The sequence below is a fragment of the Lactuca serriola genome, chromosome 3 (genome assembly GCF_051521515.1).
Source record: "Lactuca serriola cultivar US96UC23 chromosome 3, Lser_US96UC23_V15, whole genome shotgun sequence".
Classification (NCBI taxonomy): domain Eukaryota; kingdom Viridiplantae; phylum Streptophyta; class Magnoliopsida; order Asterales; family Asteraceae; genus Lactuca; species Lactuca serriola.
This window is the reverse complement of record NC_136410.1, coordinates 255,955,095-256,027,183: the sequence shown is the minus strand read 5'-3', so window position 1 is coordinate 256,027,183 and position 72,089 is coordinate 255,955,095. Positions and strand designations below refer to the sequence as shown.

Below are 72,089 nucleotides of genomic sequence, written 5' to 3'. Positions count from 1 at the left end.
ACTCTGATGGTATCTTTCCATCAGATCCTGGTGCATTTCAAAAGGATAAAAGTCCTCATAGGACTTTTGAAGCGCGGCTGTCATCATGGTCAGCATGATACATGCCACTTTAGTGGCATTTCTCTCATGAGTCCTGAAGTCAGCGATATCCTCGGGAGTAGCAGAAGAATCATCAAGTTCCTTTTGCTCCTTGTCAAGGATATATTCCTTGTCCTCATAGCGAGTGACCATCCTTATGTTCCTAATCCAATCATTGAAATTAGTCCCATCAAAGATGACTCTCCCACAAAGGTTCATGAGAGAGAAGGAGTCAGTAGGGTTTGAGCCAGAAGCAGCATTGTTAGAAGATATATGAAAAAGAAGAAAGAAAAGTTTAAATTAGATATAAAGATAGTCCTTAATAAGACACCCAAATGTAATATTAAGGGTATGACCCAACACAATATTTTATAACTTAGAAGAGGGACGCTATAATCCAAGCTATAAAATATTTGAAGGTATATGCATGACGATTCACCAATTTCCACCATGAAAACGAAATGTATTATTAGGTTTTTAATTGGATTTGAAACTCTTAGATTCTTTTGAGATTCAATGAACTTTTCAATGGCATGTTTCAATCTCGATTGTGCCCTTCAAGTTTTGTGACTAGGATGCCGAGGATCACAAAACAATGTGTGAATAACCATGCAAACTTACTTGATACTCTTAATGTTTATCACCTAATAGATGTGCCAGTTAACCACACGTGCTCCACCGATCTCTGATAAACCTCAAGCCACCCTTTTCCAACCTTGTTAAATCTAAGTTAGTGTGCCGGTTAACCACACACGCTCCACTAACGACTTAAGCAAGTTGCAAAGTGTAATTTCATGGGTTAGCACCAAATTCACATATTTCCTAAAGTAACTAAGATTGGGAATTTATGAAACATTTAGTTACTTTATAATCATTATACTTTTAATGAGAATTAAAGTCATTGTCCTACCCATTCGGCTAACGACCCTCCACCAGTCAAGAAAGCGGTGGGTGAGAGTAGACACCCATTATGCTGCCATTTTATAGGCAACAACCTTATACCCCCCCCCCCCTTATAGACCGACTTCATGAATGAGGCCTACTAACGGTAAAACAACTTGTTCTTATATATATATATATATATATATATATATATATATATATATATATATATATATATATAAACTTATAATATTATAAAGTATAAGGGTTGAATTTTAACTTTTAAAATTCTAGGGGTTGGAACTAAAGTTTTGTAAAGTAACTTTACATGTTCCAAAATTTGAGGGCAAGTTTTGTAACTATTCAAAACTTTTCAACTTCATAACTTATGAGTTAATGGTTTATTAAAATGAAGACTCTTCATTTTATGTAACCTATGTGTTCTTTAATGGAATTTAAAAGAAAGACTTTTGGTAATCCATAACTCGAGGACAAATTATGGACTCCATTAAAAACATTTAGATCAATAATTAAACTAATAAAAAATTTGCAAATAATTCCTATGATCTACCAAATTCATAAGTGTATGAACATTCATATCAACAATTTCAAGAATCATATAAACACATATAAATTAGCATAATCATTACCACATCAAAAAACAGGTTTTATAAGTCTAAAACAATTTAGGGTAGTGATTCTAGTCCATTTCAGCAACAAAACTTGAAAAACTGCACTCTGGGCCGCCTACTCATCGAGTGCATGAACCTACTCGACGAGTAGGATGAATGTATGCATGGACTCATCGAGTCCCCTCATGGACTCGGCAAGTTCACTCAGCAGAATGTAAATTTTTTTATTTTCTTTTACAATTTGCATCAAGTATCAAGAAAACAAGCCTAGACTCTGATACCACTGAAGGGTTTTGAGCATTCTAACACTCCTATGGTGTACATGCAACCCTACAAACCGTGGATCTATGTTTTACTAAGATACATGCAAATTTGATTTTTCCAAGGTTCTTACCCTAACTAGCATGGAATGGGGAACTTGAAACATAAAAGCTAGTAGAAGAACATACCTTTCTTGTTGCTTGGATTCCTTAATAACTTTGTGAGCCTAGCACCCCAAATGTGATGCCTTAAATGTTTCACGCAACACCACAACTCTTGGAATAACTTTGAGAGAAGTACACTATCACTCAAAATTAGCTTGCCCTCCTTGTTCTAGTCTTAGTGTCGATTTTGCTAGCCTATGAGATCTTTATATAGTGTGTTACAAGTAGGGTTACACCATGTAAACCCTAATTGACATGGCTTTTCATTTCCTCCATGATCCATGGGTTTTAACCTCCATGGAGCACCTTATGGGTTTTAGCCCAATCCAATAAACCAAGGATCATTAGCCCACTATATAAGAATGAATGATCTACACAATCAACCCCATATATTTAATTAGTCTCTTTTTTATCACAAAATTAATTCCCAATTAATTCTTGATCAATACTAATTAAATAATATGATTTCATATTAATATATTATAACTTATAATTGTTGGATTAGATGTCTAAGCCCACAATTATTATTGGTATTTACTTGACTCGAGAGTAGCATGGTCCATTTGGGTTGCATATCATATGATGATTTGTTAGAATGGACTTTTGAAAGAAGAGGTTATATCTGATTTATTAATATATTATAAGTTATAATATATTAATATGAAATCATATGAGTTGATTAGTATTCATCAAAAATTAATTTGGAATTAAATTAGTGATCAAAAGAGACTAATTAAATCTATGGGGAATAATTATGTTAATTAGTTACATTTATATGTATTGGGCTTATGATCCATGTTGGACCAAGTTTATGTATGGATACATAAAGAGTTGGGCCACATGAACCATGGATCATAAACCCATGGATATGGACTTGGGTTATACCCATGACCCTTGAAATCCAACATATAAATACATGCTCTTAACCTAAAAAATGACCACTTGTGTATTCTTGTAGTTGGTAGTGTTTTTGGGTGCATAGGAATTCTCTCTCAAGTTTCTCCTTTATCCATGATGTGTTGTGATTCTAGTTGAGGCTTCCACACTATTGGGGCTAAGCTCTTTAAGACCAAATACATCAAGACTTCAAGCTCCATCAAAAGGTATGTTATCCTAACTAGTATCTTATATAGTTTATGTCAATTGCATGCTAGTTATAGGTTTAATACCTTGGAAACCATTTGCATATATAATTAGTGAAAACATAGATCCAAGGTATTTAGGGTTATATGTGCATCATAGGAAGTTGTAGTATACTAAAACCCAACAGTGGTATCAGAGCCATGAGTTGTTTTCAATTATACTTGATGCAACTAGCTGAAAGAAAATGAATTTTTGCTGTCGTGACAGTAGACTCGACGTGTCCAATGTGTGACTTGATGATTCCATGAATAAATTCATCCAACTCATCGAGTTTGTTCATGCACTCGACGAGTTGGACCCCCTGACAGCATATATTCATGTTTTTTTCGGCCTGTTTTGGATTAACATCATTACCACAAAGTGTTTTTGTTCATAAAATTTGTTTTTGGTACTATGGTAATGTTTATTCTCATCCAAATAAAGGATAATTTTCAAAGTTTCAAGAGTTATGTTAATTTTTGTGATTAGCTAAGTTCTTAAAAACTGAGTTTGATCTTGTTCATAGAAAACTTACTTGATTAATGTGTTAATTGGTAATTTGATCTTAATGTTTTTTATGAACTCCATAACTTGTCCTCAAGTTATTGAAAATGAAGAGTTTTTCATTTAAAAGCACATTAAGTATCATAGGTTATGAAAATGGAAGAGTCTCTATTTTTAATGTCATCATAAAATGTTTTTATGTCTTCCATAACTTGTCATCAAGTTATGGAACTTGAAAAGTTTTTCATTAAACCATAATTAAACTTATAAGTTATGAAAAACCAAGAGTTTAAAAAAGTTTCAAAAAACTTGCCCTCAAGTTTTGGAATTTGTAAAGTCACCCCCCATGTTCACTTTAATTCCAAACCCTAGAATTTTAAAAGTTAAAATTCAAACATTATGGACTTCATTAAGTTAATTAAAGTGTATAATTAAAAGAGTTAATAATTCAATAAAGACATGGTTTAAGTTTAATTAAATTAAAAGTATAGTTTAATTAATAGATTAAACCACCAAGTATTTTAAATGTTTAAAATACACCCTTATTCTAATATAATATTAAAAGTTAATACTTATATATATGTATAAGAACAAAGGTAGTCTTAATGTTAGTAGGCCTCATTCATGAAGGCAGTCTATAAGGGGGTATAAGGTTACTGCCTATATAATGGCAGTTTAATGGATGTCCACTCTCACCCACCGCTTCCTTGACGTGTGGAGGGTCGTTAGCCAAACAGGTAGGATAGGACCTTAATCCTTAGTAAAAGTGTAATGAAATTTTAAAGTAACTAAACCTTTATAAATTCCCAATCTTAGTTACTTTAGGAAAATGTGAAATAGGTGATAACCCATGAAATTACACTTTGTACCTTACCAAGTCGTTAGTGGAGCATGTGTGGTTAGCCGACACACTAACTAGGACTAGTAAGAGTGGAAAAGGGTGATTTAATTTTTTATCATAGATCGGTGGAGCGGTGTGGTTAACCGGCACATCGATTGGATGATAAAAATTAAGGGTACCAAGTCAATTTTCATGGTTATTCACACCTTGTTTGTGATCCTCGGCATCCCAGTCATAAACTTGAGAGGGCACAATCGAGATTTAAACATGCCATTGAAAAGTTCAATGAATCTCAAAAGATCAAGGAGTTTCAATCCAATTAAAACCCTATACCCTATAAGGTTTTCATGGTGGAAACTGGTGAATCGTCATTTACCTACCTTCAAATATTTTACAGCTTGGATTACGACATCCCTCTTCCAAGTTATAAAATATTGTGTTGGGTCCTAGCCTTAATATTTCATATTGGGTGTTATATTAAGGACTTAAATCTATTAAACTTGAATTTCTCCCTCACAGATGTATTGTTAGGACAACTATGGTCTTCCTTATCGTTTTAGATAAAGCTTTCCTAATGAAGATGATATCCCACATGACAATCAAGGTGAAAAATCAATCCCTTTGTTGTGCATTAACGGGACAGGAAATCATACTTCACCTCCTCCACCTCCTCCAATAATTCTCCCCGACCCACAAGTTCAAGGTCACTCAATCCCTATTTGGAATGCAAAGTTTATATGTGCTTACATCTTGGAGATTAAGTAACATATTGGCAAGCTGGGAGAGTTGGGTGTCAAAGTCTTAAGGAAGTTGACTGTTGACTGGGTTCTTCAATCACTTCCCAAGTCATATAGTGAGTTCTTTAAGGATTACTATGTGACACACCATGACATGACCCTTAATGATCTTACATATTTGCTCAATGCTACTGAATCAACAATGATTTGGAACAATTGTAAAGCAAATTTGATTGGAAGATCTAATTCCCATGCTTCCATGGACATTCGTAATGGTAACATCGAAAGTCCAGAAAAGGTTTCTCTTCCTAATGAAAAGGGATTGGCCATGGTCAAGTCATTTGACCCAATGGTAAAGAGAAAGGATAAGTCTGAGATAGTCTCGTGTACCATTTCCAAAGAGTCCATATGTTTCTATTTCCAAGAGAAGGGACATTGGTTGCGAAGCTACCTAATTTACCTGAAAGATCATAAGGATGGTAATTCAAAAAGTTTGAGTCTACTTCAGGTAAAGTCCATTATCTAACTCTATAAAGTCTCTTTTGGAGATTATTAATACATGATGTAATGTAATTACATTTTGATGTTTTGGAAGAATCAAAGGAAATCTAAAAAAGGGTACGATGATTCTGATCGCGAAGATGGATTTCAATCGCATGGTTCGGTGATCAGAATTTTAAGTTGCTGCTTAAAGAGTTATGATAGCTTGCTTAGGAATAGATAACAACATGTTTTTCATATGTATTTTCATTGTAAGGATAAGTTTTTTTTTATGAAAGTTTTAAAATAAAATAAAATTTTGATTTTATTTATTTTAAGCATCCTTACAATGGCATTTGTGAAAAATTGTTGTTTATATGATTCCATTGATAGCAATATTGGAAAATGGATTTGATTCTTTCATTTGTGGTAGTGTCATAGTTTACCAAATAAGGAAAGATTCTCATCACCCAAGTTTTAGTTGGATAGAAACTTGGAATCGTGCAACTTGTATTGTATGATAAATGAGAATTTTCTTCTTTGGGAAATAAAAACTAAGTCCTTGTTCACATGTATGTGTGAGTTAAGTGAAGGACAAGGGGACCAGGTACACTTGGTTGTGCGCTGGTCAAGTCCACCACAAGGAATGATAAGATTATTCGTCATGATTTACTAAGGTTTATTAAATATGGTTATGCTTACAAGTTTAAGTGTAATTCTGAAACATTGGAAAGGTTTTAATGTATCATAAAACGGATGAGAAGAATCAAATTAGGCAGAAAGATAAAAGTTTATCCAATCTGAAAAGATGGGAGAGTGCTTGATTATCTTGTTTGATGATCATCTTAGTGATTATGAAACCATATCACAATTGATCCTCTAAGGACATCTTAGTGCATTTGTATGGCTAAGAAGAGGAATCATGAATTGCTGAAATGGTTAAATCAAGAAAATAAATCATACTTCGTCCCAAAGTCAAGTCTTAGAGTTAGACTCCAAGATTGTAACTTGAGTGACTTAATCTTAAGGAAGGTTTATAACACTTGTCAAATGTAGAGTAAAATGCTTTCTCACTCTTGTGCATTTGAAATTGGTAAGTTGTTATGTTTTGGATAAAACAAAGACCAACTAAGACCAATTGTGTGAAGTGTTTATCTTGATAAGAATCCGCATTAACTCTTGACTAATTGTTTTGTCAAGGAATGGTTATTGACAAAGAGTATCTTATATGTCACGAGGTTAGTGGGAGTCTAAAGAGATATTGAGATAGTTTCAACAACTAATCAAGAGTATTGTTAATCACTAGCCCACGAGTTTAGATTTGTCACTAACCTTGTCTTGTGATTAAGGTTATGAAAAATTACATGGATAGGAGCATATACACCATAAAAATCTAAGTGTCAAAAGGTTTCTCTCCGATTCATGAAAATGATGGTGAGGAAATGCTTTCACTAAGTAGGTTTTAAGTAGATAGCAATTATGACATTTTCATTCTCAAAGTCATTAGTGGAGCGCGTGTGGTTAACCGGCACACTAACATGGACTTGCGAGAATGGCAAAAGGTCTAAACATTATGATTACGACATCCCTCTTCATAATTTTTTAGACATACATGTGAGCTATCCAAGGAAAGGTGTATGATTTTGATAAAGTATTATCAAAGCATCTCGTATCAGAAATCTGAACTTTGGTAGGAAAGTCAATAAAGTCTGGATTTCAAGAAGTCCATCTGATTTCTGGATACACGCCAAAGCTAGTGGGAGCATAAGTGTTATGCTAATAATCATCATGTTAGTGGGAGCATGATTATTATGTTAAGTGTTGCAAGTTAGCAATGTTAATTATAGAAAACAAAAGTTTCAATTTGGGTTTGAAAAGTTGTTTTGCTATAAATAAGGGAGAGGAAATTATACTTCATTCCAATTCTAAAAGCTTAGATTGAGATTTGAATCAAATTTAGTCAAGGATATATATGAATGTTATGTTGGAATGGTTCAACATAAGGAAATTCTATATATGTTGCGTTCTCAAATCAATTATGATTACGACATCCCTCTTCATAGTTTGAATTATGAGTACATGGCAAATAAAATTTTTATAGCAAAAGACTGGTAAAGTATCATGTCTTTATGTAAGACATCATGAATTGTGTCCCATATGCTTCGGGTATAGGATCGATTACATGTGTTATACTATTCATCCATTCTAAACTTTCCAAATGCCTAGGGCATTAAGAGGGAAAAGGATTGGAACTGGATATGACTTAGAATGATTAAGCAATTGTCGAGGATAATACGAGGTTTACCAAAGATTGGTTGCTCATGGAAAATTGGAAGTATAGTGTAAACTTTGGAAAGGACCATATTGACATACTCTGAAAAGAGGAAAATCTTGTTCAGAAGTGATAGTCAAAATGGGAATATGGAAATGTTTCTATAAGTGGAAGTTGTTGTGACAACCTGAAAAATTTTTACGTTTAAAAGAGCAGTCAATCAACTCAACTGAGTGTCAAAATCATTAGTACAGAGTTCTAGCCTGGTTACAAGTCATTCTAAGGAGTTTTGAGCCTAATACACTTAAGGAATAAGTGTTAGAAAGTACCTGCTAGAACCACAGTGTAACAAAACGAACCCTAACCCCATCTAAATGAGTTCACGGCCACAAGACCATGAGTTTACAGCCGTAAACTCATGTGTCCGTAAACTCAAGAGTATATATAGGGCATTGGGTCATTTCTTCAGTTCTTGGCCGAATTTTCCTTCATTCTCTCTCAACTATCATAACAACAATCACCCTAGATCTTCAAAACTAGTAAGTATTCATCCTTTATTAGTTGATACACCGCTTAATCTAGCATTCTCTCATGATTTCATCCACAAAAATCATGTTTTCTTAGATCTTCAAAGAAACATCAAGAACACCAAGAACACACACTAGTGTTCTTGGCCAAAACCGACCCTTCAAGCTCCTAGATCGTAAGTACTCTTGTTCTAACTTGTTATGTACTAGATTTAACAAGTTTAGGTATCAAAAACATCAAAAAAAACAAGGATTGGATGAGAGTTTACGGCCAAGGATCACCCAAGGCCGTAAACTCCCTTTTATGGTGCAAAGTTGCCCTAAATTCCTTCCTTATGCTTGGAAACTAGCCTAGACCTTTACCTTGATGTGCTAAGTACTTGAAAACATCAAAAGACCATCATCCATATGGGTTTACGGCCGCAAACACATGGAGAAGTGGTCCATGGGCCGTAAACTACATTTAAGAGTGTATTGATGCCACAAACACTTCCTAAGGCTTAGACTTGAAGTTAGGATGCTTCATTATGACTTTTAGGACATCAAACCACAAAATGGTAGGAGTACCATGATTTTATGACCGTAAACTCATGGGTTTACGACCGTAAACTCTAATGGATTTGGTCTCATGACCATAAACACCTTTAGATGCCATTTCACTTCCCTTTGATGAATCACATGTGATTCCAACACTTGATCAAGGTGTTTCCTAGTCTTGAAAGGCGTTTCCTTTCATATAGTTGTTTATAAACACTATATTCATGTCAATATGTGTCCTTATATGTCATTTAGGATTACTGTGTCTCAGGACATCATTCGAGGAACTTCTCATCCTTACACGCATACCCGTTTGAATCACCCACATCAGGTGAGTTCATACCCCTTAATCAATGTTTTAAATGTTTTTAAATGCATTTATGGGAGGGAATACAAGTTGAATCATGCTAGTTATTATATCAGTCACATGTGATTAATAAGTAGCATACAAATGGACTTACTACACTTTTAGCTGTTTTACCAAGCAGATTACTTCAAATGGCTTTCCAAAACGTTTTTACTTGTTTAAAACTCTTTATCAAACTGTCTTACATACTGAATGTTTCTTTTCAAACTCTATTACAATTGTGTTTCAAAACAAAGGTTTCCTTATACTTTTAACTGTTCTTATCAAATGAACTGCTTTCAAACCGTTTTACAAACTAACATCAAGTCATCTTGTCTTAGTTATTAAACTTTTCAATGGTTTTACAAAACCTCTTTTATACTTTTATATTGTCAAATGCATGCCTGTATATGTATAGTTATATAAGTAATGTTTAAAGGACTTAGGAAGGCTAGCCTGCTTTATTTCCTTTTCCTCGTTGGGATGTGGCTTTAGGGTATTGGTTATCCATCTGAAGGTCGTCTAAATATTAGTTATATATCATGTATACATATATAGTCATAAAAGTTCCATCATCCAGTTCAGTACCTTTGGGTAGCAAAGGTATACTTCCGATTATACTTGTACATTACTAGTAACTATAATAGGTATAGTTAGGAGATACTACTTGCCATTCCTAGTACAAGGAATCACACAAGAGTCAGTTCATTCATGAGTCTATACTAGATGCTATATGAAGGGATACACTTACATGGATACACTTACATAGATACCTCGTTAAATGCATGCATGTATATGTATAGTTATATAAGTAATGTTTAAAGGACTTAGGAAGGCTAACCCACTGAAATTCCTTTTCCTCGTTGGGATGTGGTTTAAAGGTTTCGATTATCCGTCCGAAGGTCGTTTAACTATTAGTTATATATCATGTATACGTATATAGTCATAATAGTTCTAATTAGTCAGTTCAGTACCTTTGGGTAGGAAGGGTATACGTTCATATATTTCTAGTAAAATATTATAGGTATAGTTTTGGGCTTATATATGATTGGGACTATCAATCATACTATTACTTACTTACAGCGGATCTCGTGAGAAGACTACTTACTTACAGCAGGTCTCGTGAGAAGACTACTTACTTACAGCGGGTCTCGTGAAAAGACTACTTACTTGTTTACTTACTCTCATTTAGGTCTTGGTAGAAGACTACTTTCAAAACAGCCTAGTCTTGGTAGAAGACTACCTTTTTATACTAGTAGGAAATATGGGATTTTCTAGGAAGTTCAAACGTTTACGCTTTTACTTATAAGACTTTCATTTATACTTATATAGATAATGACATTAAATACTTATGAATTCACCAGCTTTAAAGCTGATACTCGCTTTCAAAATAACTTGTATTCTCAGGTCACAAATAGACAGGTACCGATGCAAGGTTTAGAGAAGACGGAGCAGTCAAGACTCGTCTTTTATTTTGAGTATTCATTATGTTGTTTATACTATGAAAGAACACATTTGTAAGTAAAATTATACTATTAATGCAATGTATGTTGTTGCTTGTTTACTACTTTGCATTGTTGTGATACTGTACATGACATCCTCCGCCCCCGAACGTTTCCGCCGTTCCGGTTTTGGGGTGTGACAGATTGGTATTAGAGCATTGTTTATAGTGAATTGAGTATATCAACCCATAAAAGATATACAGACTATAAATACAATGGGATTAAAATACTCTGACCAAGAGTTTATACTTTAAATATCGGCCTTAATTTGAAAGAAATGAGGAAAGGAGGGACTAATGTTGTTAATATGGATGGAAGTTTGTTAGGAGCGGGATATAAGAACCCACATCCCTGATTTCCCTAACCCTAGTGGACAATGCAGCCGTTATCCTCTCTGACCATAACCTCCAGCCGCCACTCAAGTTCATCAGCCACCACCACTGGTTCCTCCTTGTGTTCCGACTAGATAGAGCTCCGACTACCGCCGCCTGTTGCCTCGACATTAAGATGTCGTCACACCTTGCTGCTGGACGTCCTCCATTCTCCTCTTCTCCTTCTTCAGCCGCCATCGAAGGTGGAAGTCACCCAGTCGCCGCTGCGCTGCCGAGCCGTTGCTATAGTCGTTGCTGCTTGCGTAGTCGTCGATGAAGCCGGAGCCGACCACCATGGCCCTGTTGCCGGTGACACCGTGAACGGCCAAGAGGACTATCAAGATTGAAGTTGGAGTTGTGAACGACGATGAGAAGGTTGCGAGAAACCATAATCCCCTAGTGAGATCAACCTCATCTTGTATTTTCGTTTCCCTCGAGCTGTTTGACGTCTTATGCGCCTCCGTTGCCACCACCTCGCGCTGCCGCCACTGCCATGTTCGTGTTGCTCATGAGTTCCAGTGCGTTGCTGCTTCAAGTCTGAGTAGTGTGCGTTATTTCATGGGTATGTAGTCGAGTGTTCATGTAGTTGTTGTATTATGAGGATTATTGGAGCGATCATGGTCGGAAATGATGGGTTTTAGCCATATGAACATTCCTATGTGCACATGAAACCCTAATGCTTGGATCTAGGTTTCTCTAATTGAACATACATTGAATCCAAGACTTCTAATGACTAATAGACTATAATAACAATATGAAATCAGAGATTAAAGGTTTACCTTGAATCACTTGCTTAATCTTGTTGTCCTTGAGTCTTTAGAGTCACAATTGTCACTCCTCTAATGGCTTACAAACACCAACTAGCAAGAAGATGATTTAGAAGAGAGAGGAGAGAGGAAGAATTCGTCCAGGGTTTCTTTAGAGACCAGTGTGTCAAATTCCCTCAGCCCTAGGGGTCTATTTATACTTGTAAGGCTCCTAGGGTTTCACCCTTAAACCCTAATTGGATAACTTAAGCCCTAAGCAATCCAAATCCTTTCCATGATAAGCCTTGGATGATTTTATGGCTATCCTAAGCCCTAGAAATTGTCCACCCCTTATCCTTAAAGGATATATAGCCCAAAGTGCAACTATCAAACAATTGACAGTTTATACCCCTTTGTTTAATCAATCTCTTTAAGTCACCAAATTAATTCCCAATTAATTTATGACTTATATTAATCAAATAAAAATATTATTATTATTTATATTATACTTATAACATATTAATAATATTCCTTCTCTCATTATAAACCATCCTGTCAAGTTACTATGGTGAAGGCAACCTAAAAGGACCATGCACAACCGGGTCAAATACTTGCCTAATATAGTTGTAGTCTTAGACACTATTCCAACAGTCTCCCACTTGGATAAGTCTAGTAACTATATATACAAGTATATTCCGATTAGCAATCGTAGATCTCAAAGACGCTGTCAAACTCTGATCTAATCAATCTTATCCTTTAGATAAGGGATCGTACAGTCCTCTGTTTAGATATCATGCTGACAATTCTATGGAACCAATTTGTCTGGAATTTGGTTTCTCGATCTCCGATTTATTTGATATAGAACTTAATCGAACACATCAATTTAGTTCTGACCGGGCCCGACACATAAGTCAAATCAAATCATCGAGCGGCCGAGATATCGTTTTTACCCTCTTAGAATAAAAGTAACAGATAAACTTCGACTTATATGCATTTACTTATTCATTAATCAACTATACACAACAATGTGTTTTATAACATCAAGTTACTGATGTGGTTTCACATTATCAATGTACAATCAATTAACAAATAACATACCATATATCTAGGTTTTAAGACTATATGATATTATCGTCTTGCGATCACCTTTTTATCTTATTCCATAAGGTGATTCCAGCAAGCACGGGTTTGTTCCAATGCTCAAAACTAGTTCATAAGCACTCATGAACGTTGCAGCAAACTTTTGCTATGTCTAATACCATTTAGACAATCTACACACCAATTCATGACAATCTTCATTCATATCTACTTCCAACATATGAACGATTGTGGACAATTTGAACAATTCGATTATTCTTAATAAACTCAATTATTCTGGAAGTCGAAACATGCAAAATGAAACAATAGTTAAACAATTAACATAAGACAGTAACATTACTCATAAATAATACTCTTTTATTTAATCATCAAATGTTAATTACATTTATCTATTACACGTTTCTACTACTATCTAATCTATACTAATATCATCCTTCAACCCAATATTCCTAGCATGCTGCAAGTGCTTAAGCCTACTCAGTCCCTTCGTAAGCGAATCTGCTGGGTTATCTTCTGATGATATCCTCTTCACTATGAGTTGTCCTTCTTCTACATGATGTCTAATAAAGTGATATTTTCTGTCGATATGTCGAGATCTACCATGATCTCTCGGTTCCTTGGTCAAGGCAACCGCTCCTTCATTATCACAGAAAATATCCATGGGCTCCTTTATGGTAGGTACAACTCCAAGATCACCGATCAAGTTCTTTAACCATATCGCCTCCTTCGACGCTTTGCTCGCTGCAATGTACTCTGATTCGCACGTTGAATCAGCTACGGTTTCTTTCTTGGAACTTTTCCAAGTCACTGCTCCTCCATTCAAGGTAAAGACCCAGCCCGACTGCGAACGGTAGTTGTCTCGGTCGGTTTGAAAGCTGGCGTCACTATACCCTCGAACCTTTAAGTCATCACTCCCTCCGAGGACTAAGAACCATTCCTTCGTCCTCCGAAGGTACTTAAGGATATTCTTCACCACAATCTAATGGGCTTAGCCAGGATTCCCTTGATATCTGCTAACCATGCTCAAAGCAAAGGCTACATCAGGGCGAGTACAAGTCATAGCATACATGATTGAGACAACTGTGGAAGCGTATGGTACTCGGCTCATTTCTACTATTTCAGCTTCGGTACTCGGGCTTTGAGTCTTACTCAACTTGGCACTACTTTGTATCGGTAATTCTCCCTTCTTCGAGTTTTCCATACTAAAACGTTTTAGTACCTTATCTAAGTAAGTGTTATGATTAAGTACTATTAGTCTCTTACTTCTTTCTCTTACTATCCTTATTCCCAAAATATAGGAAGCCTCTCCGAGGTCCTTCATAGCAAAGCACTTCCCGAGCCAGGACTTAACTTCCTGCAGAGTCGGGACATCGTTTCCTATGAGTAGTATGTCATCGACATACAGAACGAGGAAGCTTACTATACTCCCACTGGCTTTGACATATACACACGATTCATCTTCGCATCGTACAAATCCAAACTCTTTGACTTTTTCATTGAAGCAAAGATTCCATCTGCGAGACGCTTGCTTAAGTCCATAAATGGACTTCTCAAGCTTACACACGCTATTTGGATGCTTCGGATCGACAAAACCTTCTGGCTGAGCCATGTAAACATCCTCGGCCAACTTCCCATTAAGGAAAGCGGTTTTGACATCCATTTGCCAAATCTCATAATCATGAAATGCGGCAATAGCTAGCATCACTCTAATAGATTTTATCTTCGCAACTGGTGAGAAGGTCTCATCATAGTCAACTCCGGGAGTTTAAGTAAAGCCCTTCACAACTAATCGCGCCTTATATGTGTGTACGTTTCCATCCACGTCGGTCTTCTTCTTGAAGATCCATTTGCACCCAACGGTCTTACGTCCGGGCACATTATCAACCAAATTCCAAACTTGGTTGTCATACATGGACTGGATCTCGCTGTCCATTGCCTCTTTCCATTTTGAGCCTGCCATGGCTTCCTTAAAGCTATTAGGTTCATCTAAATTTATTAGTGTACCATCACTAATATACGTGTCCCCTTCGGTAGTAATATGAAAACCATAAAAATGGGGTTGAACTCTAACTCTTTTGGAACGTCTAAGAGGTAAGGACTCGTCAATCGGATCAACTGGAGTTTCCTCCTCGGGTTGAGTGCCAGCGGTAGAGGTTCCTTCATCTATGGACTCTTGAATTTCTTCAAGCTCGATTTGCCTCCCGCTGTCTCTTTGGCTATGAGTTCTCGCTCTCAGAAAACTCCTCTCCTCGCAACGAAGACTACATTGTCCTTCGGTCTTTATAAGAGATATCCAAAGGATTTCTGCAGGTAGCCGATGAAAATACATCGCTCACTACGAGGTTCAAGCTTTTCGTGAGTATCTCGTCTAACGAAAACCTCACAACCCCAAACCTTGATATGTGCCAACGAGGGAGCTTTCCCTGTCCACATCTCGTGAGGTGTTTTGGCAACCTTCTTAGTAGGAACTCGGTTAAGGATATGGGTGGCAGTCTCTAAGGCATACCCCCAAAAAGAGATAGGTAGTGAAGCACGACTCATCATAGAGCGAACCATGTCTAACAAGGTTCGATTACGCCTTTCTGCCACACCATTCAACTGTGGTGTCCTAGGTGGCGTCAATTGTGAAACTATTCCACACTCCTTGAGATAATCGTGGAATTCAAGACTTAGGTACTCTCCTCCTCGATCGGATCGAAGTATCTTGATTTTCTTGCCCAATTGATTCTCCACTTCATTCTTGAACTCTTTGAACTTTTCAAAAGTTTCTGACTTTTGCTTGATTAAGTAGATATACCCATATCTACTATAGTTATCGGTAAAAGTCACATAGAAGCGGTTCCCATCCTTTGTGGTTGATCTAAACGGTCCACATACATCGGTATGTATTAGGTCCAATAGACCCTCACCCCTTTCACATGTACTTGTGAAGGGTGACTTAGTCATCTTTCCAAGTAAACAAGACTCGCATGTGTCATCTTCCCTAAGGTCGAATGACTCCAACACTCCATCCTTTTGGAGTTGGGCTATGCGCTTCTTGTTGACATGTCCAAGACGACAATGCCATAAGGATGCTTTATCCATACCATTGGAAGAATCCATGCATAAAACATCATTTCCTAAGTTATCTACAATCATAACGGTTTCATAAATTCCATTACATGGTATAGCTTCAAAATATAAGACACCATTTAGATAAGCAAGAATAGAACCATTCTCATTATTAAAAGAAAATCTAAAACCTTGTCTACACAAACCATGAAATGAAATGATGTTTCTTTCTATTTCTGGTGAATAGCAAAAATTGTTCAAATCTAAACATAAACCATTCCTAAGCACTAAAGAATACACTCCAATCTTGGTCTCAGGCGACGATTTCTGTTCCCCATGATTAGATTTATCCTTCCATGTTCCACATCCCTATTTCTTCTTAGTCCCTGCAATTCAGAACAAATATGGTAACCACAACCGATATCAAGGACCCAAGAAATAGCATGAGATGAATCGTTAGATTTAATTGTATAAATACCTGCGAAAGATGGCTTGATCTTTCCTTCCCTTATGGCTTGCAGGTAGTCTGGGCAGCTTCTCTTCCAATGCCCTATTTTATGGCAATGATGGCACTCTGCCTCCTTAGGGTTAGGATAGGGTTTAGCAGGATCAACTTTGGTCCCACTAGAAGAGGAACCATCTCGGGACTTTCCCTTGTGATGGCTCTTAGACGGAGCCTTCCTCTTCTTGCCTCTTCCTTGCCCAATGGCCAAAACAGGAGCAGCGGGTGGATTGGGAGTGGGTGCAACAGACTTGTCCTTTAGGTTGCTTTCAACAACCCTAAGGAGACCTTGGAGCTTGCTTAGGGTGACCTCTTCCTTGTTCATGTGGTAGGTCATCCTAAATTGATTGTAACACGGAGGAAAAGAGTGAAGCATCATGTCGATCGCCAAGTCTTACCCAAAGTCAACATTCAACTTGCGAAGACGATCGACATACCTTTGCATCTTTTGTAGGTGCACGGTAAGAGATTCTCCATGACCCATTTTGGCGGAAATCATGTTAGTGAAAATCTCGTAACGCTCTTGCCTCGCATTTTGGTGGTATCTCTCCAACAAGTCTTGGTGCATTTCGTACGGATACATGTCCTCATAGGACTTTTGGAATTTGACATTCATGGTGGCTATCATGATGCAATGTACCTTCGTTGCATCACACTTGTGAGTTTCAAAAGCGGTCATTTCAGCCGGAGTAGCGATTTCTGGTTTGATCTTCTCGAGCTTCTCATCGAGAACATACTCCTTATCCTCATAGAGAGCAATCGTGCGAATGTATCTTATCCATTCGCTAAAGTTCGTCCCATCAAAAGTGACCTTTTGACAAAGGCTCGTCAATGTGAATGAACAAGTAACAACGTTGTTTGCGTTCGACATCTACAAATAGAAAGGACAAAGATAGATTAGAATATGAATCCCTAATTATCACCCAATAAGAAAAATTAGGGCTAGGATCCAACAACAATATTTACATATTAGAAAAGGGATGCTGTAATCTAACATGCAAACAATTTGAAGGTAAGTGAATGACGATTCACTAATTCTCCACCATAAAACATAACTTTAAGTTCTAAATGTATTGAGAATTCCTAGGTTTGGATGAGATTCATTGAAACTTTTCAATGGCATGTTTAAATCTTGATAAGCCCCTCTCGTTTGTGACTGGGATACCGAGGATCACAAAGTGGGTGTGAATTACCATGCAAATTCACATGGTGCCTTCATTGTAACAATCACCTATTCGGTGTGCCGGTAAACCACACACGCTCCATCGAACTATGATAAACAATGAATCACCCTTTGCCACCTTTGCTTAGAACCAATTAGTGTGCCAGTAAACCACACGCGCTCCACTAACTTGTTAGCAAGGGTGCAAAGTGTAATTTCATGGGATTGCATCAATTCACTTTTCCTGAAGTAACTAAGATTGAGAAATTTTTGAAAAACATGTAGTTACTTTGTATTTCATATTATACTTTTAATGAAGAGATGAGGTTGCCCTATCCTACCCGTTCGGCTAACGACCCTCCACCAATCAATCAAAGCGGTGGGTGTGAGTGTACACCCATTAAGCGCCATTTTATAGGTTGCAACCTTATAGCCACCTTATAGACTAGCTTCGTGAGTGAGACCTACTAACGGTAAGACTAGCATTTTTAATTTTACATATATATATATATATATATATATATATATATATATATATATATATATATCTTGTAATATTATATTAGTATAGGACTTGTAAAATTCTAGGGTTTGAAATTTAAATTTTCCGAAATTAAACCTTTAATCACAAAACATAAATTTCAAAACTTGAGGGCAAGTTTTAAACTTTTAAAACATAGAAGATCAAATAAAAAATAATCTTAATTAACAATTAACTCCATAATTATGCATATTTGATTTATTTAATGATTTTTGCAAAACAATTTACCAATTAAAATAAAAAAATTAATCAATTATCACATAAGGAAACAAATATTTTATTAATTGATAAATATCTTCAATTAGGTCAAGAATATACTCATATATATATATATATATATATCATAAAATCAGATTTATATTGATCTAATATGATTAAGGCAAGTATCTCAAAGATAAACAGCAAGAAATCCCAAAGTTTCCTCTTTCTGACGCTCGAACTCGCCGAGTACCCAGATGGACTCGCCGAGTTGAGCCTACTTGCCGAGTACCACCATGGGACTCGCCGAGTTCATCAGCCAGAGGACAAAAAAATGAATTTTTCAGCAACAAACAAGCAATCAAAGTATCAATTCAATAGAAACCAATCTAGGCTCTGATACCACTGATGGGTTTTAGTCATATGAACATTCCTATGTGCACATGCAACCCTAATGCTTGGATCTAGGTTTCTCTAATTGAACATACATTGGATCCAAGACTTCTAATGACTAATAGACTATAATAACAATATGAAATCAGAGATTAGAAGTTTACCTTGAATCACTTGCTTGATCTTGTTGTCCTTGAGGCTTTAGAGTCACAATTGTCACTCCTCTAATGGCTTACAAACACTAACTAGCAAGAAGATGATTTAGAAGAGAGAGGAGAGAGGAAGAATTCGTCCAGGGTTTCTTTAGAGACCAGTGTGTCAAATTCCCTCAGCCCTAGGGGTCTATTTATACTTGTAAGGCTCCTAGGGTTTCACCCTTAAACCCTAATTGGATAACTTAAGCCCTAAGAAACCCAAATCCTTTCCATGATAAGCCTTGGACGATTTTATGGCTATCCTAAGCCCTAGAAATCGTCCACCCCTTATCCTTAAAGGATATATAGCCCAAAGTGCAACTATCAAACAATTGATAGTTTATACCCCTTTGTTTAATTAATCTCTTTAAGTCACCAAATTAATTCCCAATTAATTTATGACTTATATTAATCAAATAACAATATTATTATTCCTTATATTATACTTATAATATATTAATAATATTCCTTCTCTCATTATAAATCATCCTGTAAAGTTGTTATGGTGAAGGCAACCCAAAAGGATCATGCACAACTGGGTCAAATACTTGCCTAATATAGTTGTAGTCTTAGACACTATTCCAACAGGAAAACCCACCGCCACCACCTCAAGGTGGTGGCTGCCACCATAGGGTGGTTGTGTGTGTTTATTCCTTTTAGTGTGTTTATTTCTTCGGTTGTAATTGTAATTTGGAAATCAAATAATAAAATAAATTGGAAAACCACCACCTTAGGGTGGTGGCTGCCGCCACCGACCGCCGTGTCGTGTGGCGGTTTGCTTAGTTGTGTTAGGATTGCTAGTTTGGGGATGTTTGGTCAAGGGACTAAAACCTTAATGGTCCCAATGAGGCTTAATGTACATAAAAGCCCAAACATGTGTCTAATGGGCTTAATGGACCCTAATGGATCCAAGGACTTAGCTAATGGGCCTATTTGGCTAAGATGGGTTGGAAACCCTAATTAGGGTTTGGAAAACCCTAATGCCATGAAACCCTAATTTTGGGGAATTATTCGAGACATACGGGACTTATTAATAACTTGGAATATTAAATAATATTCATTGGCGGAAACTAATCTAAGCAATATTTGACTTAATGGATTAAGTCATTAATGGGTTAAGTAGGAAACTTAACCCTAATCATCATTTTATGTGAAACCCTAATTTCACTTGGGTTTATTGTTGGACCTTTCTATTGGGCCTTGATGATTGGGTTATTAAATATGCTATCCAAGATCAAGCAAATGGCCTAGAGTAATTTAATGTGCCTGGGTAAGGCCCATATAAGGGGCTTGGGCCCAATTTGGAAAATTAGGCCATAGACAGGCCATAGTTTGGGCCTTAATGATTATATGATGTTGGGCCTTAGAATGAGACCATGTATAGGCCTAGGCCTAATTTGGAAAATTGGGCCTGTGTTGGGCTTTGATTCCTAATTGACTTTAGGCCTATGGATTGGGCCTTAGGGTTGAATAAGCCAAGCTAGGGGTAATGTAGTAATTACCCAAATAATGTACTTATGGTTATGTATTGGGACCCAATTATTAATTGGGTGTTATTTTGGTGTTGACAGTTCGGGAATCTGTCAGCCAGCAGCTAGGGTTGAGTCTGCGAGACTTCAACAATGTGGGATTGTGTCTACGGGACTTCAGCAGTGTGATGTGAGTCTCCTTCCAGTAGGAACGGGTCTAAGGCACCAAGGCCGGCCCGTATAGATGATACGTTAGTATTGGAGTGTGGGCAGAGCCCGTATCTCATAGTTAAGTTTGATTATGATATATGATTGTATGATAGAATTGTTTATACTTGTTGTCTGTGTGATACTTGTATGTTATGGTTTAGTAGCTGAGTGTGGGCGAGGCCCGTATCTCCCAGCTAGCGGAGTGTGGGCGAGGTCCGTATCTCCATGAGTGTGGGCAAGGCCCATATCTCCTAGTTGTTCATTATATGATTGTATATACTTTTATGTTATGGTTTAGTAGCTAAGTGTGGGTGAGGCCCGTATCTCCATGAGTGTGGGTGAGGCCCGTATCTCGTAGATGTTCATTATATGATTGTACATACTTGTATGTTATGGTTTAGTAGCGGAATGTGGGCGAGGCCCGTATCTCAAAAATAGTGGAGTGTGGGCGAGGCCCGTATCTCCCAGCTAGTGGAGTGTGGGTGACGCCCGTATCTCCATGAGTGTGGGCGAGGCCCGTATCTCCTAGCTGTTCATTATATGATTGTATGGTATGTGGTATGATAGGGGAACTCACTAAGCTTCGTGCTTACAATTTACAATTTTGGTTTTAGGTACTCGTTTTCAAAGGAAAGGAGTCGGCTAGATCGCAGCGCATCACACTATGTTTTCCGCACATGAGATCTTTGGGATTACACTCTGATATGGTTTTATGATAAAATGCTTTGATTATTGACACTTTGGTTTTGACATGAGATATGAATATGAATGTTTTATTACTGATGGTTTTATATTATAACTTAATCAAAACGAAATTTTTGGCCTTGAATTTTGGGATGTTACACACAGTCATGTATGTGGGCATAAACCGTACTCAACAACTGTCGATACATATTCACACACTTTATACACAGAGAACACACTTTGTCTTCAGAGTCGACATGTTTCCCATCAATATACATAAAGTTTTTAAGACCTTTTAAGAATTTTGGGGACGTTTGGTTTTCATGAATCCAACTCTTATCGACCGTCATTACTGTTTCATTATTAAAAATTACATTATATACATAGTTATTGAAAGTTAAATTGTATTTTGGCTATATGTGAATGTGTATTGCATGACTGTTTGTTTGAGAAAAATCGGACGAAATGGATAAAGTATTCACAAGTATATAAATAAATATATACCTGGGAAGTAAAAATCGGTTGGAATTGATAGAGTATTCACAAGGGTAGGCTTTTAAACCTACATTTTGAATACCTTATCTCATATGTGAATGTGTATTGCGTGACTGTTTGTTTGAGAAAAAATTGGCAACAATTTCCCTTAGCTCTTAAGTATATATATATATATATATATATATATATATATATATATATATATATACCCGATAATCAAGGAGAAAATGACAACCAAATTTTTCTTAAACAAACAATCATGCAATACACGTTAACGTCCTAAATGAGATAAAGTATTCAAAACGCAGTCCTAAAACAGGGACAACCCGAAATTAATTTCTAAATCAGTTTTGGGCGGATATTTCTAGGCTCTTGATGATTATCAAGAAGTGACTTAAACTAAAAATCAATGATTTAATGTACTTTTATTATTTTATTTTCTATTATAACTATAAAAAGAAATGAAAATAGAATACTTTAATAAACAAACTAATAAAAGTATGTTGTTATTAATAACCGTTGTAGTTAAATTATCTTTAATAGCAATGTACTTTTGTTAGTTTGTTTATAACATTCTTTTTTCACTTCTTTTTCATATTTATAGTATAACATTTTTATTTTTTCAATTATAGCATTGTACTTTATGTTATTTTGTTTTTTTTTTCTATTATAGTATCGTACTTTTATTATTTTGTTTTCTGTTATAACTATAAAAAAGAAATGAAAATAGAATGTTTTAATAAACAAACTAATAAAAGTATGTTGCTATTAAAACCTTTGTATTTAGATTATCTTTAATAGCAACATACTTTTATTAGTTTCTTTATAGTATATATAACATCTTTTTTTTCTTCAATTATAGCATTATACTTTAAATATATATATTTTTTCAATTTTAGTATTGTACTTTATATATTATTTTGTTTTTTATTAGTTTGTTTATTACAAACATTCCATTTCAGTTCTTTTTTTTTATATATTGAAGGTATTTTTAGCATCTTATTTTTGTTTTTTTTTCAATTATAGCATCATACTTTAAATATTTTGTTTTTTCTATTATAACCTTTACTTTTTTTTTTCAGTTATAACATTGTACTTTAAACAATCATATTACCTAATTAAATACAAAAGCTTTAACTTATCACTAAACACTTATCATGAATTTAAAGACAAATACTTTAACTTAACAATTAAGCACTTTATCACTTCAAGCACTCAAATTAATAAACCTAAACAAGCAACACAAACATATATATTTTAAATTTTATACATACAACTTCATATCAATCTAAACAAGTAGCACAATCATACAATTTCATATAACATTTCTTATCAACATACAACTTCATATAACATTTTATACACAATTTCAATTTCACATAAACCTAAACAAGTAAATTGACATTTTATAGATACAATCAATATCAATTTCATATAAACCTAAACAAATAATGCAATCGAACAAAGACCAAACAAGTAACACAATCATACAATGATCAACTTCAATTTTATATAAACCTATACATACAATTTCAATTTCAACAAAAATTAGAAAACAGGAAGAAAAAAAACTAGTTGGTTATGTTCTTCTTGCTGTGATTGCTAGATTTCGGTGGCCGGATTTGATGGTGGTCCTCCGGTGGTGACTGGTGGTCACAAAATAAAAAAAAATAGGGAAAAAACCAATCCATCCTTACTTGCTGTGGCGAAGGAGAGAAGCTGGAACTTGTCGCTGGTGGCCGATGGTGGTGAAGGAACAACGATGGTGAAGGAACGACAGTGGTGACCGACTTCACAACCAAATAGGAAAAACCCCTAAATTTGGAGTTAAAAAGTTGAGCAATCACTAATTTGGAGTTAAGAAGTTGAGAAATCACTAACAAAGAAGAAAACAAGACCCAAAAATGTACATGCTACTCGTTGTCAGTGGTGAATGGTCGATATTTGTCACTGCAAATCAAGAGAGAAAGAGGGATGTCGTCCGCTGTAAATGAATGATACACTAGTGTCTTCTGTTAGGGTAAAACCTTATGCCGACGACAAGTCGTCGGTATAAGGTTTACATAACGACATCGTTTCATTTGTTTGACGAAATAAAAATAAAAAAAGTCGAACTGACGACAAGTCGTCGCAATAGCTATTTCATGCGGATCGTCACGTGGCTTGCCTGCAACATGTCATTAGGATAAATTTCAAAAAAACTACGTCGTTTCTATTTTCTGCACCATAGAATAAAAAATAAATGAAAATACCATTTGTCGTAACCTCTACCGACGATATGTCGTCAACATAGGTTTTCAGAATCCTCCTGCCGTATCTGTCGTGACGAGTGACGACACGTGGTCAACACAAATTTCCAGGTCAAACAATCCTGGTCAAAGTTGGCAAAAACTATGACGACAACAAATCGTCGACGTATCCCTACTTTTAGCGACGACACTTGTCATGAGGATAGATGTCGTCACATGCTGTTATTCTGATAGTGTGTGTTAGTCGGAGAAAATAATCATGGCATAACTTAATATTAATTTTTGATAGTAAATAGTATATAAAAACAATTTTAAAATGCAATGCTTAGAAAAAAAAATGACTTGATATAAACATAAATAATATTTTATTATTGTATAAAATACTTTCCTTTAAATAAAATAAAAAATAAAAAGACCACTTAAATATAAAAGGATAAAGTGAAATAGCAAGTAGACATTTTAGGAATCTAAAAGATAAAATATAACAAATGTTTTTTTTACATTTAACACTATCGATGTGTGATATACTCATATACATAATGTTTTTTTCGTAGACCAATGGAATGAGTTGATAGTTGTGTAAGCGTTTATACTATATATAGATATAGTTTGTGATAAGACCTAAATCCTCCAATGAAGCAACCGAAGAACTAGGGATGTCAACGGGGGCAAACGGGACGGGGATTGCATCCCCCACCCCCGCCCCCAAAGTTTTCCTGTTCCCCCGCCCCCACCCCCGCCCCCGAAATCTCCATCCTTTCCACCCCTGCCCCTGCCCCCGAATTCCCCTTTGACCCCCGCCCCCGCCCCCGTTCCCCTGCCCCCGATTGATTTTGGATTACCTTATTTGGGCTAAAAGAAGTTCTTGTTTGGGCTAAAAGAAACTATTTTTTGGATAAGAAATAGATATTTGTAATATAATTTTACATCTTAAAAACATGTTTTTTGTTGTATTTTTGTACGTAAAAATCATTTTATTGTTTATTATATTTATATAATTAATATATGTCAGTTTATATAATTTATTAACGGAGCCCCCACGGGGGTTTCGGGACGGGACTACCAACCCCCGCCCCCGCCCCCGTGATTAAAACGGGGGTTAACCTTGCCCCCGCCCCCGCCCCGTCCCCGGGTTTTTTCAACAAATGCCCCCATACGGGATGGGGCCCCCACGGGATCGGGGTCCCACGGGACTTTTTGACATCCCTACCAGGAACGCCATCAAGGGCCTTAGAGAAGGAATATTGCCCGTATTCATGGAAGGTGGTTTCTCTGTACCTCGGTGGGTTCTCATCGGAAACCAGCTCCGGCAATGGTCCCAACACCTTCTTCGACGGCGCTAAGGAGGTTCCGAAGAAACACGCCACCGAAACTCTCGGCCCTTTCTCACTTGCCACCACTCTATGCTCCATACTTCTCAATTTATCATTCGATAAAATCTGCAAAACCCTAAAAAAGTCACACTCCAGTTTGGTTTTTCAGAGTCAAGAATCAATTGTCAAATGTTATATAGCTAAACAAACTTGCCTGTAATAGATCTCCGATATTGATCACAAGCGCACCAGGTATTGGAGGAACATCAATCCATTGATTTTGATGGAGAATTTGTAGTCCCCCGATTTCATCTTGTAGAAGCACTGTTAGAAAACCACCGTCTGTGTGTTTGGTTGTACCCATTGTTAGATCTGGTTGTGGACAAGCAGGATAACAATAGCCGGCGATTGAAAGCCCTTTGTCAAAATCCAGATCTCCGAGGTGATTATTGTTCAACCCCAAGGCTTCTGAGATCAATCGGAATAGCAACCCGCCTAGTTTCATCACTTGATTTGAATACTCGATTTGTATGTCTCTGCAAACCTCCGGTAATTCCTCTGGTGGCGGAGGTGACGGAGCCATAAATGAAAAGAAGGTGTCTCTCCAGTTTGCGGCAGGGGAACTATGCAGATTGAAGTTGCTATTATACACTACTATTCTCGAAAGATCCCTCGTGTAAAACTGTTTTTTCACCTCCACATCTTGTTTGTGAAATCTACGAACTCCTTGAAGCATCTCGTCCATAACAGTCACAGGGATCCTGTGATTCACCACTTGAAAGAGACCTAGATTCTCCGACGCCGCACGAATCTTCTCCACCGTCGATGCTCTATCGGTTGATCCAAGGTCTACGACTGGGATCTCGAAAATTATGGAGGTTTTGGGGGAGGTTTTGGGGGAGGTTCTAGAATTCGTCCCCCACCTAGGGAGGTTCTAGAATTGCTCAATGTTCAACTATTGAACATTGTCACCTTTAGTCCTTATACTTTTTATTAATCCAAAAATTAATTCTAATTAATTTCTGATTAATTCTTAATTAAATAATACTATTTCTAATTAATATATTATTTCCATAATATATTAATAAATCATTTATTGGTATTTATTAATCATATATTAAATCAATAAATCAGTCTCTCTCTCTCTCACTCTTTCTCTCTCTAAAAGTCATCATATTCAATTATTAGGTTTGAGGACAACCCAAAAGGACATTGTTAATAATTCAAGTATATACCAATTTAGTTATTGGCTTAGACATCTAATCCAATAGTCTCCCACTTGAATAAGTCTATAACTACGATTGATAGTATAACTTGTAAATTATCAACAAAGGGTGCTTCCCATATCAACTTCGGTCTCTGATCTAATCAGACATTAGTCCTAAGATAAGTGATGAAATATTCTTTTGTTCTACAAGATATCGTATGGACACGATGTTGGAATAGTGTCTAAGGCTGCAATTATATTAGGCAAGTATTTGACCCGGTTGTGCATGGTCCTTTTGGGTTGCCTTCACCATAGCAACTTGATAGGATGATTTATTAAGAGAGAGTAAATATTATTAATATATTATGAGAATAATATAAAGAATAATATATTGTTATTTGATTAATATAAGTCATAGAATTAATTAGAGTTAATTTGGTGACTTAAAGAGATTAATTAAATAAAGGGGTATAAACTGTCAATTGTTTGATAGTTAAGCTTTAGACTATAAATCCTTATAGATATATAGTGGACGAATTCTAGAAGCTAAAGGATAGCTAAATTCGTCCAATGCTTATCTATGGAAAGGATTTGGATAGCCTTAAGAGAAGATTATCCAATTAGGGTTTAGGTTGTAACCCTTAAGGAGTCTACAAGTGTAAATAGACCCCATGGCTAAGGGAATTCGACACCTCTCCTAAAGCAAGAGAACCCTGGCCGATTTCCTCCCCTCTCCTCTCTCCTAAATCATCTTCTTCGCTATTGGTGTTTGTAAGCCATTAGAGGAGTGACATTTGTGACTTTAGAAGCTCCAAGACCTCAAGATCAACAAGGAACTCAAAGGTATGATTCTAGATCTGTTTCAATGTTGTTATTTAACCTAATTAGCTATTAGAAGTCTTGGATTCAAAGCATGTTTAATTAGAAAGCCTAGATCCAAACATTAGGGTTTTGCATGCGCACATAAGAAAGTTCTTATGGCTAAAACCCATCAGTGGTATCAGAGCCTAGCTTGGTTTTCTTTAAATTGTTGCTTGATTAACTGAAACAAACCTGCAAAATTCGATTTTTTGGTTTCTGAGTCATGGACTCGGCGAGTTCCAAAGTGGACTCGGCGAGTAGGCCTGAATCGGCGAGTCCCTTTGTGCACTCGGCGAGTCCAGGCGTCAGGAATGGCCAGATTCGGGATTTTTTCATAATTATCTTATGGAAACTTACCTTAATCCTAATAGATCAATCTAAATCCGATTTTTTGATATATATGACTATTATCTTGATCTAGTTAAAGGTATTTATCAACTAATAAAATATTTAATTTCCTTATATGATAATTAATTATTTATTTTAATTATTTTGGTAATTATCTTTCAAAGAAATCTTGAATAAAATCAAATATAGATAATTAGGATATTAATTGTTAATTGGAATTATTTGTTATTTGATCCTCCATGTTTTAAAAATGTTTAAACTTACCCACAAGTTTTGAAATTTATATTTGTGATTAAAAGTTTTAATTTAGACAACTTAAATTTCAAACCCTAGATTTTAAAAGTTTTAAAATACAACCCTATACTAATATGATATTACTAGAATAATATATATATGTATAACTAATGCTAGTCTTACCGTTAGTAGGCCTCATTCACGAAGCCGATCTATAAGGTTGGTATAAGGTTGCGGCCTATAAAATGGCGCTTAATGAATGTACACTCACACCCACCGCTTGCTTGATTGGTGGAGGGTCGTTAACCGAACGGGTAGGATAGGGCAACCTCATCCTCTCATTAAAAGTATAATAAGTAATACAAAGTAACTACACATATTTTAAAATTTCCCAATCTTAGTTACTTTAGGAAAAGTGAATTGATGCAATCCCATGAAATTACACTTTGCATCCTTGCTAAGAAGTTAGTGGAGCGTGTGTGGTTTACCGGCACACTAATTGGTTCTAAGCAAAGGTGGCAAAGGGTGATTCATTGTTTATCATAGTTCGATGGAGCGTGTGTGGTTTACCGGCACATCGAATAGGTGATCGTTACAATGAAGGCACCATGTGAATTTGCATGGTAATTCACACCCGCTTTGTGATCCTCGGTATCCCAGTCACAAACAAGAGGGGCATATCGAGATTTAAACATGCCATTGAATAGTTTCAATGAATCTCATCCGAACCTAGGAATTGTCAATACACTTAGGACTAATAGTTTAAGTTTTTGTGATGGAGAATTAGTGAATCGTAATTCACTTACCTTCAATTTATTTGCATGTTAGATTACGACATCCCTTTTCTAGTATGTAAATGTTATTGTTGGATCCTAGCCCTAATTTTTCTTATTGGGTGATAATTAGGGATTCTTATTCTAATCTATCTTTGTCCTTTTCTTTTGTAGATGTCGAACGCAAACAACGCTGCTGCTAGTTCTTTCACGTTGATGAGCCTTTGCCAAAAGGTCACCTTCGATTGAACGAACTTTAGCGAATGGATTAGATACATTCGCACCATTGCTCGCTATGAGGATAAGGAGTATGTCCTCGATGAGAAGCTCGAGAAAATCAACCGCGAAATCACTACTCCGACCGAAATCACCGCTTTTGAGACTCATGAGCGAGATGCAACGAAGGTACATTGCATCATGATTGCCACCATGAACTCCGAATTCCAAAAGTCCTACGAGGACATGTACTCGTACGAGATGCACAAAGACTTGTTGGAGAGATACCACCAAAACGCGAGACAAGAGATGCAAAAGATGCAAAGGTATGTCGACCGCCTTGGCAAGTTAAATGTTGACTTCGGTGAAGACTTGGCGATCGACATGGTGCTTCACTCTTTGCCTCCAATGTACAACCAATTTAGGATGACCTACCACATGAACAAAGAAGAGGTCACCCTAAGCAAACTCCAAGGTCTCTTGAGGGTCGCTGAGAGCAACTTCAAAGACAAGTCTGTTGCACCTACTCCCAATCTGCCTACTGCTCCTGTCTTGGCTATTGGTCAAGGAAAGGGAAAGAAGAGGAAGGCTTCATCGAAGAACTATCGCAAGGTCAAAGCCCGAGATGGTGCCTCTTCTAGTGGGACCAAAGTTGATCCCGCTAAGCCCTGTCCTAGCCTGAAGGAGGCAAAGTGCCACCATTGCCACAAGATAGGACATTGGAAGAGAAGCTGCCCAGAGTACCTGCAAGCAATCAAAGAAGGAAAGATCAAGCCATCTTTCGCAGGTATATACACAATTAAATCTTACGATTCTAATCATGCTATTTCTTGGTTTCTTGATACCGGTTGTGGTTATCACATTTGTTCAAATGTGCAGGGACTAAGAAGAAGTAGGGATGTGGAGCAAAGAAGGATTAATCTAATCATGGGGAACAGAAGATCGTCACCTGTGACCAAGATTGGAGTGTATTCTTTAGTGCTTAGGAATAGTTTGGTTTTAGATTTGAACAATTGTTGCTATTCGCCAGAAATGGCTAGAAACATCATTTCATTTCATGGTTTATATAGACAAGGATTTAGATTTTCTTTTGATAATGAGAATGGTTCTATTTTAGCTTATCTAAATGGTGTCTTTTACTTTGAAGCTATACCATGTAATGGAATGTATGAAACCGTTATGATTGTTGATAACTTAGGAAATGATGTTTTAAATATAGATTCTTCCACTAGTTTGGATAAAGCATCCTTGTGGCATTGTCGTCTTGGACATGTCAATAAGAAACGCATAGCCCAACTCCAAAAGGATGGAGTGTTGGAGTCATTCGACCTTAGGGAAGATGACACATGCGAGTCTTGTTTACTTGGAAAGATGACTAAGTCACCCTTCACGAGTACGTGTGAAAGGGGTGAGGGTCTATTGGACTTAATACATACCGATGTATGTGGACCGTTTAGATCAACCACGAAGGATGGGAACCGCTTCTACGTGACTTTTATCGATGATTATAGTAGATATGGGTATATCTATTTAATCAAGCAAAAGTCAGAAACCTTTGAAAAGTTCAAAGAGTTCAAGAATGAAGTGGAGAATCAATTGGGCAGGAAAATCAAGATGCTTCGATCCGATCGAGGAGGAGAGTACCTAAGTCTTGAATTCCACGATTATCTCAAGGAGTGTGGAATAGTTTCGCAATTGACGCCTCCTAGGACACCGCAGTTGAATGGTGTGGCAGAAAGGCGTAATCGAACCTTATTGGATATGGTTCGCTCTATGATGAGTTGTGCTTCACTGCCTATCTCTTTTTGGGGGTATGCCTTAGAGACTGCCGCCCATATCCTTCACCGAGTCCCTACTAAGAAGGTTGCCAAAACAACTCACGAGATGTGGACAGGGAAAGCTCCCTCGTTGGCACATATCAAGGTTTGGTGTTGCGAGGCTTTCGTAAGACGAGATACTCACGACAAGCTAGAACCTCGAAGTGAGCGATGTATTTTCATCGGCTACCCACAGACATCCTTTGGATATCTCTTCTATAGACCGAAGGACAATGTTGTCTTCGTTGCAAGGAGAGGAGTTTTCCGAGAGCGAGAACTCATAAACCAAGAAGACAGTGGGAGGCAAATCGAACTTGAAGAGATTCAAGAATCGATAGATGAAGGAACCTCTACCGCTGGCACTCAACCCGAGGAGGAAACTCCGGTTGAACCGATTGACAAGTCCTTACCTCTTAGACGTTCCGATAGAGTTAGAGTTCATCCCCAGTTTTATGGCTTTCATATTACTACCGAAGGGGACACATATATTAGTGATGGTACACTAGTAAATCTTGATGAACCTAATAGCTATAAGGAAGCCATGGCAGGCCCGGAGTCTGCAAAATGGAAAGAGGCAATGGATAGCGAGATCCAATCCATGTATGATAACCAAGTTTGGAATTTGGTTGACTATGTGCCCGGACGTAAGACCGTTGGGTGCAAATGGATCTTCAAGAAGAAGACCGACGTGGATAGAAATGTGCACACATATAAACCGCGATTGGTTGCGAAGGGCTTTACTCAAACTCCCGAAGTTGACAATAATGAGACCTTCTCACCAGTTGCGAAGATTAAATCTATTAGACTGATGCTAGCAATTGCCGCATTTCATGATTATGAGATTTGGAAAATGGATGTCAAGACCGCTTTCCTTAATGGAAAGTTGGCTGAGGATGTTTACATGGCTCAGCCAGAGGGGTTTGTGGATCCGAAGCATCCGAATAGAGTGTGTAAGCTTGAGAAGTCCATTTATGGACTTAAGCAAGCGTCTCGCAGATGGAATCTTTGCTTTGATGAGAAAGTCAAAGAGTTTGGATTTGTACGAAGCGAAGACAAATCTTGTGTATATGTCAAAGCCAGTGGGAGTATAGTAAGCTTCCTCGTTCTATATGTCGATGACATATTACTCATAAGAAACGACATCCCGACTCTGCATGAGGTTAAGTCCTGGCTCAGGAAGTGCTTCGCTATGAAGGACCTCGGAGAGGCTTCTTACATTTTGGGAATAAGGATAGTAAGAGAAAGAAGTAAGAGACTAATAGGACTTAGTCAGAACACTTACTTAGAGAAGGTACTAAAACGTTTTAGTATGGAAAACTCAAAGAAGGGAGAATTACCGATACAAAGTAATGCCAAGTTGAGTAAGACTTAAAGTCCGAGTACCGAAGCTGAGATAGCAGAAATGAGCCGAGTACCATACGCTTCCGCAGTTGGCTCAATCATGTACGCTATGACTTGTACTCGCCCTGATGTAGCCTTTGCTTTGTGCATGGTTAGCAGATATCAAGGGAATCCTGGCAGAGCACATTGGATTGCGGTGAAGAACATCCTTAAGTACATTCGGAGAACGAAGGAATGGTTCTTAGTCCTCGGAGGGAGTGATGACTTGAAGGAGCGAAGGTATAGTGACGCCAGTTTTCAGACCGAAAGGGACAACTACCGTTCGCAGTCGGGCTGGGTCTTTACCCTAAATGGAGGAGCAGTGACATGGAAGAGTTCCAAGCAGGAGACCGTAGCTGATTCAATGTGTGAATCAGAGTACATTGCAGCGAGTGAAGCGTCGAAGGAGGCAATATGGATAAAGAACTTCATCGGTGATCTTGGAGTTGTACCTGCCATAAAGGAGCCCATGGAGATTTTATGTGATAACGAAGGAGCGGTTGCCTTGACCAAGGAACCGAGGGATCATGGTAGATCAAGACATATCGACAGAAAATATCACTTCATCAGACATCGTGTAGAAGAAGGACAACTCGTAGTGAAGAGGATATCATCAGAAGATAACCCAGCAGATCCGCTTACGAAGGGACTGAGTAGGGTTAAGCACTTGCAGCATGCTAGGAGTATTGGGCTGAAGGATGATATTAGTATAGATTAGATAGTAGTAGAAATGTGTAATAGATAAATGTAATTAACATTTGATGATTAAATAAAAGAGTATTATTTATGAGTAATGTTACTGTCTTATGTTAATTGTTTAACTATTGTTTCACTTTGCATGTTTTGACTTCCAGAATAATTGAGTTTATTAGTAATAATCGAATTGTTCAAATTGACCACAGTCGTTCATATGTTGGAAGTAGATATGAATGAAGATTGTCATGAATTGGTGTGTAGAATGTCTAAATGGTGTTAGACATAGCAAAGGGTTGCTGCAATGTTCATGAGTGCTTATGAACTAGTTTTGAGCATTGGAACAAACCCGCGCTTGCTGGAATCACCTTATGGAATACGATATAAAAGATGATCGCATGATGATAATATCATATAGTCTTAAAACCTAGATATATGGTTTGTTATTTGTTAATTGATTGTACATTGATAATGCGAAAACGCATCAGTAACTCGGTGTTATAAAACGCATTGTTGTGTATAGTTGGTTAATAAATAAGTAAATGCATATAAGTCGAAGTTTATCTATAACTTTTACCTAAGAAGGTAAAAGCGATATCTCGGCCGCTCGATGATTTGATTTGACTTATGTGCCGGGCCCGGTCAGAACTGAATTGATGTGTTCGATTAAGTTCTATGTCAAATGAATCAGAGATTGAGAAACCTAAATGCTTGACTAACCATTCCATAGGATTGTCAGCATGATATCTAACAGAGGACTGTACGTTCCCTTATCTAAAGGACAAGATTGATTAGATCAGAGTTTGACAGTGTCTTTGAGAGCTACGATTGCAAACCGAATTGTACTTGTGCATATAGTTACTAGACTTATCCAAGTGGGAGACTGTTGGAATAGTGTCTAAGGCTGCAACTATATTAGGCAAGTATTTGACCCGGTTGTGCATGGTCCTTTTGGGTTGCCTTCACCATAGCAACTTGATAGGATGATTTATTAAGAGAGAGTAAATATTATTAATATATTATGAGAATAATATAAAGAATAATATATTGTTATTTGATTAATATAAGTCATAGAATTAATTAGAATTAATTTGGTGACTTAAAGAGATTAATTAAATAAAGGGGTATAAACTGTCAATTGTTTGATAGTTAAGCTTTAGACTATAAATCATTATATATATATAGTGGACGAATTCTAGAAGCTAAAGGATAGCTAAATTCGTCCAATGCTTATCTATGGAAAGGATTTGGATAGCCTTAAGAGAAGATTATCCAATTAGGGTTTAGGTTGTAACCCTTAAGGAGTCTACAAGTGTAAATAGACCCCATGGCTAAGGGAATTCGACACCTCTCCTAAAGCAAGAGAACCCTGGCCGATTTCCTCCCCTCTCCTCTCTCCTAAATCATCTTCTTCGCTATTGGTGTTTGTAAGCCATTAGAGGAGTGACATTTGTGACTCTAGAAGCTCCAAGACCTCAAGATCAACAAGGAACTCAAAGGTATGATTCTAGATCTGTTTCAATGTTGTTATTTAACCTAATTAGCTATTAGAAGTCTTGGATTCAAAGCATGTTTAATTAGAAAGCCTAGATCCAAACATTAGGGTTTTGCATGCGCACATAGGAAAGTTCTTATGGCTAAAACCCATCAGTGGTATTAGAGCCTAGCTTGGTTTTCTTTAAATTGTTGCTTGATTAACTGAAACAAACCTGCAAAATTCGATTTTTTGGTTTCTGAGTCATGGAATCGACGAGTTCCAAAGTGGACTCGGCGAGTAGGCCTGACTCGGCGAGTCCCTTTGTGCACTCGACGAGTCCAGGCGTCAGAAATGGTCAGATTCGGGATTTTTTTCATAATTATCTTATGGAAACTTACCTTAATCATAATAGATCAATCTAAATCCGATTTTTTGATATATATGACTATTATCTTGATCTAGTTAAAGGTATTTATCAACTAATAAAATATTTAATTTCCTTATATGATAATTAATTAATTATTTTAATTATTTTGGTAATTATCTTTCAAAGAAATCTTGAATAAAATCAAATATAGATAATTAGGATATTAATTGTTAATTGAAATTATTTGTTATTTGATCCTCCATGTTTTAAAAATGTTTAAAACTTACCCACAAGTTTTGAAATTTATATTTGTGATTAAAAGTTTTAATTTAGACAACTTAAATTTCAAACCCTAGATTTTAAAAGTTTTAAAATACAACCCTATACTAATATGATATTACTAGAATAATATATATATGTATAACTAATGCTAGTCTTACCGTTAGTAGGCCTCATTCACGAAGCCGATCTATAAGGTGGGTATAAGGTTGCGACCTATAAAATGGCGCTTAATGAGTGTACACTCACACCCACCGCTTGCTTGATTGGTGGAGGGTCGTTAACCGAACGGGTAGGATAGGGGAACCTCATCCTCTCATTAAAAGTATAATAAGTAATACAAAGTAACTACACATATTTTAAAATTTCCCAATCTTAGTTACTTTAGGAAAAGTGAATTGATGCAATCCCATGAATTAAATAACATTAGTCATGCTATGTTATGAACATGCATATTATGTCTCTTTATTATCCTTCCTTTGTGAACAGATCGACTGGACACTATTCCAATGATGTTCATTTCTCAATTCCAAATTCTTGTCACTGTCTAAAATGTATTGGAATTTCAACCTTACATAAATTGGCCTTCTGTGATGTCCATGCTTCAAAGTCACAAAGACTGAGACAATGATATTACAAAATATTTTATTGAAACTTTTTTCTTAGAAACAGTTCCATCGTAATGAAGGTTCTAATTCAAGGTATATTCCTTGAACATTTCTCTTACATTAAAATTTCCAACTCACATGTAGACTTTTCAAGTATCTTCTATTATGGAAACAATTCCATATTCCCACACGACCATCAATTTTCACCAAGAATCATCTAAATTTAAAAAATATCACTATGGTCCGTCCAAATAAACATCATACTTCTAACTATCCACAAGCTACCAGTCTTTTGGTATAACCTTAGAATTTTCTTGAAAATCGTTTAATAACTTTAGTCATACAAAATTCTAGCCCTTCTTCCTCTCAATGCTCAAGGCACTAAAAAAATAAGAATACATGAATATTACAACATCTGTAATCGATCCTATATCCGAAGCATATGGGACTCGATTCATTATATCCGATATTTGTTCAATTTCTTGCTATAATATTTTCATATATGGAGTTTTCTATGTCGAACTATTTCAACATGATATTCACATATGTCTATGACTAAGTTCTATTAACTATGCAATCTGAACCTTTAGATTTGAAAATAAGTATGAGTTCCCTCTCCCTTAAGCCTACTATAGCAAAACAATTCGCAAACTTTGCAATTTGCAAATTGGAAACATTGTTCCCCACGAACAGTATTGTCAACATGCAATACTAGCATAACAATTATGTTCCCACTAGCATAACAATTATGCTCCCACTGGCTTTGATATTTACCCAATAATCAACTGGACTTCTAGAAATTAATACCATTAACTTTCTTATTGAAGTACAAATTTCTGTTATGCGATGCTTTGATAAGTCTCCAACTAAACTTCTTAAGCACATACTACCTTAATTGGATAGCATATGTGTGCTTAAACCCTTTCAAAACTTACATATATATGTCATGAAATTTCAAACAATTCCTTGACATTCCTCACATTTTGAAATATGAAAAGGGATGTCATAATCATAATATGAATTTGAGAATGCAATTAACATAGCCAATATCCATATTATCTTTATCAGATCTTTAAAATCTATTAGCTAAATTGTTTCTTCATAACCATTATCATGAATTAGTGCAAAACCTTTACCACCTAGATTTTATGGTGCATACGTTTCCATCCATGTGAATCTATCATTTCCAACCTACAATCATAAGACAAGGTTTTGGAAGAAAAACCAAATTCAAATTTAGTTTTCCTTCATGAAAAGAACTTTGCTATTCTAAATTTCTTGCCCTCTAGAAGCTCAAGGGCCTACCAATGCTTCCATGTTGTTAGTAGCTCACCCATATTGATCAATATACTTTCACTAACCAACATTCTTTGCTTTTGTAGTTAAATGGAAAAACATAAAACTCATAAACATTGCCAACTCAACTAGAAGTACACAAAAATAAGAATGTGTCAATCAAACACGACTGGTTGTCAACCCCAAGTCGCATGCTAGTGTTAAATAAAAGATTTATTGTCGATCGACTCTTGAAACTTTCAAGGTCAATACGACTCCCACTGACTTCTTGGCATTTTAGTTTTTTTTCTCAAGGAACATTCCTTGACAATCTAAAACAAATATTCAAAAGTGTGTGTGGATTCCCGACAAGAAAACACTTCATATAATGGGTCTTAGTTTATCCTTTGTTTCTAAATTAACGAAAAACATCACAACTCCAATTCTATATGTGCTAGAGTAAGAAAACATCTTTACTCCACATATTTCAAGGTCTTTTCAACCTTCTTAGTTAGAAATGAGTTTCAAGATACAATTTGTAGTAACTAGAGTATAACTCTAAAACTTGATTGGAAACGAAGTGTGATTCATCTCTTGATTGAACTATTTCAACAATATCTGATTCCTCTTCTTAGGCACACGATTGTACTAGGATGCTCTATAGTTCCACGATCAATTCAGGTGATCATAAAACATGATAGTAAAGCATCCTCCTTTCTTATCTGATTGGAGAATCTTTTATCTTATTGTCTAATAGATTCTTATTATTTGTTCTGCTACTCTTTGAATATTTTCAAAGTACCAGATGTATGCTTAATCTTATAAAAAACATCAGTAAATCATGACAAATATATTTATCGTCCTTTGTGGTGGATCTGAATAGTCCATATCAACATGTACTAGATCCATTAGTCCTTCACTTGAATCACATAAATATGCGATCAATGAATTAGTCATAATTTTCCAATGAACAAGATTCTCACACTCTATACAATACGAAATGTACAACACCAAGTATCTGTTTAGTTGGTGATGAGATTTCTTTTCACTTGGTCAATTATGACAATATCACAATCGATATCTTAAGAATCAAATCTACAATTAATATTGCTAATATCATAAATGTAACCAACACTTTCATAAATTTCATTACAAGGAAATATATAAAATGTGGCAACCAAATAAACCAAAATGTCACTTTTATTAAAAGTAAAGGAAAAATTGGAATTTCTCCTTTCAATGCATAAAATGAAAAACTATATTTCTAGACATCTACTAAGAGTAATAGCAATATATGAAATTATCCCAACTACTTAGTAGTAGATCTAAATTCTGATCTTCGAACCATGTGCCCAAAGCCCATTTCTCACGATCAAATTTAGGAGAAAATAGGAGAATTCAAGTTACTTCCTTTTAATCCTTACTAATTAACCCATAAATTTAAATTAAGGCTAGGACCTATATTTTCGATTTGAACTGTGAAGAGAGATGCCATAATCAAATTCGTATCTATTTTAGGTAGGTAAGGCTTTTACCATTCCAATATTATGAAACTCGTAGATCTTTTGAGATTCATTGAATCTTATCAATGGCATGCTTAATCTTAGATTATGCCCACACTTTTGTGACTGGGATGCCGAGGATCACAAACGAGATGTGAATAACCATGCAAACCTACTTGGTAGCCTCGATGTCAATTATCATCTCAGATTGATGTTTCGGTTAACCACACACGCTCCTTCAACAATGATAATTTATGAGATGCCCATCATATCTCTTTATAGTCCCTATTAGTGTGTCGGTTAACCACAGACGCTCCACTAACGACATATAAAGCATCATGTGCATTTTTCATGGATTAGCATAGTTTTCATATTTTCCTAAAGTACTTAAGAGTGGGATTTAAAATGGTTTGCTGAAAAATAACACATTAATGTGTCCTTAGGACTATTTTGTAATGCTTATTACATGTAAGGTACATTTATATTGTGTACCATAATGTTTTCCATAATGACATATCAGGTCCCTAGACTTTAATATTTGTAGTATGATGGATATGACAATTGTCTACAGCTTGAGGGACCAAATTTGTGTGGTTCCAATCTCTTTTCCATAGGTGCAACTAATGAATTTAATGTCTAAGTATATGGATGATCTGGAGGAATTTGAAGAGATCTCCAACTATGATCTAACTCCTTATAAACACCAAGATCATGTATGTTAGAGCATTCCATCTCTCCATCAAAAAATTAGCAAGGAACCATTATGGGAAAAAAAAGGAATCAAGAACATGACATCATCTTCCTCAAAGCAAATGCATCCAAGTAAGTACCACTGATTTCTTATGAAGTTCATAAGATGCAAATAGATCTTTAAGACCAAATTGGACTTGATGATTAACATCGAATGTCATAAAGTTCGATTGGCCGCTAAAAGGTATTCACAAACATTAGGGTGTTTATTACCAAGAAACAATCTCACATGTTTCTTGAATTAATTTCCTCAGGATCATAATGACCCGAGTATTTCATTTGGATTTAGAGCTACATCCAATAAATTTCAAATAATTTTCTTAACTAAGAGTTACGCAATGATATTTACATAACCCAAGAAAAAAAATGCATATATATATATATATATATATATATATATATATATATATATATATATATATATGTTGGAATAGTGTCTAAGGCTGCAACTATATTAGGCAAGTATTTGACCCGGTTGTGCATGGTCCTTTTGGGTTGCCTTCACCATAGCAACTTGACAGGATGATTTATTATGAGAGATGAAATATTATTAATATATTATGAGAATAATATAAATAGTAATAATATTATTATTTGATTAGTATAAGTCATAAATTAATTAAGAATTAATTTGGTGACTTAAAGAGATTAATTGAATAAAGGGGTATAAACTGTCAATTGATTGATAGTTGTAGTTTGGGCTATAAATCCCTTAAGGATAAGCGGGGGACGATTTCTAGGGCTTAGGATAGGCTTAGAATTCGTCCAAGGCTTATCAATTAGGGTATTGGATTGCTTAGGGCCTAAGTTATCCAATTAGGGTTTAAAGGTGAAACCCTAGGAGCCTCACTAGTATAAATAGACCCTAGGGGTTAAGGGAAATCGGCACTTGTGCTTTAGAAAGAAACCCTGGCCGATTTTGATTCCCTCTCCTCTCTCTCTCTCAAATCATCCTCTTGCTAGTTGGTGTTTGTAAGCCATTAGAGGAGTGATAATTGTGACTCTAAAGCTCCAAGGACAAGAAGATCAAGCAAGTGATTCAAGGTAAACTTCTAATTCTGATTTCATATTGTTATTATAGTCTATTAGCCATTAGAAGTCTTGGATTCCATGTATGTTCAATTAGAGAAACCTAGATCCAAGCATTAGGGTTTGCATGTGCACATAGGAATGTTCATATGGCCAAAAACCCATCAGTGGTATCAGAGCCAGGATTGGTTTCTATTGAATTGATGCATTGTTTGCTTGTTTGATGCTTGCTTAATTCGAATTTTATGTTTCTGTCTGATGGACTCGGCAAGTCCCATAGTGGACTCGGCGAGTCCCATAGTGGACTCGGCGAGTCCATTGGGGTACTTGGCGAGTCCAAGCGTCAGAAAGAGGTAACTTCGGGATTTCTTGCTGTTTATCTTTGAGATACTTGCCTTAATCATATTAGATCAATATAAATCCGATTTTATGATAGATATGACTATATTCTTGATCTAATTGAAGATATTTATCAATTAATAAAATATTTATTTCCTTATGTGATAATTGATTAATTATTTTAATTAAATTGGTAAATTGTTTTGCAAGAAATCATTAAATAAATCAAATATGGATAATTATGAGATTAAATGTTAATTTAGATTATTTGTTATTTGATCCCCTATGTTTTGAAAAGTTTAAAACTTTCCCTCAAGTTTTGAAATTTATGTTTTGTGATTAAAAGTTTAATTTAGACAATCTAAATTTCGAACACTAGAATTTTACAAGTTTCAAATTCAACCCTATACTAATATAATATTACAAGATTAATATATATATATATATATATATATATATATATATATATATATAATTAAAATGCTAGTCTTACCGTTAGTAGGCCTCATTCACGAAGACGGTCTATAAGGTGGGTATAAGGTTACTGCCTATAAAATGGCGCTTAATGGGTGTACACTCACACCCACCGCTTGCTTGATCGGTGGAGGGTCGTTAGCCGAATGGGTAGGATAGGGCAACCTCATCTCTTCATTAAAAGTATAATATGAAATACAAAGTAACTACATGTTTTTCAAAAAATTCCCAATCTTAGTTACTTTAGGAAAAGTGAATTGATGCAATCCCATGAAATTACACTTTACACCCTTGCTGAGAAGTTAGTGGAGCGTGTGTGGTTTACCGGCACACTAATTGGTTCTAAGCAAAGGTGGCAAAGGGTGATTCATTGTTTATCATAGTTCGATGGAGCGTGTGTGGTTTACCGGCACATCAAATAGGTGATTGTTACAATGAAGGCACCATGTGAATTTGCATGGTAATTCACACCCACTTTGTGATCCTCAGTATCCCAGTCACAAACGAGAGGGGCATATCGAGATTTAAACATGCCATTGAAAAGTTCAATGAATCTCATCCAAACCTAGGAATTCTCAATACATTTAGAACTTAAAGTTATGGTGGAGAATTAGTGAATCGTCATTCACTTACCTTCAAATTGTTTGCATGTTGGATTACGGCATCCCTTTTCAAATATGTAAATATTGTTGTTGGATCCTAGCTCTAATTTTCTTATTGGGTGATTATTAGGGATTCAAATTCTAATCTATCTTTGTCCTTTCTATTTGTAGATGTCGAATGCAAACAACGCTGCTGCTAGCTCGTTCACATTGATGAGCCTTTGTCGAAAGGTGACTTTCGATGGAACAAACTTTAGCGAATGGATAAGATACATTCGCACGATTGCTCACTACGAGGACAAGGAGTATATCCTCGATGAGAAGCTTGAGAAGATCAACCCAGAAATTGCTACTCCGGCTGAAATGACTGCTTTTGAGACTCATGAACGTGATGCAACGAAGGTACATTGCACATGATAGCCACTATGAACGCCGAATTCCAAAAGTCCTATGAGGACATGTATCTGTACGAAATGCACCAAGTCTTGTTGGAGAGATACCACCAAAACGCGAGGCAAGAGCGTTACGAGTTTTTCACTAACATGATTTCCGCCAAAATGGGTCATGGAGAATCTCTTACCGTGCACCTGTAAAAGATGCAAAGGTATGTCGATCGTCTTCGCAAGTTGAATGTTGACTTTGGGGAGGACTTGGCGATCGACATGGTGCTTCACTCTTTGCCTCTGTGTTACAATAAATTTAGGATGACCTACCACATGAACAAAGAAGAGGTCACCCTAAGAAAGCTCCAAGGTCTCCTTAGGGTTGCTGAAAGCAACCTCAAGGACAAATCTGTTGCACCCACTCCCAATCCACCCGCTGCTCCTGTTTTGGCCATTGGGCAAGGAAGAGGCAAGAAGAGGAAGACTCCATCTAAGAGCCACCGCAAGGGAAAGTACCGAGATGGTTCTTCTTCTAGTGGGACCAAAGTTGATCCCGCTAAGCCTAACCCTAACCCGAAGGAGGCAGAGTGCCGTCATTGCCATAAAATAGGGCATTGGAAGAGAAGCCACCCAGACTACCTGCAAGCCATAAGGGAAGGAAAGATCAAGCCATATTTCGCAGGTATATATACAATTAAATCTAATGATTCATCTCATGCTATTTCTTGGGTCCTTGATACCGGTTGTGGTTACCACATTTCTTCTAAATTGCAGGGACTAAGAAGAAATAGGGATGTGGAGCATGGAAGAATAAATCTAATCATGGGGAATAGAAGATCGTCGCCTGTGACCAAGATTGGAGTGTATTCTTTAGTGCTTAGGAATGGTTTATGTTTAGATTTGAACAATTTTTGCTATTCGCCAGAAATGGCAAGAAACATCATTTCATTTCATGGTTTGTTTAGACAAGGTTTTAGATTTTCTTTTAATAATGAGAATGGTTCTATTCTTGCTTATCTAAATGGTGTCTTATGTTTTGAAGCAATACTGTGTAATGGAATTTATGAAACTGTGATGATTATAGATAACTTAGGAAATGATGTTTTATGCATGGATTCTTCCAATGGTATGGATAGAGCATCCTTGTGGCATTGTCGTCTTGGACATGTCAACAAGAAGCGCATAGCCCAACTCCAAAAGGATGGAGTGTTGGAGTCATTCGACCTTAGGGAAGATGACACATGCGAGTCTTGTTTGCTTGGAAAGATGACTAAGTCACCCTTCACTAGTACATGTGAAAGGGATGAGGGTCTATTGGACCTAATACATACCGATGTATGTGGACTGTTTAGATCAACCACGAAGAATGGGAACCGCTTCTATGTGACTTTTACCGATGACTATAGTAGATATGGGTATATCTACTTAATCAAGCAAAAGTCAGAAATGTTTGAAAAGTTCAAAGAGTTCAAGAATGAAGTGGAGAATCAATTAGGCAGGAAAATCAAGATGCTTCGATCTAATCGAGGAGGAGAGTACCTAAGTCTTGAATTCCACGACTATCTCAAGGAGTGTGGAATAGTTTCACAATTGATGCCACCTAGGACACCGCAGTTGAATGGTGTGGCAGAAAGGCATAATCGAACCTTGTTAGACATGGTTCGCTCTATGATGAGTCGTGCTTCACTACCTATCTCATTCTGGGGGTATGCCTTAGAGACTGCCGCCCATGTCCTTAACCGAGTCCCTACTAAGAAGGTTACCAAAGCACCTCACGAGATGTGGACAGGGAAAGCTCCCTCGTTAGCACATATCAAGGTTTGGGGTTGCGAGGCTTTCGTAAGACGAGATAATCACGACTAGCTCGAACCTCGTAGTGAGCGATGTATTTTAATCGGCTACCCGCAGAAATCCTTTAGATATCTCTTATAAAGACCGATGGACAATGTTGTCTTTGTTGCGAGGAGAGGAGTTTTCCAAGAGCGAAAACTCATAAGTCAAGGAGACAGTGGGAGGCAAATCGAGTTTGAAGAGATTCAAGAGTCGATAGATGAAGGAACCTCTACCGCTGGCACTCAACCCGAGGAGGAAACTCCGGTTGAACCGATTGACAAGTCCTTACCTCTTAGACGTTCCGAAAGAGTTAGAGTTCAACCCCAGTTTTATGGTTTTCATATTACTACCGAAGGGGACACGTATATTAGTGATGGTACACTAATAAATCTAGATGAACCTAATAGCTATAAGGAAGCCATGGTAGGCCCGGATTCTGCAAAATGGCAAGAGGCGATGGACAGCGAGATCCAGTCCATGTATGACAACCAAGTTTGGAATTTGGTTGATAATGTGCCCGGACGTAAGACCGCTGGCTGAAAATGGATCTTCAAGAAGAAGACCGACGTGGATGGAAACGTACACACATATAAGGCGCGATTGGTTGCGAAGGGCTTTACTCAAACTCCCGGAGTTGACTATGATGAGACCTTCTCACCAGTTGCGAAGATAGAATCTATTAGAGTGATGCTAGCTATTGCCGCATTTCATGATTATGCGATTTGGCAAATGGATGTCAAAACTGCTTTCCTTAATGGGAAGTTGGCTGAGGATGTTTACATGGCTCAGCCAGAGGGTTTTGTCGATCCGAAGCATCCAAATAGAGTGTGTAAGCTTGAGAAGTCCATTTATGGACTTAAGCAAGCGTCTCGCAGATGGAATCTTTTCTTAGATGAGAAAGTCAAGGAGTTTGGATTTGTACGAAGCGAAGATGAATCATGTGTATATGTCAAAGCCAGTGGGAGTATAGTAAGCTTCCTCGTTCTGTATGTCGATGACATACTACTCATAGGAAACGACGTCCCGACTCTGCAGGAGGTTAAGTCCTAGCTCGGGAAGTGCTTCGCTATGAAGGACCTCGGAGAGGCTTCCTATATTTTGGGAATAAGGATAGTGAGAGAAAGAAGTAAGAGACTAATAGGACTTAGTCAGAACACTTACTTAGATAAAGTACTGCAACGTTTTAGTATGGAAAACTCGAAGAAGGGAGAATTACCAATACAAAGTAATGCCAAGTTGAGTAAGACTCAAAGTCCGAGTACCGAAGTTAAAATAGAAGAAATGAGCCGAGTACCATACGCTTCCGCAGTTGTACTCTCCCTGATGTAGCCTTTGCTTTGAGCATGGTTAGTAGATATCAAGGGAACCCTGGCAGAGCCTATTGGATTGCGGTTAAGAATATCCTTAAGTACCTTCAGAGGACGAAGGAATGGTTCTTAGTCCTCGGAGGGAGTGATGACTTGAAGGTGCGAGGGTATAGTGACGCCAGCTTCCAGACCAACAGGGACAACTACCGTTCGCAGTCGGGCTGGGTCTTTACCTTGAATGGAGGAGCAGTAACTTGGAAAAGTTCCAAGAAGGAAACCGTAGCTGATTCAACGTGTGAATCAGAGTACATTGCAGCGAGCGAAGCGTCGAAGGAGGCAATATGGTTGAAGAACTTCATCGGTGATCTTGGAGTTGTACCTGCCATAAAGGAGCCCATGGAGATTTTCTGTGATAATGAAGGAGCGGTTGCCTTGACCAAGGAACCGAGGGATCATGGTAGATCTCGACATATCAACAGAAAATATCACTTTATTAGACATCGTGTAGAAGAAGGACAACTCGGAGTGAAGAGGATATCATCAGTAGATAACCCAGCAGATCCGCTTACGAGGGACTGAGTAGGGTTAAGCACTTGCAGCATGCTAGGAGTATTGGGCTGAAGGATGATATTAGTATAGATTAGATAGTAGTAGAAATGTGTAATAGATAAATGTAATTAATATTTGATGATTATATAAAAGAGTATTATTTATGAGTAATGTTACTGTCATATGTTAATTGTTTAACTATTGTTTCACTTTGCATGTTTTGACTTCCAGAATAATTGAGTTTATTAAGAATAATCGAATTGTTCAAATTGTCCACAATCGTTCATATGTTGGAAGTAGGTATGAATGAAGATTGTCATGAATTGGTGTGTAGATTGTCTAAATGGTATTAGACATAGCAAAAGTTTGCTGCAAACTTCATGAGTGCTTATGAACTAGTTTTGAGCATTGGAACAAACCCGCGCTTGCTAGAATCACCTTATGGAATGTGATAAAAAGGGTGATCGCAAGACGATAATATCATATAGTCTTAAAACCAAGATATATGGTTTGTTATTTGTTAATTGGTTGTACATTGATAATGCGAAACCGCATCATCAACTTGATGTTATAAAACACATTGTTGTGTATGGTTGATTAATGAATAAGTAAATGCATATAAGTCGATGTTTATCTGTTACTTTTATTCTAAGAGGGTAAAAGAGATATCTTGGCCGCTCAATGATTTGATTTGACTTATGTGCCGGGCCAGAACTGAATTGATGTGTTCGATTAAGTTCTATGTCAAATAAATCGGAGATCGAGAAACCAAACGCTAGACAAATTAGTTCCATATAAATGTTAGCTTGATATCTAAACAGAGGACTGTACGATCCCTTATCTGAAGGACAAGATTGATTAGATCAGAGTTTGACAGCGTCTTTGAGAGCTACGATTGCTAATCGGATTATACTTATGCATATAGTTACTAGACTTATCCAAGTGGGAGACTGTTGGAATAGTGTCTAAGGCTGCAACTATATTAGGCAAGTATTTGACCCGGTTGTGCATGGTCCTTTTGGGTTGCCTTCACCATAGCAACTTGACAGGATGATTTATTATGAAAGAAGAAATATTATTAATATATTATGAGAATAATATAAAGAGTAATAATATTATTATTTGATTAATATAAGTCATAAATTAATTAAGAATTAATTTGGTGACTTAAAGAGATTAATTGAATAAAGGGGTATAAACTGTCAATTGATTGATAGTTGTAGTTTGGGCTATAAATCCCTTAAGGATAAGGGGGACGATTTCTAGGGCTTAGGATAGGCTTAGAATTCGTCCAAGGCTTATCAATTAGGGTATTGGATTGCTTAGGGCCTAAGTTATCCAATTAGGGTTTAAAGGTGAAACCCTAGGAGCCTCACTAGTATAAATAGTCCCTAGGGGTTAAGGGAAATCGGCACTTGTGCTTTAGAAAGAAACCCTGGCCGATTTTGATCCCCTCTCCTCTCTCTCAAATCATCCTCTTGCTAGTTGGTGTTTGTAAGCCATTAGAGGAGTGACATTAGAAGTCTTGGATTCCATGTATGTTCAATTAGAGAAACCTAGATCCAAGCATTAGGGTTTGCATGTGCACATAGGAATGTTCATATGGCCAAAAACCCATCAATATATATATATATATATATATATATATATATATATATATATATGGGTTAAGAACATCTGATGTGTAAACTCAAGGAATCAATATACATGTTGAATCAAGCTTCATGTCAATGGTATCTAATGCTCGACAAAGTGATGAACAATAATGACTTCATTAAGAACCAAGAAGATCAATGTATATACTTCAACATTAGTGGGAGGAACTTTATCATACTCGTACTATATGGAGATGACATTCTCTTGGTTAGTAATAACATTGATATGTTGCACAAATCAAAACACTTATTTTCATATCTCCTCGACATGAAGGATCTCGGTGAAGCCTAATATGCAATAGGCAATTAAGTACATCTAGAAATCCAAAGGGTTTTAGACCTATCCCAAAAGACATATATTGAGTGTGTAATAATTCGATATAAAATAGGAATAATACTTCCCTTCAGTTCCTTCCATAGTTAAGGTATGCTTTTTCGGTGACATGCTTAGTTGTTAACAATTAAAACATGGTCTTGATCACTAGGAAGCTGCCAATAAAGTTTTCTGATATTTTCATGGGACTAATAATAACAAACTTTTTAGTGAAATAATAAATAACATATAAGTGATAGGTTTTTTTACTATGAATTTGCAAAATTTTAGGGTACATCTTTATGTTATCAATCGGCTAATATCATAGGGGAGTCATAAATAAACGTTGACGACTATATCAACTATGATGTCGAATTTGTTTTCATAGATAATGAAACTTTCCATTAAATGTTGTTGAGAAATAAATCACATGACTCATGATCGTAAACTCGATTTCCAGGCCAGTAGAATAAAACTTATTGTTATAATGCTGCCTCTATAAGTTTTCCATTAGCAATAGTTATAGTGGAACGAGGCTTTACCTTGATACAAAATACTTGTTCATTTAAGAGCAAGTGGAGGAAATTATATTTGTATCGAACACATTAACACTTATAATATGCTAGTGGATCTGATAAGAAAGGTCTACCACCCAATTATTTTAATATGTCATCAATATGGGTTTAAGGTTACCACTATTATTATGTAATTCTAGCATAATGCTTTAATGGAATTTTTAATTTTAATTTTATTTATTCAAGTACTTGATTATTATTCCTCCATAAAATGCAATTTTTCTATATTAATAAGTACTTTCTATATAGACAAGAATAATGCATGACCACTTAAATCTAAAGTCATATGTATTAAATTAATCATAAGTTTCATATGAAGTACCATAGTATGATAGGTGGGTTTCTGTATAGAAAATGATGCTTCAGGCTGTACTTTTTTGCTTTTGGTATTAATATGAAACATGATGAGTTTATCTTGGCCAAATAATGAAACATGTATTCAAATAGTCACTCGGCCAAGTGAGAGAATGTTGGAAAATAATACATTAATGTGGTGGTTGGTGGTGGATTCATATAAACTTGCATATATATATTCATACTAGGCGAAACCCCGCGCGTTGCACGTTAATACAATTATATGGTTAAAATAATAATTTTTACCAAATTATTATTTAATATTTCTATTTTGAAACAAAATGTTAGTAGTAAAGCAAACATATAGTTAACATATTAGTTTTATTAAACATTATCGTTTTGATTTTTAAGTCATTGTGATATATACAGTTATTTGATAATTTTATAAACCGTTTAAAATTATGTAAATTATATATCAAAACGTATGATAATCTGTATATTACTGGTAATAAAATGTATGAACAAAAATATAAACTACAACTTTTAGTAACATAAAAATACAAAAACATCTATTATAATATTTGTACTAAAAAAGATATATATCCAACGAATAATAAAAAATATGAAAAATAAACACTACAGTTTTTAATAACATATATTAATTCTTCAAATTTAAGTCACAAATCTCTTCAAATAAATTAATGTTTTTAGTGAGCAAAACTTTACAAACTTATAAAAGAAAGGAAAATAAAAAGTTTTTAGTAATTACTAATTAATAATCATAAGTTAAAAACTATTGAGTTGTAACTAATAAATATACATAAATTAGAAAACTCATGAATGTGTGAGTTTCAAATGAATGTGGTACTTGGAAATATGTATTTATTATTATTATTATTATTATTATTATTATTATTATTATTATTATTATTATATATATATATATATATATATATATATATATATATATATATATATATATATATATTAAAATTGTCTACCCTTAGCTACAGTAAAGTATAAGGGATTGACATAAATGGTCCTCTGTTTATGTGTGTATATCCTTCGGTAAGCTGTTTGTTTTTTTGACAATTATGGTCCACGTCTTTACCTGTTTGTATATGTTCAGCTTTCTTTTATTGCCTTTTCATAATACATCCCTGGTCAACGGGAATTTACTGTATTTGTTTAATAATTAATTGTTTTATAAATAGCTTTTTACGTGGCTTGAAATTAAACCAGGACCGATTATCACCGCCCTTCTCTTCCAATCAGCTGCTAAGAGAAGCCACATGTTCTCCTCAGATGTTGCCACCATGTATACCACTTCAGGATCTAAATCCCCCACCACCATTTTTGTTTCTGATAATCTCCTCTTCTCTGTTGCAAGTCACCGCTTCCATCACCTTATTAGAGAAGCTTCTTTCTTCCACTGCTAGAAGTTTTAGAGTTACCGACACGATTCCGACTACTTGCGACTTCTTTTACCATTCACCACACTATAACCTACCGCTTGCTTAAGCAATCAGCAAACGACAGTGGCGGTGGTGTCACCGACTCTTTCATCGGATTATTTCAAATCCGATGCGAGAAGAGAAATCGTCTCCGGTATCAACATTGACTATGAACTCATTTTTGTGCACCGCCATCAACCCTCACACTGAATCATCCCCTCTCTTTGTTTACGTACACGCACACAGCAGTTTCCACCGCCGCTTACTACCATGTGTTGAAGGAAGATGGAAATAGATCGCGATGCTCCCATCTTATTGAACGATCGGTTTCCCATTTGCTTATCCCATCCTGTATACCAGGCATAGATAGCCGGAATTGAAGAATGGCAACATAACCGCCATGAACGATGGACTTCTACCACGAACTCTGTTGACTCCTGTTTTCGTATCACAATAAAGGTACCCTCTTGTTGTTCCTAAAGCTATTCGTTCTTCACAGTATTGCATCAGTAGTTGCCTTTAAAACTTCAACTACCAAATTTACCCTTATGATGTGGTTCACTGAACGAACTGGATTCCAATTATGGAAAAAGGGAGATGAGCCAGAGGTTGTTGTGGAATGATTTGATGGTAATAACACTAAATATTGTCATGTCGGAAGCAATTACCATGCTCAAGGAAAGTGTACACAAAGTGTTCGAAGAAATGTCTGAGAGAGAACAAAAGCTAAGTATAAGCACTGCAAAATATTTCTTTATTCTCTATGTTTTTACATAAATTTGTTCTTGATTGCATTTTTTTAGTAAGGTTCGTAACGTTATCTACTGATGTGTTGTATTTTTTCAAGGTATCTGATGGAATTAAATTCTTTTAAGCTTCACATCTTAATCCATCAAGTTGTACATCTTCTTTACCTCAGGTTAAGTTGTAATCTTAGCTCATTTATCACATTTTAAATCTAAAATACCTTCCATGGAGTACCATATCTACTTGATTTTGATGTTTTTATGTATAGGTCCACATTTATTTTCTTTTTTCTAAGAGGAGGCATCTGTTAGAGTTACTCAGTCACTTAAACAATGGTATTTAAGGTATCATTTTCATTTGGGATCTTGATTTTAGGCATATTAAAAAATATTTATAAAAAAATGAGTCAATTCATTGGGTGAAGGTAATAAATAGTATATAGAGAGTAAACCTTTGAGTCCGTTCACTTATAAAGGTTTTGATTTTATGATGCATTTCACATCAGTGTAAAAAGACTGAACCAAATGGTTTGCCTTTTCAATAAAGACACCATACAATGGAATTTTGAATACCATGGATTTTCAAAAATTGTTCAAGGTTTGAAAGCACATGCATAGAGTGACGAGGTTAGAAAGAAATTACTTTTCTTTTCATAAATGAATAAAATATCAATTAAATTGATAATATATGATTCTACAATTACATAAAAATAAAAACACATAACATTCAAAGTTGAAGGACCTGTTGGAGGCTTTAAATAATCTACAAGAAGGTCTGAAAAATGACATAAAGAAATCATGTTATTTCGCCAAGTATAAACAAGAAGTCATTCTGTGTCACTTTGACCGGTCTTGAATGCAAAAAAAACTTCTATTTTCTGGTGCTACAATATCCCAAACTTTGAAAAAAATAATTTCCAGGTATTTTATTTATTTAATATTTTTTAATTATGATTTTTGTATAATTTAACTAATGAATCAGTTTTTCGTTTGTTGTTGACTATTCTGGAAGCTTCGGGGGACCCAAAAGCACTTGTGGTTGCATGCTATTATCGCAGTTTATCCAATACCATCCAATTGGACGTGTCAAAGTCACTTATCTGAAAGCAAAAAAGCAAGTGATGCATCTTGATGATTACTTCACATAATTGTCTAAAATTGAAGATGCAAGATTATTTCTTTTTTCTTTATCTGATTTAATTAGAAAGTCATTCTACATATAAACTTATTTTCATATGAAATTACTTTTGTTGCAGGCAAAACTTTTGATAGGTGGTTTATTATAAAAAATGATCAACATGTTTGTCAGGTTAACTATGGATCATTGAGTTAGATGGAATTGTATAATTTGTCAATTTGGAGTGTAACTACAGTTTCCGTTGAGAGATTAGAGATAACTTGAAACACGGAACATCTCCATTGCTTCGGATATGTTTTCATGTAATTTCAATATCTTTACTTTATTTTTTGTTACTTATTACAATGGGCTAATTAGTATTTTCAGTACAAGTCTCAAAGAATTTTGAGAGTTATCCTGGTGAACGGATCCTAAATTTCAAAAGCACGAAACTCCATTTGAATTACAAGAATAACTATGTACTTTACTCTTTTAGCCAACATAGGCAATGTACTTTATTTTTCACTCACTATAGCAATGTACTTTCCTTATGGTTTACAATTTTGGGCTTTCTAATTATAACATACCATTTTATTCTATAAAGAAATATTTAAAAAAATACATGCATTTTGAATGAATGAAAATCATCAAAGAGCATATTCTATTTCATTAGAGAAAAGAATAAAAATGGAAACAAATCTAAAAAAAATACCTTCTGACCCATGCGAAAGCATGGGTCTCTTCACTAGTTATTATTATTATCATCATCATCATCATTTTCATCATCATCATTATTATTACTATCATCATCATCATCATCATTATTATTATTATTATTATTATTATTATTATTATTATTATTATTATTATTATTATTATTGTTATTATATTCGTCTAAATAATTGGTTTTAATGCGTCATTTTAATCCTTTCAATTATTAAGCATAAAGATACTTAATTATAAATTTATAACATACATAGGTTCATATATATGTTAAACAAATCACATATAATATATATTTTCGTAAATGTTATATGTAATTCTTGCCGTATTAATATGAATAAATTACTTTCATATGAAGAACATATAATGATAATAAGTCAATCATAATTACATATCAAGTGTTAAAAATTATGTTATCTTTTAAATATTGTCTTGTAAGTATGTTGTGTGGGATAACCCAATAAAAAAATAATAAAAAATAAACGTAATAAAAATAGAAAATTACAATCAAATAAATAAGAACATCGGGTGGTTAATATATAAATAAAAATGTTACATAAATATACATTTAAATCAAAAGAAAAATCTTACATCCGTCTACTTTAGTCAAACAAAAAAACTTATATCAGTTTTCTGAATCTTTTTTCTTTATTTAACATCATTCAATCATAGAAAATTGATGATAATTCTTCACTAACCTGCAATCAAAATGTTTTTCTTGAAAAAGAAGAATCAGAAAGAAAATCCAAGCAAAACATTGATGTTTGGAGAGTCACATTCAAGATTGAGTAATACACACAAATCACATATAAAGATCAAAGGAGAAATTGAATTTAAAGAAAGAATAGAAAAGCTTCATTTGTTTTGGTTGAAAAAGAAATCATATTATAACTACTATCGGTGCGACATAACCTATTTCTTCAAATTATCATATTTGGATTGTGAATGCTTCAACTATATGAAAACTTTTGAATCACAATATCTTCAACCAAATGACGACTTTTTGTAAGAAAAATGTACCAATATAACTACATACATAATAAGAGAATATACAAAATTATTGGAAATTTATAAATATTATAAATGCATATCCATGATTTAATTAAATATTATCTATATCATTTTCCATACCATATGATCAAAAACATAAATCTAATCTAACTCACATGAAAGTTTCAACCACAACATACAATGATTGTCTTAAAAGAATACTTAAACCAAGAAAAAAAATTATTATATAATAAACTTACAAATTAAAAACTTTAACATATCTAATTAAACATTATCCACATCATGGTATATAACATATAATCGATAACATCTATATGATCTAATACATATATATATATATATATATATATATATATATATATATATATATATACATATATTTTAACGGTTAAAGCACAACATACAACAATTGTATTACAAGAATCCAAAACCAAGAAAAACATAAAAATAATTAGTATATAACAAACTTACAAATTAAAAGCTATAACATAATAATATACCTCGAAAAGTAGTCATAAGACCTCAAATCAACTCAAAAACCTATAAGCTTGTTTTCTTTATGAATTTTGTATGTGACTTTTATGCATCTCTAACCGAAAGATTGATATTTTTATAGTAAATGTTTCATTAAGTGCTTCTTGAATATAATATAAGTTATAAAACCTTTAAGTATTAAATCATTATTAAGAAGACTTTTGAGTTGTGCCGGTATGACAGAGCATTTTGCGGCAAAAATAAATGTTTGACTAAGAATGATTCCCACATTCTCAACCTTTTTATTTTCTCAATTGAACTTACGCACACACACATACACACACACACACACATATATATATATATATATATATATATATATACACACACACACACACATAAACAAAAAATAAGAGGGATATAATAGTGGGTATACCAACCTTTAGGGGTTATATGTTGTGATTAGGTAGCACAAACTACATTAGTGGTGGTGGTGCATACTCCGGATAATATAATGTTGATTCAATACGTTAAACTAAAAGTCAATTTTAATAAACCATTTTAAAAAAAATAAATACATTTCAAAAATAAATTACATTAAATCATTTGTAAATAAATTTATATATTAAATTAATTAACAAATATTTTTTTTTGAAAATGACATTTATCTTTAAAAGTAATTGCTTTCAAATCTATAATTGATATTACGCACTATAAAACTTCAATAAAATTCTAATATTGTTTTACTTTAATAACAGTAGTAAACAATTATAATTCAATATATATTTTTTTGGCCTTTTTCACAAACATAAAAGTTGTTTGAAATTGTGTCTACTTTTCATAACATTTCGAATCTCATCAATCAGAGTTATGGTTCATGAGATATGGTCAAAATACTGATAGGGGGTCAAAACTAGCATCAACATCCTTTAGCTTCATATTGTAGAATCTATCTTCGTCTGATCAATTCGATCGAATGCTTCTTGACCAAAACATCTTACAAGCATTCCTCAACATCCTACTTCATTTCCAAATCCATTTAGGCTCAAAATATGTATCCAACTGCTCCCAAAGTACCGCTTCAGTCGAACTATCTGAAATTGACACAAAATGCTAGTAGTATGAGAATTCTGATAAAATACATGATTTAAACTAATGACATGAAAATGTACAAAATATGATGCTAAATGCTAACAAAAATTATCATAAAAGATGCATAAAATGGCATCTAACAAATCTCCCCAAGGTTAAACCTTACTTGCCCTCAAGTAAGAAAAAGATAAAACATTATAAACAAATGGAAAGATGTAGATGACCTAAATTGAATTTAGAATAAAATAAAGGAAAGTAAAAATACTTCACTCTTTTTTTCTCATATGATCAGAGTTCACAACGAGGAAACTCCAATGAAATCACAACCTAGACAACAATCTCAATACTTTTATTGAAGATTCAAAATTTATATTATAACTCAAACCAAGCTTGACAAATAATTTTTACGCCGAATTAAATTTGTGAAAACAATGTATTTTTAAAAATAATTTCACGATCTTGATCAACTCTTCAGATTTAACTTGCTTGCTTCTTGATTTCGACTTGAACTTGACATGGATTTAACTTTGAATTTCTAATTTCTTCAAGTTGCTTGATGTACCATTTCTAACACATATACTGACTGGTCGCGAATTTTACCTTGAGGCCCACCATATCTTCAATACTTCAAAAATGATAATAAATTGTGGGTATAACGAGAGTTCCCTCCTAACCTCAAAAGTCGCAGAAACTATAGGGTTCGGTACTTCAAGTAATGATAAGGGTTATCCAATCTAGGTTCTTTTTAAGACATTTAAGGAAATTATTTCTAAAACACTATTCGTTTTTCCATCCCACACTTCCATTGTAAAAATTATCTGACTCATATGTTGGTTCATATTGAAAATATTTAAAGCGCTCTCAAAAGATAATTCTTAAAATTTGATTGTAATGAGACTGTTATTTTTGGTAACTATCACACTTTATCTTAATAGAGCTATCGAATGTATAAAGATATCTTCATCTCATGTAGATTTTTCAAAAATTTTTGATTTTTTTTAAAAAATTATATTTTTTAAATACAGAAAATAAAAACACTAAAAATAACTAGAAATAAAATCTTTTTGGGATTTTTTATGATTGATCAAAAATAAAAAGGAAAATATTTTTTGGATTTTTTTTGAATTTTTTTATATGCAAATGCAATGCTGAAAATAAAATGCAAAAAGAAAAATAAAATTTGAAATTTTTTGCCTAAAAAACTGAAAATTTAAAATTTTTTAAAAAAATGCAATTTTTTATACTATCTTTTAATTTTTTTTTAAAAAATGCAAATTTTTATACTAACCCCCTCTTCAAGCATAAAATGATGCATTGTCTTCAATGCTCATAGAGGAATGAACAACTCCATAGATCTTATAAAAGCAAAAAGGTGAAGCTAGGGATGAATGTACCTGATAAGTTTGGAGAAATCTGATTTTGACGATGATGTGTTGAAAAATCTGAATGTTAGCAACTTTGTCGATCCTCTGATTTCCCTATGATTGCTTGGCATTGCGACCATCTCTTTATTAAAAGCGTAAAAAAACTAAAACTACTCCTCGCGTTGCCTCCCGAAAAGGCCCCCATTTTTAAAGTCATTGGCTTGACTTTGCCCAACGAGATTTGCTAACTGGTGTGGTTGGTACTTCTCTGAAGGTCAACTTTCTTCCTTGTCACTCCAGACCCCTCCAAATATGGCTACATGGGTGGATCTGGAACTTGTTCAGCAAACTGGAAAGACTCAAAATTGTCTTCGGATAAGTTCTTCTGATTTCAAACTTCTTTTATTTTTTGATCTTCCCTTTCTTTCCAGAAATCTTCTCTTCAGATTCTTTTCTTTTCTAAATTTTCTTTTCAGAAACTTTTTCAGCAGAAATCATTACTTTTTCTTGAATCCCTTTTCAAGAAATCCTCTTTTCTTCCTTCCTTAGCTTATTTCTGATCAACTCCATCTCAGCCCCTTCAGATAACTTCTTTTCAGCAGTTAATTTTGCTTCTTTTTCCCAAAGATGTCCCTTTTTCAGCTCGTCTGATGTGTCTGATAAATTGATATCTACAAATATTCCTTGCACATAGATATTAGAAAACTCACGGCAACCATTAGATAAAAGACTGCTGGTACCCAGATAATTAAAAAAAATACTATCAGAAGGAAAATTATCATCATTAATTTTAAAATTAACCACTTCCTCATAAAACTCCACTGAAATCATTCCATTAAAAACATCTATTTTTGTTTTTGCAGTTTTCATAAATGGCCTTCCTAAAATGTTATAGTTTGTATCTGAAATGTCCAAATTTCCCATGTACATAAAATAAATATCTGCAGGAAAGATCAGATTATCCACTTGTATAAAAACATCCTCTAGCACACCTTTTGGGTGTACTGTTGAGTGGTCAGCCAACTGGATAATTGTCCTGGTCTTCTTTAAAGTTCCTATTTTAATTTTTCAAAAATAGAAAAGGGAAGGACATTGACTGAGGCCCCTAAGTTAAGCATGACTTTTGGAAAATTAAGGTTCCTCGATTTACAAGGAATCGAGAAAATCCATGGATCCTTGCACTTTAGAGGCAAACCTTTTTGCAATATTAAAGAAATATTTTTGCCAACTTTTATAGTTTCACTAAATTTCATTTTTTCTTAGAAATACATCAATCTTTTAGTAACTTGGCATAACGAGGAATGTGTTATATAACATCTAAAAGTGGAAGAATTACCTCAACATTACGAAAAATTTCCATAATGTCCTCATCCTCTCTTTCGGACTTCGACTTCTTCAGTCTTGATGGGAATGGAAGTAAAGGCTTATATTCTTTTAGATTCGGCTGGACTGGTGTTGGAGTTTCATTTTCTTCTATCTTTTTAGATTCTTCTTCAACCAACACCTCTGCATACTCTTCCTCTTCTTTTTCTGCTTCTTTTACATCTTCTTCTTCAAATTCTTCTTCCACTTCGTCTGGTTTAGATGTGCTTTTGGGCCTCCATATCTTTTCTCAATTCTCAAGGAAATAGCACTCACATTGTGCTTTGGGTTATTTTATGTGTGCCCTAGTGACTTTCCTTGAGCTTCCACATGACCCACGAAAGTGGCAAGTTGAGACACCTGTTGTTCCAGATTCTTGATACTAGCTCTGGTTTCTGTTTGGAATGTTTAGGTGCTGATGGCAAGATTTTTCACTATATCTTTTAAGGCCACGCTGGAACTGCTGGGTTGCTGATGTGAGTTCTGATTCTGAAAATTCGGGTTCTGGAAGTTTTGCTGTTGTTGATTCTTAAAATTATGATGGAAATTTGGCTGCTGCTGAAAGCCTGGAGGATGTTGAAATTGCTGCCTTGGCTGAAAATTATTGTTCTGATAAAAATTAGGAGGTTGATTAAAGTTATTTTGTTATCCAACAACTTTGACTGGAGCAACATCCTCTTCAAGAAGCGGACAAATATCAGTATGATGGTCCGTCTTCAAGCAAATTCCACATGGTTTCTTTGTAGCTATTTTTTCCTTTCTCAAGAGTAGAATGACTGTTTTTTTTTCAGTTCAGATATCTGAGACTACAGATGAGCATTCCTGACTTGCTTGACTCCCCTTGGTTGATCTGGATACTACTCATCTTCGTTTCTGGAATGTTTTGACTTTATTGCCAGCTTCTCGATAAGCTCCTGAATTTATGTTGGTGTCATATCACCTAAGGAACCACCACTGGAAGATTTTATCAGACGCCTCTCCTTGGGTGTCAGACCTTCACAGGAAACAATTGTAAAGCTGGTAGTCACTGGTCCCATGTTGTGGGCACCGAACCGGAAGCTTTTTGAAACTCTCCCAGTAAGTGTGTAAAGTTTCTCTTTTTCCTTGTTTGATCCTAAGGATTTCTCTTCGGAGACTTGGAACCCATGTTTCTGGAAAATATTTCTCTAAAAACAGCTTCGTGAGTTCTATCCAAGTGGCAATTGAACCATATGGGAGTTCATAAAGTCATTCTCTTGCTGAATCTTGAATTAAAAGGGGAATTCCTTTAAGTTTATCTGATCTTCATATACATATAAATCATATACTGCCTAGCATATCCAGGTGCTGGCCTCCCCTTCGGTCTCTTTCAACCGGTAACCAGGGACTATTTCACCCCTACCACTATCACATAATAACATAACATACTAGTACAAAAAACATAACAGATAGTGGCATACCAGACAATTATCACAAAGACAATCATCTCAACTATAATCAACACTAGTTGGCCGACATTGGTGCCTTCGGCCCACTCCTACCGGAAGGTAACTCACCTTGATAACTGGAAATAGCGGCAAAGACTCCTGCTCTGAAATCAACCCCTCTCAGACTCCTACACAAACATTTCCTTAAATTATCCTTCCATACATGAACCCCTTAAGGGTCAACTTTGGTCAAAGTTATAGTCAACATCAACATCCTGGTCAAAGTCAACATGCTGGTCAAAGTCAACATCCTGGTTGACTCAACTGGCCAAGTTGGTCCATCAACTCGTCGAGTTTCATGAATCAGGAACCCTTAATCACGATCCAAATCATCAAGTTCTTTCACAACTCATCAAGTTCCTCCTTATCCATAGAATCGATACTTCTTCAATCAACTCATCGAGTCATCCTTGAATTCGTCGAATTTTTCCGATTACATACTCGGGATACTTCGACCCAACTCGTCGATTTCCTCTATGGACTTGACGGGTTCTTCAGTCTGTTGAGCCATCTTAATAGATTAAGCTCTTATCGTTCAGATCTAAGCCCCATACTTCATCTAAATACTGAAAATGTCCTTTTAAGGGTAAAGTTTCTAACTTTATGTTGGATTAGGTGTCTAAGCCCATAACTCTTATTGGTATCTACTTGACCCGAGAGTAGCATGGTCCATTTAGGTTGCATGGCATCGGAACAATTTGGATAGACTTTTGTGAGAAGAGGATATTTATGATTTATTAATATATTATAAGTTCTAATATATTAATATAAAATCATATTATTTAATTAGTAGTGTTGTAAAAATCTCCGAGTTAGCCGATTACTCCTCCGAGTACTCGCTACTCCCCCCTTGCCGAGGCGAGTTACATAATACCGAGTACTCCCCGATTGGCCCCTTACGAACTGAGTAGTGTTTTGAAATTCGGTCAACTAGGTGATTAATATGTATAATATACTTACTGATTTATTATTTAACACACACACATGTGATTATTACTACATATATATCTTAAATTTTCAGTAATTATTCACGAAGTGAGACCATTATGTGTTTTTCATTTTTTGTGTATTCACATGCATCTAATTTTGTTATATATTTCAATCAACTGATGATTTTATCTTATGATTCTGGCATATATAACTTCCCTAAAAATATTTCTACACAAATTTCCAAATCCGAGTACTCCCGAGTACTCGCTACACGGTAGTCGGCCGAACAGGTAGCGAGTAACGAGTTCTACAACCTTGCTAATTAGTATTGATCAAGAATTAGTTTGGAATTAATTTTGTGATCAAAAGAGACTAATTAAATAAATGGGGATTGATTTCGTAATTCATTCTTATATAGTGGGCTTATGATCCATAGTTCTTCATGTTGGGCTAAACCCATGTGGTGACCCATGGATACTCCATGGTGGTTAAAACCCATGGATCATGAGAAATGTGGAAAGACATGAGTTACATGGTGTAACCCTAATGTGCACACTATATAAAGAAGCCTCATACTAGCAAAATGGCACTTAAGATACACAAGTGAGGGTAGCCGATTTTGGTGCAATATTATTTTCTCTCAAGTTATTCCAATTGTTGGTGGTGTTGTGTGATTCCATTTGAGGTACAACGCTTGGGGCACTAAGCTCTTAAAGCTCCAAGCAACAAGCTACAAGAAAAGGTATGTCATCTAACTTGTTTTATTACCCAAGTATCAAAGTTTGTATGCTAGTTAGGGTAATACTTTGGAAAGTTCAAGTTTGCATGTATAATAGAGAAAACATAGATCCAAAGTATTTAGGGTTTCCTATACACCTTAGGAGTGTTAGAATGCTCAAAACCCAACAGTGGTATCAGATCCTAGGGTTGGTTTCAATTATACTTGTTGCCACTTGCTTGAAAATGCTTTAAAAATCGATTTTCTGCTGTTTTGGACAGTGGACTCGTCGAGTCCCTGCACAAATTCATCCAACTCGCCGAGTTGGTTTATACACTCAATGAGTTGGTGCTCCAGAATGCAGATTTTCGAGGTTTTTGGCTTGAATCGGACTAGGATCATTACCCTAAGCTATTTTTGAACTTATAAACATATTTTTGATGTTATAATGATCATGCTTTGTAGTGGTGTTGATTATGATGGCATGTGCGGAATTAGAATGATCTAGTGATTCATTATACAAATTCAAGAACACAAGGAGTAAATAAATCTTTGTAAGCTCTTATTAGATCTAGAAAGATTATACATATGGGTTTGTATACAAATTCTCTCTCTAGTCTAACACTCCATATGGACTCTTACATAATGGGAGTCACTCACTTCCTATTTATAGGAAAAGACTCAACCCATTTACACATACAAAGAGGAAAGCCTAAAACAATACATCCAAGCATGACTTTGCACCCTAACATTCTCCCCCTCAAAGTTAGGATTGGATGTCCAACTTTAATCTCAACGAGCTAGCGCGATCAAGACCAAACTCCCCCTCGAAGTAACACCGGTCTTCAAATCCGCAAATGAATATTCGACAAACCCGAGAAGCTTCGAATACCCATCATTTTTCTCCCCCTTTTTATAATCAAAAATTGATTATAAAACCCACTAAGGATGAGAAGCGCCCGAGGAATAAACTTCACAATACTCCCCCTTGATGTGTACCAAAAATGAATCACCAAAAATCTTGCACGGAAAAACAATCACGAAAAAGCCACAAAAAAAATTTCCAATAGATGAAAATTTTTGACTTTTCGGGTGAAAGTTGCAAGATTTTTCAAAAATAGGGTAGATATTGTCACTTTCTGAAACTTGCAGGGACTCGTTGCGCCAAAAGCAGTCAAATATGCGAAACACTAGCCCATTTGCGAAACCGGGCATAAAGCGTAAATTCGCACAAACTGCAGGGACCAAAACTGAAAATTCTGCATTTTTTTAGCTTATATTACCCATTTTGCGAAGTTGGGTATAAACTGTCAAAAATGCGAAACTGCAGGTAATCGTTTTGACAATTTCTGTATGTTCTTTAAACTTGCGAAGTTGGGCTACTTGTGTTATTTCTTGAAAAGAGTAGGGACCAAATGCGAAACTGTTAGCCTTCTTCCCCAATTCGCATTTTTCCCCAATTCGCATTTTACTGTAAAATTCTTTGTGTTCTTTCCCAAATCACAGACTTCGCATGTTCCTTACTTCGCATTTTCTACAAATGTTTCGCATCTTTAACTCACCAAATGCGAATGAAACACTTCCCAGTCATCAAATGCAAACATGATTCTAGAGACCCAGATGCGAAGTGAACAAACATTGCAGATTATTTCATATGCGAACCAATATGCGAACCAAAACAAAATCAAGATCCAGATTCACAAACTCGTATGATGAACAAAATCAATATGCGAACCCAAAATTGGTTATCACACATACAGATCTTCAACTTCAATCTTGCGAAACCAATCTTAATCTTTAAATTGATTCACTAAATGCGAATCCAGTTGCAAACGATCTTGACTCATCTGTTTTCATATGCGAACCCAACTAATTCGTTCGATCCTAAGCACTGAATATCAAATCTATCTTCCCAATCAACTCGATATTGAAATTGAACACTCGATTCCAACGTTTCCAAACGATTACAGGTAATAATCAAAATCGACTTCAAGTACCTTGATTCCAGTTTCGATTCTAAGCGATTTTACAACAATCATTAGTCAAAAATTGAATCCAAACAATACCAATATCAACAATCGTCTTCAATTTGCAACCAATCGATTCCAAAAAATCATTCCGTTTTCCAGTTCTTCCAAAAAAAAACTTCAATCGATCGTGATTATCATTCGACCCTAAACGAACGAAATTGATGATTCGTTCCCAATACAAAATCGATTTCGTTTGATTCCCAACTCACAGTGTCGACATTCATCTATCACGATTATCGACTCCAAGTGAGGAGCAGTCTAAATCGAAATCAAGATTAATACCAATTGAACTTTCACATTCGATTCTCAGTAAACAAGCGTTTGATGAAGGGAAATCGGAACTCAAGAACACAAAATTGAAGAACAATCGATGAAAGAACTGGAAAATTTTTGGATCAAACATACAACTTCAAAAATCGAATATCGTGCTTCGATTGTTTGATCAGTGATACCCAAGATCAAACTCGCACTCCATAAAAATTCAATTCCGATTTTGATTTTAAAAACAACTAGCGATCAACACTAGTCTACATCAATCGAGTCTCTGGTTTTGAAATACTCGACTATACTCCAAATATATTCGACTTCAAGTAAGAAATGTTCGATTTCTACTCATCGATTCCATATCAACAACTAACATCGAGCTCAAATGCCTAATATAATTTGTAATGAGTTAATATCGGCCACCAAGTGATTTGGAACAGTATCGAATATTACAATTGGGCTCAATGAAATGGATTGATGAACAGTAACACACTCGAGTAATAGATTGAAAAAAAATTTGGGCTTAAAAACCAATTCGCATGAACAGTAACATGAATTTAAGATTTTTATTTTAGATTGAATTTGATCTTAAAAAAAATATTGGATCAACAATGGGGTTAAAACTGATTAGATCCAACGAGACAGATCGATCAAAATTTGAAAAACGTAAAGCACGAATCGAAATCATGGACGTTTTGGAATCCATTTGAGAATTTGAGTTACCTTTTTGACAAATCGAGATCCATTTTCAACGAACGAATCAAATTTAGAAGATCTTGGTTCTTTTGTTGGAATGAGAAAATCTCCAGTTTGAACATTGTACCACCCATTATGCGAGATGTACAACTCGTTCTTCGTGTTCTTCGTGTTCTTCATCAAACCAAGAACATCTTCAAAATAACCACCAACACATTTGGGTTTTGACTTCAAATTCAATGCGACCTTCGGAGATTGTTGCTTTGGAACCCAAATTTGCTTCACGGATTTTGGCTTCACAACATATGAAGATTTTTGTGAGTAAACCCGCTTATTCTTCTGATTCATCTTCTTCTTCTTTTTCTTTCTCATCTTTTTGCATCTTGAAGACTTGACTTCATGAACAAACCCACTTTCAACAACATGAACATTTTGAGTTTGAATCAAATCTTTTGGAGTTTGATACTTGTGATTTTCTTGGATCAACGGCTTCCGATATGGAATCATTCCTTCAAACGAATCACAAGAACACAAAACATCATCGGTTTGAACTCCAATTGAGCAAAAACCTTTTTCATCATGAAAATCAACTTGAACTCCTTTTTCTTGAATATCAAGAAAATCTGGGTAAGAAGCAAGAACATTATCACCATATATACATTCATCAAGACGAATTCCTTCAATTACTTCATCATCTTTCTTCTTCTTTCTTCTTTCATGATAAGTTGTTACCAAACGATTAAGCAACATCTTATGATGATCATGATCAATAGGATAACCATTGAATTTTCCACATTCACATTTCATACTAGAAATGAGTGTATTTTGTTTGAAATACCCGATTACAAAACAATTGAGAACTCCTTCAAAACTAAATGGCCATGGAAAATCCTCCATAAAAACTTCACAAATTGTTTCTTCCATCTTTGATCAATCGATATGAACTTGGGTTTTCTAGAGAGAGAAAGTGAATATGAATGGATTTTCTAGAGAGAGAAAGTAACACAAACAAGTATTCTAGAGAGAGGAAGCCGAATTATGGATCAAATCAAAGAAAAATTTGACTTCTAGAACACAAAAACACTCTCTAAAAACGAAGATCAATGAACAATAAGAATCACCAAATCAAAATAGCCATCAAGGATCAATTCTTGATGAAAATCAAGAACACCCGCTCTGATACCAATTGTAGTGGTGTTGATTATGATGGCATGTGCGAAATTAGAATGATCTAGTGATTCATTATACAAATTCAAGAACACAAGGAGTAAATAAATCTTTTTAAGCTCTTATTAGATCTAGAAAGATTATACAAATGGGTTTGTATACAAATTCTCTCGCTAGTCTAACACTCCATATGGACTCTTACATAATGGGAGTCACTCACTTCCTATTTATAGGAAAAGACTCAACCCATTTACACATACAAAGAGGAAAGCCTAAAACAATACATCCAAGCATGACTTTGCACCCTAACATGCTTATCCAATTTAAAAGATAATTGTCAAAGTTTCATGTTTTGTATTGGTTTATATGGTTAGACTAATGACATGAAATTTGTTTGATATTAATTGTCTTGTACTTATGAGTTTAATTTAGTTCATAGAAAAATTGATTGTTTTTCTAGTCAGAATTTTTTATCTAAATACATTTTAATGAATTCCATAACTTGTCCTCAAGTTATGGAAAATGAAAAGTTTTCTTTTAAAAACAAGATCATTAAAGTCATAGGTTATGAACTTTAAGAGTCTTTTTCTCATAAATGGTTTTTATGAACTCCATAACTTGTACTCAAGTTATGGAATGTCAAGAGTTTTTTCATAAAATCTTCATTAAACTCATAAGTTATGGATTCCAAAAGGTTTTGAATGTTACAAAACTTGCCCTCAAGTTTTGAAATTTGTAAATGTAAAAGTCTAACTTTTGAAACATTTAGTTCCAAACCTTGGAATTTTAAAAGTTTAAAATTCAATCCTTATACTATTATAATATTATAGGTTTAATATATATATATATATATATATATATATATATATATAAGAGTAAAGTCAGTCTTACCGTTAGTAGGCCTCATTCACGAAGCGGTCTATAAGAGGGTATAAGGTTACTGCTTATAAAATGGCAGTTTAATGGGTGTCCACTCTCACCCACCGCTTCCTTGACTGGTGGAGGGTCGTTAGCTGAACGGGTAGGATAGGACTCTAATTCTCCATTCATTAAAAGTATAATGATAATATAACTAAACACTTATAAATTCCCAATTTTAGTTACTTAGGAAAATGTGCATATGGTGCTAACCCATGAAATTGCACTTTGCACCTTGTTAAGCCGTTAATGGAGCATGTGTGGTTAACCGACACACTAATCGGGACTGACAGTGCGTGGAAAAGGGTAGCCTGATGTTAATCATAGATCAATGAAGTGTGTGTGGTTAACTGACATATTGATTAGGTGGTTGTAACATTGGGTGTACCAAGCTAATTTGCATGGTTATTCACACCTTGTTTGTGATCCTCAGCATCCCAGCAACAAACTTGAAGGGCACACTTGAGATTTAAACATGCAATTGAATTGTTCAATGAATCTCAAAGGATCTAGGAGTTTCAATTCATTTAAAACCTAAAACTCTTTTTCGTTTTTCGTGGTGGAAATTGGTAAATTGTCATTTACCTACCTTCAAATATTTTGTAGTTTGGATTACGGCATCCCTCTTCCAAATTGTACTATATTGTGTTGGGTCCTAGCCATAATATTGATGGGTTTTGAGCATTCTAACACTCCTATGGTGTACATGCAACCCTAGAAACCTTGGATCTATGTTTTCTCTAATATTCATGCAAATTTGATTTTTCCAAGGTTCTCATCCTAACTAGCATGGCATGGGGTACTTCTAATATAAAAACTAGTAGAATGACATAGCTTTCTTGTAGCTTGGATTCCTTAAGACCTTGTGAGCCTAGCACCCCAAATGTGATGCCTCAAATGTTTCACACAATACCACAACTCTTGGAATAACTTGAGAAAAGAACACTTTGATCACAAAATCGGCTAGCCCTCACCCTTCTTACTCTTAGTGCTGATTTTACTCCATATGAGGTTCTTTATATAGTGTGTCACATGTAGGGTTACACCTAGTGAGCCCTAATGTGCATGGCTTTTCATATCCCCCATGATCCATGGGTTATAACCTCCATGGAGCATCCATGGAGCACCTAATGGGTTCTAGCCCAATCTGTGACATCCCCATTTTCACGGTCAGAAAAGACCGATTTTGTTTATGCTTTATAAAAATCAGAGTACTTCTTTTTCATAAAAATGTTGTGGAATTTATTCCCAGAAAAACACGATAAATACGTTATCAAAACATTTTCAAAGAAACGTATTTAATTCATTTTAAAACGTTTGGGATGTCATTGTCAATACAGAAACATAAGCATAAACAGAACTTACTTTTATTTACACTAGTGATCTACCCCTCTTTAATCTCTCAGTGTAATGTGACTTCATATCAACACCTGTGATATAAATAAACTGAGTGGGCCAGGTTGGGAAACCTGGTGAGTACATAGGGTTTTCAACCCACAATAATATAATTATTATGTTTAAAAAATCAAACAATCAACCTAATTACCCATCCCCATTATCTTCTTTACTCTTAAGGAGTTATCCTAAGAGTCATCTATGCTGCATTCGTTTATTCCGAAGTCCCTTACTTCCAGGGTTATAGGACGGGCACTAAATCCATAGCTGCCAATGTTCGTTCATAAAGCACTAATTTCATAGCTGCTATAGTCTATTCATTGGGTACTAAATCCATAGCTACCAGTGTTTATCTAATAGGTACTAAGTCCATAGCTACCAATTCCCAACATGTACTAAATCCATAGCTACCGGTGTTTGTCCAATAGGCACTAGGTCAATAGCTGCCGATGTTTATTAGGCACAAAGTCCATAGCTGCCAATGTTTACTCACATCATCTTTTATCTCTCATCGTTCATCTAGCCATGTCATACCCAACATATTCGTATATATAAAATACGTATACAGTTTAAATCCTTTAAAACATGTATAAATCGTTCATCCAACATAGACAGCAAGTATTCAGATAATATGCACACATAGCACGTAGTTTATATAAAATACTTCATATGTATGTGTAAGATGAAAGGGACTATGCACTCACCTGAGTATGTGGTGACTCGACGCTTGGACAACACTTCGTTACTCTTAACACACTTTTCCTTCGGCAAAACCTAGTATCATTGCCACTAGGGTTTAGTCTGACGTTAACCGTGACTAATTTATAGTCTAGCTATTATTATTATTATTATATAAGCGTTAAATAACACTCAATATCACTCATAATAATAGCCCAAATAATTATTTTAAAGACCTAATAACGTTACTATATCGAAACATAAGCTACGCTAAAGATAGGGTAGGTACAACTCAGTTACAGCGGGTTTTCTCGAAAACCGGGCTTCGCTGGAGCGGCGTTCCCGAGCCGAAAGGCTCTTTTCTCGGTATTCCGGGAGCCTCGGGGCTTCCTTCGGGTGTTAGGGAGGTTCCCTAGGCTTTTAGGGGGGTTAGGCTTAGAGAGAAGTTCTAGAGAGAGAAAGAAGGGTTTGAAGGTGTGAGAATGAATGGAACCCGACACCTCTATGTATAGTGTGAATTCCTGATGGACTCGCCGAGTATGAGGACCTACTCGCCGAGTTGGGGCATGTGGCAGCCTTTTGGTGGTGCCACGTGTCCAATTTTGGTGGTGCCACGTCACCCCCTATCGCGTATAAGCCTTCAAACTTAGAAAAATCATAACTATCGCATACGAGCTCCGTTTTCGACGTTCTTTATATCCACGCGTAGGTAAAATCAATGAGATCTTATTAATGACCATGAAGAATTCATAACTCCTTCATACGAACTCCGTTTTCGTCCATCTTTTTACCGTTGAGTTCCTATTAATGAGATCTTCAACTCTCATTTAGGTCGCGTAAGCCAAAAACCGCTCGAACTAAAATTCGAGTTTCGGGCTGTACACTGCTAAGCCGAATCTTAGAAAAATCATAACTTCTTCATACGAAGTCAGATTTGGGCGTTCTTTTTTATCAATTTTCTTAGTTTAACATATTCTACGACTTTCGTTTAGAGCGCTAAGGCTAAATCTCGCTCTATCGTAAATTCACTATTTACGCTTCCCGGTGCCGTGCCGGTTTTGCCGTAAAACTTCGACGGGCCAATACTTCTTCGTTGTAACTCGGATTTCAGCATTCTTTATATGTACAGAAACCTTGAGACATATTATACAACTTGGTTAAGATTATTTATTCTAAATAATCTTTTGTCGAAAAGTTGTTTTCGACCCTTATTGCCTCTAAATTGACTAGCCCGGATCTACGGGCGTTACACAATCTACTGAATCTTGAACCATAAGCCCACTATATAAGAATGAATGATTTACAAATCAATCCCCATATATCTAATTAGTCTTTTGTGATCACAAAATTAATTCTTGATCAATACTAATTAAATAATATGATTTCATATTAATATATTAGGACTTATAATATATTAACAAATCATAAGTGTCCCTTTTCTCATTTTGTCTATCCAATTGTTATGATGCCATGCAACACAAATGAACCATGCCAAACCGGGTCAAGTACATACTAAATATAGTTACAGATATGACTCCAGGAACCGACCAACAATTGTAGCCCTTTCAAAGTCTCGCGGAACAAAGATGATGATGCACATTTAAGATAAGTAATCATATAATCCTTTGTTCTAGATATCAGCCAGACAAATACATGGAACAATGGCGTACTTATTGTCTACCAGTTTGTTTCCCTAATTCCGATTTGTTTGACACAGAACTAAACTGAACACATTAATTTGGTTCTGACCGGGCCCGATACATAGGTCAAAACTGTTGGATTAGTGTCTAAGCCCATAACCATATTTGGTAAGTACTTGACCTGGTTGTGCATGATCCTTTTGGGTTGCCTTCACCAAAGCAACTTGACAGGAGAAATAATAGAGAAAGAGGTTATTATGATATATTATAAGAATGATATATTAAAAGAGAAATCATATTTGTTTAATTAATATTGGTAAATAATTAATTAAGAATTAATTCTGTGATCAATAGTAATTAATTAAACTAGAGGGGTTGAATTATAATTATGTGATAGTTGCAAATTAGGGCAAAGGATGCCCTATGGATAGGGTGGACGAATTCAAGGTGATAGGGCCTTAGAATTCGTCCAAGGTAAGGATTCTAGGCTTATCTTATAGGCCGCTTGGTGGGCAAGTAACCGGATAAGGATAAGGACTGAAACCCTAATATCTACCCTATATAAAGACCCCTTAGGTCTAGGAAAATCGGCCACTTGATACCAAGAAGACCTAGAGCCGATTTTCTACCTCTCCCCTTTCTCTCTTGCCTCTCCATTTGCCTTTGGTGTTTGTGACCCATTAGAGGTACTACACTTGTGGTACTTGCTTTCATAGACAAGGAGATTGAAGATTTGAGTTGTTATTACAATATAACAACAAGAGCTATGTAATTCTTTCTACCATCTAAATTTCAAATGGGTTCTTATTATATTCATAAAGTTGTGTGTCTAATAGTGAAAACATAAATCCAATTTCTAGGGTTGCATGTACACATATGATTGTTTGTATAAAACCCATCAGTGGTATCCGAGCGTAAGATTATTTGTTTTCAATTAGACTTATACAATTGTATGAATTTGACACTTTAGGGTTTATGGCCAATAAACCGTAGGAGGCAAGGATTTCGAAATTAGGGTTCTTGAACCTTGTTTTTCGAAAATTTAGATAAGGGTTATCAAACCCTTTTCTTTGTGCCCCAGATTTCGAATTCTAGGGTTTGCTAACCCTTGAATTTCGAAATTAGCCATCTCCCCAAGATAAAATCCTAAATTTTAGGGATTTGGATAATCTTATATCTTGTAATTATCTTTTGAATGTTTAAATATGGTAATTAAAGATTTTGAATTATCTCATCCCATGTTTTTCGAAATATAGATGGATCTAAGGGATTAGGATAATTTAAATGTTTAATTTAAGATAATCCTTTATGATTTAATAATTCAAATTAATTGTTTAATCTAAGATAATTATTAAATCAAGTGTTTTAATATTTAAAATTTTAATTTAAAAAGTCTTAAATTTCGAAAATTTTAAAATTAAAATTAAAACCCTAGTATTTTGAAGTGTTTAAAATACACCCATACTATTATATTATTACAATATATATATATATATATATATATATATATATATATATATATATATATATATAACACTAAAATGCTAGTCTTACCGTTAGCAGGCCTCATTCACGAAGCCGATCTATAAGGGAGGTATAAGGTTATGGCCTACAAAATGGCAGTTTAATGGGTATCCAGTCTTACCCACCGCTTCCTTGATTGATGGAGGTTTGTTAGCCGAACGTGTAGGATAGGGAATCCTCTCCTCATTAATAAGTATAATGAGTCTATATAAAGTAACTAAACCTTTTTACAAAATTCCCAATCTTAGTTACTTTAGGCATAAGTGAATAGATGCAATCCCATGAAATTACACTTTGCACCCTTGCTAAGAAGTTAGTGGTGCGTGTGTGGTTAACCGGCACACTAATTGGTTCTAAGAAAAGGTGGAAAAAGGTGACTCAATGTTTGTCATAGTTCGATGGAGCGTGTGTGGTTAACCTTCAAATCGAATAGGTGACTGTAACAATGAGGGCACCATGTACATTTGCATGGTTATTCACACCCGCTTTGTGATCCTCGGCATCCCAGTCACAAACTAGAGGGGTATATCGAGATTTAAACATGCCATTGAAAAGTTCAATGAATCTCAAATGAATCTAGGAATTTTCAATACATTTAAAAGTTAAGCCTTTTATGTTT

At 35.4% G+C, this 72,089-nt stretch overlaps 1 protein-coding gene across 1 annotated transcript; it reads right to left on the bottom strand.

Annotated features, from left to right (window-relative positions):
- Positions 1–24,758: 24,758 nt before the first annotated feature.
- LOC145096196 (1-aminocyclopropane-1-carboxylate oxidase homolog 1-like) lies at positions 24,759–50,055 on the bottom strand. The gene is made up of 4 exons (XM_079033958.1): positions 49,924–50,055; positions 25,776–26,495; positions 25,461–25,687; positions 24,759–24,894 (listed from the first exon to the last, which is right to left on the bottom strand). Exons 1-4 carry the CDS (start codon positions 50,053–50,055, stop codon positions 24,870–24,872), a joined length of 1,104 nt encoding a protein of 367 aa, XP_078890084.1. The 3' UTR covers positions 24,759–24,869.
- Between the last annotated feature and the right edge of the window lie 22,034 nt (positions 50,056–72,089).

Coding starts and splice junctions, on each gene's coding strand:
- LOC145096196 (XM_079033958.1), bottom strand. CDS start 50,055: ATGGTGGTGGGGGATTTAGATCCTGAAGTGGTATACATGGTGGCAACA. Junction 26,496..49,923: donor CTGGTTTAATTTCAAGCCAC/GTAAAAAGCTAT, acceptor GAGCAATTCTAG/AACCTCCCTAGGTGGGGGAC. Junction 24,895..25,460: donor AAGGCCCTTGATGGCGTTCC/TGGTAGGGATGT, acceptor ATCCCTAGTTCT/TCGGTTGCTTCATTGGAGGA.